Genomic DNA, 72,089 nt, shown 5'->3' on the forward strand with positions numbered 1-72,089 from the left:
ATTATTCTATGTATTTGTAATATCTCAGTGCTTTTTTTTCTTTTAAAAACAAGAAAAAGAGGGGCCATGATACTTATTGGTATTTTCAATTAATTAAAAATTAAGAGGCCTGAATTTTTAAATTATCCATCTATGTTATGATTGTCCTCTAACTAAATTAAGAATTTAAAGGAAGTTACTAATTCAGCAAGTTGAGAGTTAAGTAAAAGCTAAGAAGTATGTGGGATTTTGCTAATTCTTTTCTTTTTTAACTTTCCACTAATCTGATGTATCTCAAAAGAGTCTACCCAAATTTTTCAAAGTAAAATTATCTCTGGGCTTTGACCATGCATTTTTCAAGCATGGATAATTTAAATCTAAAGGAGATTATTTTAGAAGGCTTTGAACAACAGAAAGGAATGGCTTATAATGAAAATTACTCTCTCCTTCTAACACAGCATCATATTGTAATATGGAATTCTCATGTACTCAAATGTAGCTATTTCCTCCTACACTCCTATGTGAAATAGAATCTAAATAGAAGCCATTATAGTTCCAGGGACTGGGCACTGGAAAAGCATAGAATTAGACTAAATAGGGTATCCTTTATTACAGTGAAGTGATATTTGCCTTTTATCTGAAATTTTATGGAAGCCCATTTAGAGATGGGAGTAATACTCTACATATATACATACACATGTATATGTATATACAGTGTGTAGAGTAGCTAAGGTTTGTAATTAACTCTGTTCCTTTTTACAACATGGGCATGGTGGGAGAAACCTGATTAGAGAACCCCACAAAAATGACTCTTTATCTATTAAACAGGGATTATTATACTAAATTATTTCTAAGGTCAATTTCTGCACACAAAAAAATGTAATTCTTAGTCCAAATAGACAAAGTCCATCATTGCTGCCCCTACAAGTGATACATGGAGTAGAAATTGGAGCTTGGACCCACCAAGTTTTAGAGCAGAGATTTTCTAGTACCAGATAAAATGGCAAGCAACATGGTTGGTTGTTCTCTCCCATAAACTTAAACCTTGAGAGATACCAACATAAATATGAAGGAAGCATTAGTAATGATGAAGCAGAGTAGTTGTAGGTGGGCAGAAGTACTCATTTAGTTCAGGAGGAACATAGGATACAGAATCTTAAACAGAATCTTAAAAGTGAATAAGGAAAATAAATTTAGATATGAGCCCTAATAGGTTAGGAGGACTCTCTCCAAATATAAAAATAGAAGCATAACTTTACAGTCAAGAAAATACAATAGATAAAGGACAGGAAAGGAAGCAAAAAGAAGCAAACATAGAAAATATAAAGTAACAGGAAATAGATAATATAACATGACACTATGTACATTTTAGCAGTAACTACAATAAATGTAAATTTTTAAAATCACAGAACAAAGGAAAGACTTTTAGATGGGACTAAAAAGGGTAAGATCCAGCAATACATCCAACAAAGGAAGCACCCTAAAAGTGGGAACATATAAAAAAGCTGAAAATAATAAAAATGGGGATACATAAACATGTAAGATGTATGCTGAACTTTATTTCAGCTCCAGTACATAAAGTCCTGTCCTCACAAAAACAAAAAGCTGAAAAAACAGAACATCAATGACTTTTCTTGAGCAAATCAGAGAACTGAGTTTGCAGGGCCAACTTCCACCTCAAAATCTAGAAAAGTGAATCCAGAGAGTCAGCCAAGATCAGCTCACCTGGAACAGAAGCCATGAAAGCCACAAACTTGTAGGAACACTTTAAGAGGTAACTTTTATTAATTTCTGGAGGTTGAGTGTGTACTAGTTTAAGAATGAAAAAAGTCCTAGGGCCACACAGTCTTTATCTCCAAGAACCCCACTAGGTTCTCAAAGTAAAGATCCAAAAAATATCCCTTGGTGGCCCTAGGGGGAGTGGAAGGGTAATCCTTGGTAAATACACCCAGAGACTTCTGTTGAAATAAAGGCCTACTTTTCAGGAAGAAATACTTTATAAGAACCTCTGCAATAGTTGTAGGAGGAAGGATGTTGCTCTCACTCCAGTCCCCACTAGTCTTCCTATATTGCCTAAGGCTATACGAGAAGAAATGCTTGCGAACATTATGAATCAAAGACACTGGCACACTAAAAGACTGAGACTTACTTGGAGTATTAAAGAACATTCTCCCACTCCTGTACCTTAAAACTATACCAATAGGATTCTAGTATCATAACAGTAAATTACAGCTGAAAGAAACAGAATTTTTCTGAGCAGGAAAACTCGGGGAAACCAAAAGTCAAAAAAAGAAACAAAAACCAAGATACAGGGGGGTTTGACGCCTCTGGCACTTAAGAATTACAGAAAACATTAAATAAAGCCCTACTCCTAGCCAGATAAATATATATTCTGAAACTTAAGGCCATTCTACCTCAGTTTCTATAACTGATTACATGTCCAGTTTTCATCAGAAAAAATACAAGACATTCCAAAAAGCAAGAAAAAGTACAATCCAAAGAGACACGCAACATTAAAACAAGACTGAGCTATGACACAGATTTTTGGAATTATCTGAAAAGTCCTGTCCTCATGAAAACAATAAACTGAAAAAGCATAAAATCAATGACTATTCTGAAATCAATGATTAATCTGTGATTAATATGTGATGAGTTCTCATGGAAAAATAGACAACATACAAGAACATTTGGGTAATACAGCAGAGAAATGAACACTTTTGGGGAAAAAAATCAAAGTAAATGGTGGATATCAAAAACACTATAACAGAATTGAAAAATGTCATCTACTCATCAGCAGACTGGACCCAGCCAAGAGAAGAATCAGTGAGCTTGAATATATGCCAATAAAAACTTCACAAAATGAAATGAAAGAGGTAAAAATATTAAAAAAAATACAAGAACTTTGGAAACATTTTTAAAGGAATTGAATTACCAGAAAAGAACAAAGAGAAAAAAGTAAAACAAATATTTGATGCTTTGTTGTACACCTGAAACTAATACAACATTGTAAGTCAACTATACATCAATATGATTTTTAAAAAGAAATATTTAAAGTAATAATAATTGAGAATGTCTCAAAATTAATGACAGACACCAAAGCACAGTCTATGATGTTCAGAGAATGCAAAGTAGAATAAATACCAAAACAAACTTTAAAAAAGACCTATAAAGATCATATTAAACTACAGAAAAAATAAAAACAAAAAAGTATTGAAAGAAACCAGGTTAAAAAAAATATGTTATCTGTGGAGCAATAATAGTAAGAACTACAGCAGACTTCTTATTAGAAACTATGTAAGCAAGAAGATTTTGGAAAAGAATATCTAAAGTGTTGAGGAAAAAAAGTCCATCAACCTAAGATAGTATATTCATCAAAATTGTCCTTCAAAGTGAAAGAGAAATAAAAACCTTCTCAAACAAAGATTGAGGAAATTCATTGCTAGCAGAACCATAAGAAATGTTAAAAGATTTTCTTCAATCAGAAGGAAACCTGGATTTATATACTTAAAGCTCATCAGGATGTGCCATGTGGGAGAAAAAAAATGAATAAAAAGGACAAGTAATAGCCTTGGAGAAAAAAATATAAGGCTCATCAGGGAAGAAATAAAGATAAAGTAAGATATTTTTATTTTTATTAATTGATCTGAAAATAACTATTAAAGTAATAATAGTAACAATGTGTTGGGTGATTACCATGTATATATAAATGAAATGAATAATCACAATGTACAGAAAGACATTGGGGAAGAATGGAAATACCCTGTTATAAGATACCTGAGTAACAGTTACAAGCATAGTTTATATTAACCCAAGTACATCAGTAAAATATGGATGGTCTAAGTACACTAAGTACACTAATTGACTGACAAGAAACCATCAGAATAAATGTAAAAAAAAAAAGGTAAAAACATGCTGTTTACAAGAAACACAATTTAAATATAAAGATAAAATTAAGTTATAAGCAGATATAGAAAAAACTGATTAATAGAAATCTGGAGGACCTATATTAATTTCAGACAAAGTAGATTTCAAAACAAGGAAATTTATCAAAGATAAAGAGCAGAATTACATAATAAAAAAACATTAGTACTCCAAAATACATAACACTTATAAATAGACATGAACCTAAACACAAAATGTCAAATTATGTGAGATTAAAAACTGACAGAACTGAAAAAAGGAGTAGATAATATACAATTATATTTGGAAAGCTCAATACCTCATTCTCAATATTTGATAGGTCAAGTAGGCATAAAATCACTAAAGATATAGTTGACTTGAACAGTGCCATCAATCATCTTGATCTAACTGACATTTATAGATCACTCTGCCCCACATCATCAGTTAACACATTCCACTCAAGCTCACATGTAACACTCGCTATGATATACCACATTCAGGCAATAAAATACACCTCAGTAAATTTAAAAGAATAGAAATTGTATAAAGTATGTTCTCAAACCACAATGAAATTAAACTAAAAGTCAATCAAGGAAAGATACCTGGAATATCTCCCAAAATATGGAAATTAAACAACATACTATAAAATAGAACATGTTAAAAAAATCAGTGAATTTTAAATGTTTCGAACTAAATGAAAATGAAAATATAAATTTTATAAAAATTTATGGAATGCAGTAAAAGCACTGCTTAGAGAGAAATCTACGCCATTAAAGTCATATGTTTTTATACACGAAGAAAAATTTTAAATCAATAGACTAAGCTTCCACTATATAAAAATTGAGAAAAAACCTTTGAGTGTAAAGCAGAAGAAAATAAATAAAAGTGAAACAGCATTCTATGAAATTAAAAACAATAAAACAGTGGAGAAAATCAATGAAACTGAAAAACTGGTTCTTCAAAAAGATAAATGAAATTAACAAACCTCAAGTAAAGCTAACAAAGAAAAAAGTAGAAGACACAAGTTACCAATATCAAAAATGAAAGCAGGATCATCATTACTGACGCATAGCTGTAGAAATGATGATAAAGAAATATGAATAACTCTATACATACAAAATTGGTGATTTAGGTGAAATGTATCATTTCCTGCAAGGATAGAAAATGACCGAAGCCTACACAAAGAGATACCCTGAATAATCTTATATATTAAATATATCTAATATTTAATAACTTCCCCCCAAAGAAACTACCTGGTCCAGGTGGTTTCACTGGTGAATTTTATCAAACATCTAAGAAAGAAATGATATGAATTCTCCACAATTCCTTCCAGAGTATAGAGGCAGAGGAAATACTCCTAACTGATTTTTTAAAATCAGCATCACCCTACTGCTAAAATCAGACACAGATGTCAAAAAAGGAAAACCAAAGACCAATATCTTTCAAAAACATGGACAAAACACTCTTAAAAATATTACCAAATCAATCCAATAATATATACAAAAAACTACATACCACAACCAAATGGTATTTATTCCTGGCATAAAAGGCTTGTTCCACATTTTTAAATAAATCAATATAATCTACTACATCAACAAAAAAGAAAATCATGATCATATCAGTTGATATAGAAAAATCATTTGATAAAATCGAACACCTATACACGGTAAAAACTTGCAGCAAAATTATAATGAAGGAAATTTCCTCAATTTTATTTGAAATATAAAAACTCTACAACTAACATCACCCTTCATGTGGAAAATCAGATGCTTCCTCCTGATATAAGAAACAAAGCAAGGATATCTCTTTCCCACTCCTATTCAGCATTGTGCTGGCACTCCTGGCTAGAGCAATAAAACAAGATAAAAATAAAAGTTATATTGGTTGAAAACGAAAAAATAAAGCTGCCTCTGTTCAAATATGACATGGCTGTCTATATACAAAATCCCAAAAATCAAAAAGAAAAATCTCCTAGAACTAATAAGAAAGTATGGCAAAGTTGCAGGATATGTGTTAAAACAAAATAGTTAATACAAAAGCCAAGTGCTTTCCTAAATACTAGCAATAAACAACAGGAATTTGAGGGTTTTTTTTTTTAATTACTATAGCATCTAGAAAACTGAAATACTAAGGTATAAATATGGAGTTCCCATCATGGCTCAGTGGTTAGAGAATCTAGCATCCATGAGGATTTGGGTTCAATATCTGGCCTCGTTCAGTGGGTTAATAATATGGCATTGCCATGAACTGTGGTGTAGGCTGCAGATTTGGCTTGGATCTCGAGTGGCTGTGGTATAGGCCAGTGGCTACAGCTCCCATTGGACCCCTAGCACGTGCAGCCCAAAAAAGACAAAAAAAAAACAAAAAACAAAACAAAAAAAAAACACACACACCGAAAACTAAGGTATAAATCTAACAAAATATGTTTAAAATATAGATGTTTTATTCTTGGGATTTCTGTCCTGTTCCATTTATCCTTATGTCTGTTTTTGTGCCAGCACCATACAGTTTGATTACTGCAGCTTTGCTGTATAGTCTGGACCCTGATTCCTCCAGCTGTTTTCTTTTTTTTTTTTTTTTTTTTTTTTTTTTTTTTTTTTTTTTTTTTTTTTTTGTATTTTCAACCTTAGTGCTGATTTTATTTTTTTTTTTTTTTTTTTTTTTTTTTTTTATAATGTTTTTAAGGCTTTATTTTTTTTTTTTTTTTTTTTTTTTTTTTTAATTTTATTTTCCCACTGTACAGCAAGGGGGTCAGGTTATCCTTACATGTATACATTACAATTACAGTTTTTCCCCCACCATTTCTTCTGTTGCAACATGAGTATCTAGACATAGTTCTCAATGCTATTCAGCGGGATCTCCTTGTAAATCTATTCTAAGTTGTGTCTGATAAGCCCAAGCTCCCGATCCCTCCCACTCCCTCCCCCTCCCATCAGGCAACCATAAGTCTCTTCTCCAAGTCCATGATTGATTTTCTTTTCTGAGGAGATGTTCATTTGTGCTGGATATTAGATTCCAGTTATAAGTGATGTCATATGGTATTTGTCTTTGTCTTTCTGGCTCATTTCACTCAGTATGAGATTCTCTAGTTCCATCCATGTTGCTGCAAATGGCATGATGTCATCCTTTTTTATGGCTGAGTAGTATTCCATCGTGTATATATACCACATCTTCCGAATCCAATCCTCTGTCGATGGACATTTGGATTGTTTCCATGTCCTGGCTATTGTGAATAGTGCTGCAATGAACATGCGGGTGCATGTGTCTCTTTTAAGTAGAGCTTTGTCCGGATAGATGCCCAAGAGTGGGATTGCAGGGTCATATGGAAGTTCTATGTATAGATTTCTAAGGTATCTCCAAACTGTTCTCCATAGTGGCTGTACCAGTTTACATTCCCACCAGCAGTGCAGGAGGGTTCCCTTTTCTCCACAGCCCCTCCAGCACTTGTTATTTGTGGATTTATTAATGATGGCCATTCTGACTGGTGTGAGGTGGTATCTCATGGTAGTTTTGATTTGCATTTCTCTTATAATCAGCGATGTTGAGCATTTTTTCATGTGTTTGTTGGCCATCTGTATATCTTCCTTGGAGAAATGTCTATTCAGGTCTTTTGCCCATTTTTCCATTGATTGATTGGTTTTTTTGCTGTTGAGTTGTATAAGTTGCTTGTATATTCTAGAGATTAAGCCCTTGTCAGTTGCATCATTTGAAACTATTTTCTCCCATTCTGTAAGTTGTCTTTTTGTTTTCTTTTGGGTTTCCTTTGCTGTGCAAAAGCTTTTCAGTTTGATGAGGTCCCATGGGTTTATTTTTGCTCTAATTTCTATTGCTTTGGGAGACTGACCTGAGAAAATATTCATGATGTTGATGTCAGAGAGTGTTTTGCCTATGTTTTCTTCTAGGAGTTTGATGGTGTCCTGTCGTATATTTAAGTCTTTCAGCCATTTGGAGTTTATTTTTGTGCATGGTGTGAGGGTGTGTTCTAGTTTCATTGCTTTGCATACAGCTGTCCAGGTTTCCCAGCAATACTTGCTGAATAGACTTTCCTTTTCCCATTTGATGTTCTTGCCTCCCTTGTCAAAGATTAATTGACCATAGGTGTCAGGGTTAATTTCCAGATTCTCTATTCTGTTCCATTGGTCTGTCTGTCTGTTTTGATACCAGTACCACACTGTTTTGATGACTGTGGCTTTGTAGTATTTCTTGAAGTCTGGGAGAGTGATGCCTCCTGCTTGGTTTTTGTTTCTCAGGATTGCTTTGGCGATTCTCGGTCTTTTGTGGTTCCATATAAATGTTTGGATTGTTTGTTCTAGTTCTGTGAAAAATGTCATGGGTAATTTGATAGGGATTGCATTGAATCTGTAGATTGCTTTGGGTAGGATGGCCATTTTCACAATATTGATTTTTCCAATCCAGGAACATGGAATATCTTTCCATTTTTTTACATCTTCTTTGATTTCTTTGATTAAGGTTTTATAGTTCTCGGCATATAGGTCCTTTACCTCTTTGGTTAGGTGTATTCCGAGGTATTTGATTTTGTGAGGTACAATTTTAAAAGGTATCGTATTTTTGTATTCCTTTTCTAATGCTTCATTGCTGGTATACAGAAATGCAACTGACTTCTGAATGTTAATCTTATATCCTGCCACTTTGCTGAATTTATTAATCAGTTCAAGGAGTTTTGGGGTTGAGTCCTTAGGGTTTTCTAGGTATAGAATCATGTCATCTGCATACAGTGACAGTTTGATCTCTTCTCTTCCTATATGGATGCCTTTGATTTCTTTTGTTTGTCTAATTGCTGTGGCTAAGACTTCCAAAACGATGTTGAAGAGCAGTGGTGAGAGTGGGCATCCCTGTCTTGTTCCAGATTTGAGTGAGAAGGCTTTCAGTTTTTCCCCATTGAGGATTATATTTGCTGTGGGTTTATCATAAATGGCTTTGATTATATTCAGGAATGTTCCCTCTATACCCACTTTGGCGAGGGTCTTGATCATGAATGGATGTTGAACTTTGTCAAATGCTTTTTCTGCATCTATTGAGATGATCATATGATTTTTGACCTTTTTTTTGTTAATGTGGTGTATGATGTTGATTGATTTGCGTATGTTGAACCATCCTTGTGAACCTGGGATGAACCCAACCTGGTCATGGTGTATAATTTTTTTGATATGTTGTTGGATTCGGTTGGCTAAGATTTTGTTGAGAATTTTTGCATCTATATTCATCAATGATATTGGGCGATAGTTTTCTTTTTTGGTGGTATCTCTGCCTGGTTTTGGAATGAGGGTGATGGTGGCCTCATAGAATGTCTTTGGGAGTATTCCTTCTTCTTCAACCTTTTGAAAGAGTTTAAGGAGGATGGGCACCAATTCCTCTTTATATGTTTGATAGAATTCACCTGTGAAGCCATCTGGTCCTGGGCTTTTATTTGTAGGGAGTGATTTTATGACCTCTTCAATTTCATTTCTGGTGATTGGTCTGTTCAGTTGGTCTGTTTCTGCTTGATTCAGTTTTGGCAGGCTGTAAGATTCTAGAAAATTGTCCATTTCTTCCAGATTGTCAAACTTATTGCCATATAGTTGTTCATAGTATTCTCTTATGGTTTTTTGTATTTCTGCTGTATCCGTTGTGATTTCTCCTTTTTCATTTATAATTTTGGTGATTTGGGTTCTTTCTCTCCTCTTTTTAGTGAGTCTGGCCAGGGGTTTATCAATTTTGTTCACCTTTTCAAAGAACCAGCTCTTGGTTTTATTAATTTTCTCTATTGTTTTTTGAGTCTCTATTTTATTGATTTCTTCTTTGATCTTTACAATTTCCTTCCTTCTGCTGACTTTAGGACTTCTTTGTTCTTCTTTTTCTAATTCATTTAGGTGGAGGGTTAAGTTGTCAATTTGGGATCTTTCTTCTTTTTTGAGAAAGGCCTGTATTGCTATAAATTTCCCTCTGAGCACTGCTTTCGCAGCATCCCATAGATTTTGAGAGGTTGTGTCTTCATTATCATTTGTTTCAAGATAGTTTTTAATTTCCTTCTTGATTTCCTCATTGACCCATTGGTTTTTTAGTAGCATGTTGTTTAGTCTCCATGGAGTAGGTTTTTTCTCTTTCCTTTTCCCATGGTTGATTTCTAATTTCATGGCATTGTGGTCAGAGAAGATACTTGAGATAATTTCTATGCTCCTAAATTTATTGAGATTCGCTTTATGTCCCAATATGTGGTCGATTCTTGAGAATGTTCCATGAGCATTTGAGAAGAATGTGTATTCTGATTTTTTTGGATGTAGTGTCCTGAAGATATCAATTAAGTCTAACTTTTCTATTGTTTCCTTTAAGATCTCTGTTGCTTTATTGGTTTTCTGTCTAGAGGATCTGTCCATTGATGTGAGGGGGGTATTTAGGTCTCCTACTATGATTGTATTCTCATCAATATCTCCCTTTATGTCTGTTAATATTTGTTGTATGTATCTGGGTGCTCCTATGTTTGGGGCATATATGTTGATGATAGTAACATCCTCTCCTTGGATGGATCCCTTAATCATTAAATAGTGTCCTTCTTTGTCTTTCTTTATGTCTTTTGTTTTAAAGTCTATTTTGTCTGATATGAGCGTTGCAACTCCTGCTTTTCTGTCATGTCTATTGGCATGAAATACTTTTCCCCAGCCTTTCACTTTCAATCTATATGTATCTTTTGTCCTAAGGTGAGTTTCTTGTAGGCAGCATATTGAAGGTTTTTGCCGTTTTATCCACTCAGCCATTCTGTGTCTTTTGATTGGGGCATTCAGTCCATTGACATTTAAGGTGATAATTGATAGATGATTATTTATTGCCATTTGATCCTCGTGTTCCAGTTGATTCTATGGTTCTCCATTCTTCCTTTCTTTTTTTTTTTTTTTTTTTTTTTTTTTTTTTTTTTTTGTTGGATGGTCTCCTGTTATTATCTGCTTGAGTGTATTTTTTTTTCATTTTTTGCAAATGCAATATTTGGTTTTGGCTTGTGGTTGCCCTGTTTTTTAAGTATGCTAACCCCTTCCCATAATTGTGTGTTTTAGCCTGATGGTCCTGTAAGTTCAAACACTTCATTATTATATTAAAATTAAGAAGAGAGACATACATACAAACAAAAAGGATTATTTACCTCCTAACATCCCTTGCCCACATTTTATGGTTTTGATGACTCTTTTATTTTTTTCTTTTTAATTTTATTTTGTTTGAAGCATGTTCATGATTAAATCTGTATGCTGGCTTATTTGAATGACTGCTCTCTGATTGTATCTTCCTCTGTCCTAGTTCTTCCTCTTCTTCTTCTTCTTTTTTTTTTTTCTTTTCTTTTTTCTTCCCTTTCCTTCCTTTCTTTTGGTTTAGAGAAGCCCTTTCAATATTTCCTTTAACCTGGGTTTTGTGTTGCTGTATTCTTTAAGTTTTTGTTTGTTGGGAAAAATTTTTATTTCCCCTTCTATTTTAAATGATATTCTTGCTGGATAAAGTATTCTAGGTTGCATATTTTTTCCTTTGAGCACTTTAAATATCTCTTGCCATTCCCTCCTGGCCTGTAGTGTTTCTGTAGAGAAATCAGCTGATATTCTTATGGGGGTTCCCTTGTAGGTAACATTCTGTTTTTCTCTTGCTGCCTTTAGGATCCTCTCTTTATCACTAACTTTTGCCATTTTTATTATGATGTGTCTTGGTGTGGGTCTGTTTGGGTTCAGTTTGTTTGGGGCCCTCTGTGCTTCTTGTATCTTGAATCCAGTATCCTTTAGATTTGGGAAGTTTCCAGCGATAATTTCTTCAAATATATTTTCCATTCCCTTATCTTTTTCTACTCCTTCTGGAATTCCTATTATGCGTAGATTGGCTCGTTTTATATTATCCCATAGGTCTCTTATATTGCTTTCCAGTTTTTTGATTCGGTTTTCTGTCTGTTGACCAGATTGAGTGATTTCCATTATTCTATCTTCCATATCACTGATTCGTTCTTCTGCATTATTCATTCTGGTTTTTACTGCCCCTAGTTCAGTTTGCATCTCTGCAAATGAATGTTCTAGTTTTTCTTGGCTCCTCCTTATATTTTCTAGCTCCTTTCTGAGGGTATCTGCATTGCTGTTCATATCTTCTCTTAATTCCTTCAGTATTTTCACTATTTCTCTTTTGAACTCCAGGTCTGTCAGACTGCAGAGATCAGTTTCATTGTTGACTGTTTTAGGTGAGTTCTCCTGTTGGTTTGACTGGGGGTGGTTTCTCAGCTTCTTCATCTTGCTTGTTGTCTTCTTTCTCCTGAGGGAGTTGTACTCTCCGTTATCGGGTAGTGTTTGCCTTGTCACTGCCGTGGAATATTTCCTGAGGGCTGTCGTTGTTGGTCAATCTTTTTTTGAGGCAGTGTGGCTTTTCTGGAGTGTTGATGGGACTAACAGTGTTTCTTTGAAGCAAAGGAGGACTTCCTGAGGGCAGACAGGACTGGGAGGTCCACCCCACGATGGTAGCAGATTTCACTTGGTTCTCAGCACCCCCTGGGGTCTTGGGCGGGTAGCAGGGCCCTTGGAGACTCAAGAGGTTCCTCCCCAGGGCAGCCCGATTCAGAAAGACCGTCTGAGATCTTTTCCCGATTCCGCCAGGCTTATTGCAGCTTTTCTGGGCTGCAGGGGGTCCTGCCTGGAGCTGGCAGTCCTATGCAGCTGGTCCACTAGGTCTCAGCACCCCTTGGGGTCTTGGGCGAGTAGCAGGGCCTTTGGAGACTCAAGAGGCTCCTCCCCAGAACAGCCCGACTCAGAAAGACCGTCTGAGATCTTTTCCCAATTCGGCCAGGCTTGTTGCAGCTTTTCTGGGCTGCAGGGGGTCCTGCCTGGAGCTGGCAGTCCTATGCAGCTGGTCCACTAGGTCTCAGCACCCCTTGGGGTCTTGGGCGGGTAGCAGGGCCCTTGGAGACTCAAGAGGCTCCTCCCCAGGGCAGCCCGATTCAGAAAGACCGTTTGAGATCTTTTCCCGATTCGGCCAGGCTTGTTGCAGCTTTTCTGGGCTGCAGGGGGTCCTGCCTGGAGCTGGCAGTCCTATGCAGCTGGTCCACTAGGTCTCAGCACCCCCTGGGGTCTTGGGCGGGTAGCAGGGCCCTTGGAGGCTCAAGAGGCTCCTCCCCAGGACAGCCCGACTCAGAAAGACCGTCTGAGATCTTTTCCCGATTCCGCCAGGCTTGTTGCAGCTTTTCTGGGCTGCAGGGGGTCCTGCCTGGAGCTGGCAGTCCTATGCAGCTGGTCCACTAGGTCTCAGCACCCCTTGGGGTCTTGGGTGGGTAGCAGGGCCCTTGGAGACTCAAGAGGCTCCTCCCCAGGGCAGCCCGATTCAGAAAGACCGTTTGAGATCTTTTCCCGATTCGGCCAGGCTTGTTGCAGCTTTTCTGGGCTGCAGGGGGTCCTGCCTGGAGCTGGCAGTCCTATGCAGCTGGTCCACTAGGTCTCAGCACCCCCTGGGGTCTTGGGCGGGTAGCAGGGCCCTTGGAGGCTCAAGAGGCTCCTCCCCAGGACAGCCCGACTCAGAAAGACCGTCTGAGATCTTTTCCCGATTCCGCCAGGCTTGTTGCAGCTTTTCTGGGCTGCAGGGGGTCCTGCCTGGAGCTGGCAGTCCTATGCAGCTGGTCCACTAGGTCTCAGCACCCCTTGGGGTCTTGGGCGGGTAGCAGGGCCCTTGGAGACTCAAGAGGCTCCTCCCCAGGACAGCCCGACTCAGAAAGACCGTCTGAGATCTTTTCCCAATTCGGCCAGGCTTGTTGCAGCTTTTCTGGGCTGCAGGGGGTCCTGCCTGGAGCTGGCAGTCCTATGCAGCTGGTCCCCTAGGTCTTAGCACCCCCTGGGGTCTTGGGCGTGTAGCAAGGCCCTTGGAGACTCAAGAGGCTCCTCCCCGGGGGAGCCCGTCTCAGAAAAACCGTCGGAGAATTAGGTCGATCTATTCATGGCCTGGCTAGGCTTGTTCTAGCTTTTCTGGGCTGCAGGCCTTTTCTAGGGGGCTGGTGGTGTTTGGTGCTGCTCTGTGGAAGTGTAGCCCCTCCAAAGGGCAAGCAGGCCCGTGCAGGGAGAGCCCCTGCGGTGGTAGGCTTCAGGCAATTGTTGAGGCCAGCCCTCCTGGATGGCAGGCAGCCCCAGGTTCGGCGAGAGCGTAGGGGGTGGCGGGGGTGGGGGGAGGGAATGCACTGGGAAGCACAGCTTTCTGCTAGCTAGCGGGCCTGTAAGCTTGCTGTGGCGTGGGGGGTATTCTATGGGGACCCACCCCTTCTTCTCTCCCCTCCCCAGCACGGGCGCAGACCAGGCTCTTCTCCCAGGTTCCCTCTGAGGCGGCTTTCCACTTCCCCGCCCCTAGAGTATTGCTCCCTTCCTCTGCGACAGCTTTGTTTTCTAGTCTCCCAGGCAGTCTCTGCCCCGTCAAATGGTTTAGAGACCTCCCAAGCAGTTTCCGCTCTTCCCCGCCCCCCTAGCCCGGGGACTAATCTCTGGAGCCGAGGTCTCGGTGCCCAGCCCCCACCCAGGCGGCGCCCCCCGGCCCTTTCTTGGGGACTAACCTTCGGAGGCGAGGTCTCGTTGCCCAGCCCCAACCCAGGCGTCCCCCGGCCCCCTCTCGGGGACCAACCTTCAGAGCTGAGGTCTCGGTGCCCAGCCCCCACCCAGGCGTCCCCCGGCCCTTTCCCGGGGACTAACCTCTGGAGCCGAGGATTCGGTGCCCAGCCCCCACCCAGGCGTCTCAATTTTTGGTGACTGTGCCCGTAGTTCAGATGGTCCGTTGGGTTCTTGATCGTTTTTCCGTACTCCGACTTACTGCTACACTCTTCTCTGCATCTGGAGATTCCTCCGGTTCGTTTGATCTTTCCCCCGGTAGGAGACTTTCCAGGGTGCGGGATCCCTTTCTCCTCCGCAGTTCCCTTTCGGGAGCGCCCGTCCCGCTCGGATTCACCTTCTCTCACTCTCCTCTTTTCTCCCGTTCTGCCCAATAATGTCACGAACTTCTTGCCGTTATTGGAGTTTAGGTTCCTCTGCCAGCGATTGGTTGTTGTTCTGTGCGAGTCATTTCTTCTGTAGATGTGCTTTTTTTGTTGTGTTTGTGGGAGAGGGCGAGCGTGTCCCCCTACTCCTCCGCCATCTTGTCCTCAGTCCTCCAGCTGTTTTCTTTTAAAGATTGTTTTGGCCATTAGGGGTCTTTTGGTATCCATACAAATTTTTAAAATTTCGTTCTATTTCTGTTAAAAAAAAAAATACCATTGGTAATTTGATAGTAATTGCATTGAATCTATAAATTGCCTTGGGCAGTATAGGCATTTTGACAATAATGATTCTTCCAATCCAAGAATATGTCATATCTTTCCATCTGTTTGTGTTGTCTCCAGTCTCTTTCATCAGCATCTTAAAATTTTTGGAATACAGTTCTTTTGCCTCCCTAGGTAGGTTTATTTCTAGATATTTTATTATTTTTGATGTTATGAGAAATGGAATTGTTTCCTCGATTTCCCTCTGTGATCTTTCATTGTTAGTGTATAGAAATGCAACAGATTTCTCTGTATTAATTTTGTATCCTACAATATTACCAAATTCATTTATGAGCTCTAGTAGTTTTCTAGTAACGTCTTTAGGATTTTCTAAGTATGGTATCATGTTATCTACAAAACAGTGATAGTTTTACTTCCTTTCCAATTTGAATTCCTCTTTTTTCATTTCTTTTTTTTTCTCTAATTGTTGTGCCTAAGACTTCCAAAACCATATTGAATAAAAGTGGAGAGGGTGGACATCCTTGCCTTCTTCCTGATCTTCAAGGAAATGCTTTCAGCTTTTCAAAGTTGAGGATGAAGTTGGAAGTAGGTTTGTTATATATTACCTTTATTATGTTGAAGTAATATGGCTGAGCAATATTCCATTGTGTATATATGCCACATATTCTTAAACCAATCACCTATTGATGGGCACTTGAGTTGCTTCCATGTTTTGGCTATTATAAATAGTGCCTCTATGAACATTGGGTCACAGGTAGCTTTTCAAACTAGTTTCGTCATTTATGGGTATATGCCCAGGAGTGAGATTGCTAGATCACACAGTAGCTCTCTTTTTAGTTTTTTATAGAAATTCCATACTATTTTCCATAGTGACTGCACCAGTTTACATTCCCACCAACAGTGTATGAGAGTTCCCTTTCCTCCACACCCTCTCCAGCATTATTATTTGTAGACTTTTTGATGATGACCATTCTGATTGGTACAAAGTGATACCTCATTGTGATTTTGATTCACATTTCTCTAACAACTGGTGATGTTGAGCATCTTTTCATATGACTGTTGATGAATTTGTATGTCCTCTTTGGAGGAATGTCTATTTAGATCTTCTGCCCATTTTTTGATTAGCTTGTTTCTTTTGACATTCAGTTTTGTATAAGTGGTTTATGTATTTTGAATATTAATCCCTTTTCAGTCACATAAATGGTAGTAATTTTATGTTGTATGTACTTTACCAAAATAAGTGTTTTAATTAAAAAATAAATAGGCGCTAATAAAAACACCAAAACTAATGAATAATTCAGCACAATTACAAGGTAAAGATCAACTTATAAAAGTGAAAAAGATTCTTCTATGCCTCAAAATAGAAATAGAAAATAAGAAAACATTTGCAATAGCAACAAAGACTATAATGCATTTAGGAATTATCCTTATAAAAGATAAAAAAGACATTTACAGAGAAAGTTTAAATAATTTTAAGGATTAAAAAATGAGAACTCACAAATATAAAATGCAATGTAACATTATAAAGATATCAAATCTGCAAGGAATTTTTTCTGAATTCAATGCAATGCTAATAAAGATGTCAATAGGAATTTTTTGTAAATTTGACACTTTTTCTAATATTACATGGAAGAATGAAGCTTCATAAATAGTTGTAAATTGTGCTTTGTATTTATTTCTTTTGCATATTTATAAATTTCTTCTAATAATTAACATATATTATTTTTTCTGATTGTGTAAATAAAACGTACTTACTATAAAAAACCCAGAACAATATACAAAAACATAAAGTCATTTGGAATTTCACTACCCTATGATAATCACTTTTAACACTCTGTAATCATTCATTGTGACATGTGTATATGTGTGCGGATATAATTTTATTCAAGTGACATCATATCATGGATATCTTTTCTCTACAGTCATCCTCAATTCTACGTAGCCCTGCTGACATTCTATTTTTTGTCTGTAATAATAATGCACCCTACCCATACGTACATATACATTCTCATGATTAGAATATTACACAGAATTTGAATTATAATCCCATTATATTCATCCCATTAGTCATATTCTTTATTTTCAGTTTTTGGTAAGTATAAAGAATGCTTCAATAAACATCCTTATAAGTTGTATGTTCATAAAAATTTGTACTTTTACTTTTATGGGCAAGATTTATATTTTTATTTCTATAATAGAGATTCTGGGAATAGAAGCACTGAGTAGAAAAGAATACATATTTTTCCAGCTTTACTGAGAAATACTTGACATACATCACTATATAAAGTGTGCAACATGATGGTTGCATTGACATATAATATAAAATGATTACCTCAATAGGTTTAGTTAACATCCATCACCTCACAGAGATACAATAAAAAGAAAAAAGTTTTCTCCTTGTAATAAGAACTCTTAGGAGCTACTCCCTTACAGCTTTCCTAGGCATCAGACAGCAGCGTTAGCTATAGTCATCATGTATGTTATATCTCTAGTACTTATTTATCTTAAACTGGAAATCGATACATTTTGACCACCTTTCCTTAATTCCCTTTTCCCTCACCTTTTGCCTCTTATAACCGCAAATCTGATTTCCTTTTTTATAAGTCTGGTATTCTTGAGTTTGTTTGTTTTTTAGATTCCGCATATAAGTGAGATCTTACAGTATTTCTTTCTCCATTTGACTTATTTAGTATAATGTCTTCAAGGTCCATCTATGTTGTTACAAATAATAGGATTGTTTTTTCATTTTTAATGGCTGAATAATATCCCATTTTATGTATGTATGTGTGCACGCCTGTATTCCTGTGGGGAGGGTATATATATTTATATACCACAACTTCTTTATTCATCCATCAATAGGCAGTTAGGTGGTTGCCTGTCTTGACTTCTGTAAATAATGCTTCTATGAACACAGGGGTATAGCTATTTTTCTGAATTGGTGTTTTCATTTTTTAAATATATTTCCAGAAGTGAAATTGCTGGATCATATGGTACTATTTTTTTTAAGGAATTTCTATGCCGTTTTCCAAAGTGGCTGTGCCAACTTATAGTCCCAATAGCAGTGCACAAAGTTCCCATTTCTCCAGATCCACCCAATATTTGCTATCTCTTGTCTTTTTTATAAATCACCATTTTAAAATTTATGAAGTAATATCTCATTGTGATTTTATTTATTTATTTTTGTGTTTTTACCCTTTCTAAGGCCGCTCCTGTGGCTTATGGAGGTTCACAGGCTAGGGGTCTAGTCGGGGCAGTAGCTGCCAGTCTACGCCAGAGCCACAGCAATGCAGGATCCAAGCCACATCTGTGATTTATACCACAGCTCACGGCAACGCCAGATCCTTAACCCACCAAGCAAGGCCAGGGATTGAACCTGCAACCTCATGGTTCCTAGTTGGATTCATTAACCACTGAGCCACAATGGGAACTCCTCATTGTGGTTTTAATTTGCTTTTCCCTGATGACTAGTGATAGTGAACATCTTTTCAAGTACATATTGCCATTTATATATCTTCTTTGGAAAAGTGTCCGTTCAGAGCTTTTACCTATCTTTTAATTGGATTACTTGAGTTTTTCTTGGCTTTTTTCTCTAATAAGTTGTATGAGTTCTTTATATATTTTGGATATTAACCCTTTTTCAGATATATGGGTTACTTTTTCTCATCGAGTAGTTTGTATTTTACTTTTTTGATTTTTTTCGGCTGTGCAAAAGCGACTTCATTTGATGTAGTCGTCGCTATTTACTTTTGATTTTGTTGCTTGTGCTTTAGATGTGTTTTCTAAAAATTCAGTACCAAGAATATGTCAAGTAGATTTTTTCCTATTTTTTTTCCCTAAGAGTGTCATAGTTTGAGATGTTACATTTGAGTCTTTTTTTTAAAAAAATCTTTTTGCCTTTTTAGGGCCACATCCATGGCATATGGAGGTTCCCAGGCTAGGGGTCTAATTGGAGCTGCAGCTGCCGGCCTACACCACAGCCACAGCAACACCAGATCTGAGCCACGTCTGCAACCTACACCACAGCTCATGGCAATGCTGATCCTTAAACCACTGAGCAGGGCTAGGGATCGAACCCATGTCCTCATGGTTCCTAGTTGGATTCATTTCTGCTGCGCCATGATGGGAACTCCACATCTGAGTCTTTAATCAAGTCTGAGTTCATTTCTGCGACTGGTGTTAAGAGAGGGATTACATTTTATTCTTTTACATGTGAATTTTCCCAGCACCATTGATTGAAGAGATTGTCTTGTCTCCATTGAATATTATTTTTTTTCTTTTTCTTTTTTTTTTTTTTTTTGTCTTTTTGCCTTTTCTAGGGCCACTCCTGTGGCATATGGAGGTTCCCAGGCTAGCGGTCTAATCGGAGCTGTAGCCACCGGCCTATGCCAGAGCCACAGCAATGAGGGATCCAAGCCAAGTCTGCAACCTACACCACAGTTCACGGCAATGCTGGGTCCTTAACCCACTGAGCAAGGCCAGGGATCAAACCCTCAACCTCATGGTTCCTAGTTGGATTTGTTAACCTCTGAGCCACAATGGGAACTCCCTTGTCTCCATTGAATATTCTTTTTTTTTTTTTTCTCTTTTGTCTTTTTAGGGCCACACTTGCAGCATATGGAGGTTCCAAAGCTAGGGGCTGAATCGGAGTTGTAGCCACTGGCCTACACCACAGCCACAGCAACAGCAATGTGGGATCTGAGCTGCATCTGTGACTTACACCACAGTTTACAGCAACACTTAACCCACTGAGCAAGACCAGGGATGGAACCCACAACTTCGTGGTTACTAGTTGTGTTTGTTAACCACTGAACCACGATGGGAACTCCTCCATTGAATATCCTTGACTCCTTTGTCAAATATTAGTTGACCAAGAGAAAATGTAATTTTACTTTCCATAGATAGTGCCATATTTCTTTTCCCAAATACTGTGCTTATTAAGATTCTCACTACCAATACATACCAATCTACTCTTTATATCTTTGTCCGAGGAGTGTGAAGTATATTTCATTGTTTTCTTTAATGTACATTTCTCTGTCTTCTTTTGAATATGACCATTTACTCACATTTGTTGGCTATTTAAATTGTCATTTTCTGGGAGTTCCCGTTGTGGCTCAGTGGTTAATGAATCCGACTAGGAACCATGAGGTTGTGGGTTCGATCCCTGGTCTTGCTCAGTGGGTTAAGGATCCAGTGTTTCCGTGAGCTGTGGTGAAGGTTGCAGACGCGGCTCAGATCCTGGGTTGCTGTGGCTGTGGCATAGGCCCACGGCTACAGCTCTGATTCGACCCCTAGCCTGGGAATCTGAATCCCGTATGACCTGGGAGCAGCCCTAGAAAAGTCAAAAAGACAAAAATAAAAAAATAAATAGTCATTTTCTGGATTATCTATTCATATTTTATATTCATTTTAAATTATATGTTTATCTTTGAATAATATAGAAATTAATACTTTTTATCAGAGTTAAAATTTTTTTGTTCTTGTTCTATCATTACCTATTGATATTGGGGAATGTTTTGCCATACATAACTTTTAAATTTTTATATAGCCAATTATTTCTACCTCCTATTTTATAGCCTCTGAATTTCCAGTTTTGCTAGGAAAATCTCAGTAATCCATCTGTTCTGCATTTATTCTCATAGATTTCCAGCCAAGTTTTTTACAATTATTATTTCTAAGCTGTTATTTGTCTGGAGTTCATTTTTTATAATAGGGCATATTTTTCTTTTTTTCCATGAATGTAGCCATTAGGTCCATTTCGGAAAAAAGGAAAACAAAGAGCAGGGACTTAACCTCTCAGATATTAAGGCATGCCACAAGATGCAATAATTTGAAGTGCAGTATAGGTACAAAAACAAACAGACTGATCAATGGAACAAAGCAGAGGGCTTGAAATAAGCCAATGTTTACATGTGATTTGCTGTGCTCAATGCTGACATCAAAAATATGTGAGAACAAATGAAAGATGGCTTATTTAGTTGATGGTCTTGAAAAAAATAGTTTATGGAGAGAAAAAAAACAAAGATTTATTTCAATTGGACTAAAGACTTGAATATGAAGTTTAAAAAGATAAAGCAAATAGAAGGTATAGGTGTATATCTTGGTGATTGGGGCAAAAAATACATATGTATAAACATTATATAAACATATGTTGGTATTTCTATATAGCTATATATTTAGAAAGTTGGATAATACCAAGTTTTGAAAGGAATATAGAACAAATAGCTTTTATGCCAAACTGATCAGAGTGATAAGTAAAAGTCATTTCTGGAAAGCAGTTTTATTTACTTAACGAAATTTCATCTCTCAATCTCACTACAATAGGAATATCCCAAAGGAACTCTTTTAAATCCTACAAAATATATGTACATACAAGCAATTTGCTAGTGTTCGTAGGATTTGGCACTGCTTGGTATATTTATCACTAGAAGAATAGATAAATACATTAACAGTAGGTGCATATAATGAAATGCTACAAAGCAGTTAGAAAGAATATATTAGATATACATGGGACAGGAGCTCCCATTGTGTCTCAGTGGGTTAAGGATTGCTGTAAGCTCTGGCATGGGCTACAGACATGGCTTAGATCTGGTGTTGCTGTGGCTGTGGTGGCATGTGGCTGCAGCTCTGATTTGACCCCTAGTCTGGGAACTTCCATCTACCACAGGTGCAGCTGTTAAAAAAATAAAGGTATACAAGGGCCAATAAGGGATAGCCCTTAAAAACATGATATTGCATGAAAACAATTACAAAAACAGAATTAGATAAGTAGCTAGTTACTAATACTAGTACAAATAGTAAAATCTAGTTACAAACAGTCCAAATGTATTCCAAAGCACCAGGAAAAAAATGTCTGTTTATTGAATGTTCAAAGTTTATTGCAATTAACATGTTAACTTTTTAAACAGGCTAACAGAAAGCAACACAGTCTAATTTAACCAACAAAATATTTGTTGGGGGGAAAGCCAGGCAGCCCACACAATCTAAGAAAGAGCTAAAGCCGTAGACTTTGAGAAATGCAGGAACAACTGCTTCTGCCTTTTGAAGAGTAGGGATTCTTTCTTCTTTGGTTGGGGCCATCACCTAAGTCGGTCTCTGTGTTCTACTCAAAATTCAATTCCCTGTGAGAGGGTATAACTGAATTAGTTTGGATCAGGTCCCCATCTTGGTGGTGGTGGTTTGAAGGGGTTCTGGGGCCTTGGCAGACCCGTCAAAAACATGGATCTTTCCACAGAGGAAAGAAGGTTGGTGGACAAAACCCAAGGCCTTTACTACTTCGAAATTATACTTTATACTAAGTTCCTTTCTTCAAATAGTTAGTAGGTAACTTTTAGAGTGTATTGGACTCCTGACAACTTTTATGCTATGGTTGTATACATTTTGCTTAGAGCTTTTGTAAGGGAATATAATGGGGTGAAGTGGTCTGAATATCTGGGTTTGCCTTGGTAGGACCGCTAATTAACTATAGGACCTGGGCAGGGGTTTTAATCACTCAGAGTCTCAGTTTCCAGAGTTGAAAAATAAGTGGATTTTTATAGATCTGTCATTTTTTCCCACCTACGGTGGGTGAGGTGGGTGATCTGCATGACCCATGTTTCTTAAAATAGAGTTCCATGAAATATGATTTTAAAAAAAAAAAAAAGCTTTTTTATCTTGTGACAAACAGAGAAACTCAAGTCCCTCCCACTGATCAGTCATTCCAAAAGAGACATTTCGGTGTCTTAATGCTTGGAGCCTCTTTCAACATGCCAGACATTAAGGAGACCTGGAATCACTTGAATATAAACCTCTCTGACATCCTCTCTTTGCTCTCTCCCTTCATTACCATCCCCACCCCACCTCCCTCCTCACTGGAAGGAAAATATAAATCACAATAGACAGCCTGGTGGAGGTATGTAGACAGGACGTGCAGTATTTATTGGATGACTGTATATTTCCTTGGGAAATTTTTTAAACGCAATCTCTTTTTTCCACTATTGAATCACTGCCCAGGTGGAGACTATAGAATTAATAACGAAGTGAATAAACACATTAAGTAAAATACTGCGATAGCTACATAAGACATAAATCATAACAGCTCACATGCAGAGGCTGCCTGTGTTCCTCGGAGCTCAAAATACTTCACATGTGATCTCAGTTCATAACATCCCTATGAGATAGGTAGGTCACCTGTGGTATGCAATAGCTTTTCCCTGGATGTCTAGAACATTCTGTGCACACTTTCTCCTTCCTCCTCCTTAAATTTTTATGAGGCAAGGAAGGCAAGGACTCCTTGCTCTCCATGCTCTCCAACAATGAAAATGAATGCTCAAGAGGGACAGCTGTCAAACTGCAATTTGGCCACAAAGGTAGATATACTGGGACCCAAATCAGTCCCTTCAATGTGGAATGATTGGCCAATGGGGACCTGCTGTTTTGCACAGAGAACTCTACCCAATATTCTCTGATAATGTATGTGGGAAAAGAATCTGAAGGAGAATGAATATGTGCATATGCATGAGTGAATCACTGTTGGACAGCAGAAATTATCATGACCTTGTAAATCAAGTATATTTCAATAAAACTTAAAAAAAAAAAAACCACAAATAAATGAAACAATGCTTAGATGAAAAGGAAGGAAGAGTGAGAGAGAAGAGGGGGAAAAGGATGGTCAAAGCAGCCTGGTTTCCTACCCACTGTGGTTTCAAAGGACAGAGCAGCCACTGTCGCTTCTAATATCATTTCACTGCACTCTGAAAGCATGATGTTGATAAACACAGTGGTCCAGAGGCTGGGGGAGGGGTAGTGGGGTCTAAGTTCATTTCCGTTACTTCGCATATTTTTCAGTAGTTTCATCATTTCTGGATCTTATTTTCCAGTGTGTGGATGATGTATGTTTCACATGTAAAGTCTTCCTCTGCAAGTTGTCCTTTCTGATTGGAATTAGGAAAGAAAAGGACAGAATTGGTGGAGATAAACAAAGCCAAGTTCCTTCCAGCTTGTGGCCCATCCTTCTGGGTTAAGGTGATTTGACATGGATGGAAGAGAGAAATCAAAATATGTTTTCTTTCATCTAAGCTGATAACTAGTTTGAAGTTAAGTGACTTGTCCTGGTGTAGATGAACCACTCATTGCAAATATGTGAAAGCTTTTTCTCTTCGCTTCCTCTGCTTCTTTGCAATGATCTACATTCTTCTCTATACCTACATTTTTGGCATTAAGAAGGGTATGCGTTTGTGTTTTTGTTTTTCTTAGAGTATGGTTGGTTTACAGTGTCCTGTCACTTTCTGCTATACAGTATAGTGGCCCAGTCATACATAAAACATTTGAGGGTGAGGAAAAATAGTAAACAAAGGAGAACAAAACCTGTTGCTTCAAGTAAGTGCTTAATCTACCTGCATAAAACAAAGTGGAAAAGGTAGTTCCCCTCGTGGCTCAGTGGTTAATGAACCTGACTAGGATCCATGAGGATGCGGGTTCAATCCCTGGCCTCACTCAGTGGGTTAAGGATCCAATGTTGCCGTGAGCCATGGTGTGGCCCATAGACGTGGCTCAGATCTTTTGTTGCTGTGACTGTGGTGTAGGCCGGTAGCTGTAGCTCCAATTCAACCCCTAGCCTGGGAACTTCCATATGCTGTGGGTGCAGCCCTAAAAACAAAACAAAACAATACAAAACAAAACCTGGAAAAGTTCTCTTGAAAGCTAAGACAAGTTCTCTTCTCAAGAGACAAAATGAATCCATCTTACTGCCTTCTCTTCCCTTCTTCTCACACTGGATTAGTATGGGAAGGGGTGAGAGTGGGGGAAGGAAAGAATGCCAGACTGATTGTACAATTGTCCTAAAGGTAATTCAGACTTGATTTTAGATTTGTTTTGTGTAGTAAAAAGCAGGTGAAGATGACCAGACATTTCTGTGATGGAAACGACTGCATGTCTTCAATATGGATTGCCTCTTGTTTGTGGTTTGTCAATGCAATAGTGACATAGTTTAATCCACAGCAAACAGAGCTACAGTCATGATATCTTCTTCATCAAAATTTAATTTTTTTCAGAGGACCATGGAGCTCAGAATATCACTCTTCACAAAAGCAAAGCTAGCATATTTTTTCAACTACTTTTCTTAATCTTCCCAGCAGTTGTCCAACCCACGAAGGAACTTTTCTACCAACTAACTTCTCATATTCTTAATAAACTAATGCCTTGGAGATTTCTGTGAAGTGCTTTTGAGCTAAAACTTCACTATATTGCTTCTTTATCTTTTTTGTCCTTTTTTTTTTTTTTTAAGGGCCATGCCCATGGCATATGGAAGTTCCCAGGGGTCCAATCAGAGCTACAGCTGCAGGTCTACACCACAGCCATGGCAATCCCAGATCCTTAACCCACTGAGGGAGGCCAGGGATCTAACCCGCATCCTCATGGATACTAGTCAGGTTATTTACCACTGAGCCACCACAGGAACTCCCAGGCTTCTTTACCCCCACAGCAACAAATATCTTAGCAAAACAAAGTAAGAAAAGTGGGTGCCCATAGCAAAAGCAAAACAAACTTTGTGTGGACCTGGAAAAACTCTGTCGAATGAGAAAAATGGTCACTTGCCAAATGTCATATGGACGTTATCTTGGTGAATCACGTACCTATTTCTATTACAGAAGCATGTCACGTGGAATAGTTTGTGGTAGGACATGAGAAACACCCCTCTAAATAAAAATGGAGCAATAAAGAACATTTCCTTCTAGCCAGCTAGTGTGTCTCTAAATGCATTTCTACCTGGTTTTGTCTATAAAGAAAGGAGGACATTTTTAACTCAGCAACCAAGCAACAAATGTACTATAAGTAGTTACATAAAACCTTGTCGGTGTGGACTTTTGAATCAGGAACAAAACTGAAATGAGAAAACTGTGGAACTTGTAATATGTGCAAGCAAATTCCATTTTGCCTATTTTTCACTCCACAGGGATTACTTTAGGTCCTTCAACCATTTCTATCTCTCCACCCTCACCCCCTACACCTGCCCCTTTTGCTGCCAATGGCCAGTGCCCCACACTCTCCTCAAAGACCTGTCCCCAGGCTACTATGGGAAGCACTGCTTTGCCTAAATAAAGTCAAAGTTCTGTGGCTGTATTCCACTTGCCTTCCTGCCTTCCCCCACCTTCACCGTGGCCCTTAGCAAATGTGTACCTGATACCAAACTAGACGGTCCAAATTTTTGCCAAGGGTAAGGTGTATCTAATACTCAAGAGCTTCCCTTTACGCTCAAGCTGAAGCCAAGATGAACATCGCTTGAAACCCCAACTTTGCTTGGCTTGCCCCCTTCTCTAGATGGCTTCCAACTCCTTTGCCACCTTCTCTGAAGTATTTATTTGCTTCCATAATAAATGACTTGGCCACAAATCCTCTTCCCTGAGCCTGTTTCTGGAGCAGCTAATCTAAGACAGTAGCTCAAACTGCAAATAAAACAATATCACTTACATTCCCAACTAATCTATAATTGGTCGTGTACGTGTATACATAATGATCAAAAACAGAGTTTGCTCTGAATTAGTTAACCAACTAAAATTTCAGTCTATTGACTACCTTAATAAACCCCTCCTTCAAAGTGAATATAAAACTAAATAAAATCCTATTGAATACGAATATTAAATGGAAAATGAGAGGAGTACAAATTAATGGAGGTTTAAAAATCATATTTAGGGAGTTCCCATCACGGCTCAGCAGAAACGAATCTGACTAATAACCATGAGGAAACAGGTCTGGCTCCTGGCCTCACTCAGTGGGTCGGGAATCTGGCATTGCTATGAGTTGGTGGTGTAGGTCACATTTGCAGCTTGGATCCTGAGTTGCTATGGCTGTGGTGCAGGCCAGCAGCTGTATGTCTGATTCGACCCCTAGTCTCAGAACTTCCATATGCCACAGGTGTGACCCTAAAAAGCAAAAAAAAAAAAAAAAAAAAAAAAAAAAAAAAAAATCATATTTAGGCTTTCAGCAGTTTTGAAGATTTTTTTTACTGAAAACACTTTAAGTTCAATTGCTTTCAAGTGATAAATTTTTAAAAATAATCTATAAATTACTTCTTTAGTTCCCTTGAAAGACATTTGGCTACTTTCAAATTAATGTAGCAGTTGATTAGCTAATAGGATTTAATTTTGATAGAGGAGAAACTATGAAAATGTTAGTGAGAAAGTCACGATAAATCAGGAGTATTTTTGAAAATGAGTAGTAATTTTTTTTTTTTTTTTTTTTTTTTTTTTTTTTTTGTCTCTTTGCTATTTCTTGGGCCGCTCCCATGGCATATGGAGGTTCCCAGGCTAGGAGTCTAATCAGAACTGTAGCCATCGACCTACGCCAGAGCCACAGCAAAGCAGGATCCGAGCCGCGTCTGCAACCTACACCACAGCTCACAGCAACGCCAGATCCTTAACCCACTGAGCAAGGGCAGGGACTGAACCCGCAACCTCATGGTTCCTAGTCGGATTCGTTAACCACTGCGCCACGACGGGAACTCCGTAAATGTTTTTTGACCCACTTCCAATTCATTAAAATCTTTCTGAATCCAACTTAAATCCTTGCCTCAGAATCTTAATAGCCTTTAGTTGGAAAATTGAATTAACTTTTGAATTTAACTTATAAAGGTCAAAAGGAACACACTTCTAATGACATAGGAAATTAAATACGTGCTATTTCATCTACCATTGTTTAATGCATAATATACCATTTATTTGAAAACCAGGGCAAAAATCTTTTTCATCCAAAAGCATGCTCATTTTTGAACTACAAAATTATGGTTGTATTTCTTTTAGATGAATTATGTCTCCTTTCTTTGAAAACCAGAGATATTCATATCTGATATGGGTTACATTTTGAAAAAAATAGGTAGTCTTATATACAAGCAAAAGTAAATTGGAGAACAGAAATAGTATGTGTCCTAAGGTAAATCCACAATGTACATCCATTCATTCATTCCACAAATGTGTACAGAGCACCTGATATGTTTCAAACACACACATGATCCCTGAATTCATGGAATTTGGTCTAGAAGTGTTTTTGCTCAGTTTTTTTTTATTTTTTTGTCTTTTTAGAGCCGCACCCAAGGCATATGAATGTTCCCAGGCTAGAGTTCTAATTGGAGCTTTAGCTGCTGGCCTACACCACAGCCACAGCAACATGGGATCCAAGCCGAGTCTGTGACTTACACCACAGCTCATGGCAACACTGGATCCCTAACCCACTGAGCAAGGCCAGGGATCGAACCCGCCACCTCATGGTTATTAGTCAGATTCGTTTCTGCTGTGCCACAACAGGAACTCCCCCAGTTTTTTTTAATCTTCCTTGACTTCTTTTCAGTATCTGACACTGTTGCCAAATTCATTCTTCTTGAAACGATCTCACTAATGTCGAGAATGAATCTAGACCTCTGAAATAGTCATGCCTCCTGATTTCTTCCTCTTTTTCCCGGTCTCCTTCTGCTCCTTTCTTGTGTTCGTCTCCAAATGTTGATTTCCCCCAAGAATGTGTTCGTTTCTGGCCATTTACTTGGCTTCATCTCTCCCATCGAGCTACCAATGCCATGTATAGCTGTTTCCAATCTAGATTAATCCATGCTTTATTATTTTCAGCTGTTCACTGCTTGCTCTACCCAGATAACCCAAATAACTCAAGCTCAAGGTGTCTTCTTTCCTCTCACCAAAAAGTACTCAACGGAAAAAATTTTCCTTCCCTGCCTTCCCAAGCCCCATAAAATACGATACCTGGTAATGACAAAAACCTAACTGCCTTAGATAAGAAAACCTCTTCCTTGGACTGCTTTAATCATCTTTACCTGGTTTTTAATTCTCTGTTCTCTCCTTCCCACCATTCTGTCAAGTCAAAATTCATATAGTATCCCCCAAATCATCATTTATAAATCAGATATGAGCCATGCTAACCTTCACTTTAGAATCCTCACAGGCTTCTATTAATTATAGCATAAAATCCAAACATCTAAAGACGGTACACAAAGCACTTCTAAGTTCATTTCAATCTGGCTTTTAAGATTTATCTCCATCCAGCCCTATCACAAACTCAGCAGTCCTAGTCTATCATTGTTCCTTGAAATAACAGGCATCTTGAAGCCTCTGTGTTTTTGTCCACATGGTTCCCTCTGCCGGCACTGCTTCCCTACACCACTTCATATCTGACTCATCCATCTAACTGAGAGCATCTTAAAAATAGGTATTAGCTTTTGTTCATTTTTGTACCTTCAGAACCTTGCCGAGTATTTGAATACTCATGGATGTTCAATTAATGTTGAATTCAATACCCTTTACCATGCGATTCTTACTTTCCTTTTCTGTCTCATCTCTAGCTTTTCACTCAGTTCAACCAATTTCCTAGTTGTATAAACTATTCATGATGACTGAACATATCATGCTCTTTCCTGCTTCAGGCTTCAAAGAATCAACTCCAAGGATCAACTCAATATACACTAATCTTCTACACTTTAGATGCATATTTTCATTTGTTCTGTGAAAGTTGCCCCATCTTTTCTCCTAGGCATACCCAGGTAGAATTGATTACCATCCTTCTCAAAAGCTAATTATCGATATCATAACATTTAACGGATTAAGTTATGTTTGCCTTGGTCTATCTGTCTGTCTGTCTCTCTCTGCATATATATATACCCAGTACTAAGCATATTGCCAAACACACAGTATATATCTAAAATTTTGAACTGATTAAATTGAATTGAAAAATAGACTCAGTTGTGGCAATGGATTCTCATAACACATGGTTCTCAACTTTGGCTGACGTTAGAATATCATGGGGAGATTTTAAAAAATACCAAAGCCGGAGTTCCCGTCATGGCGCAGTGGTTAAACGAATCCCACTAGGAACCATGAGGTTACGGGTTTGATCCCTGCCCTTGCTCAGTGGATTAAGGATCTGGCGTTGCCGTGAGCTGTGGTGTAGGTTGCAGACACGGATTGGATCCCTTGTTGCTGTGGCTCCGGTGTAGGCTGGCAGCTGCAGCTCCGACTGGACCCCTAGCCTGGGAACTGCCATATGCCGCGAGAGCGGCCCAAGAAATGGCAAAAAAGACAAAATAAATAAATAAATAAATAAATAAATAGAAATAATAAAATAAAATACCAAAGCCCTTGCCCCATCCCCAAATAATCTCACTTAATTGTTCAATAGGTATCTAATAGCACAGCATTATTTTGCAATGTTGGCAGGGAATAGGGGTGGGCAGCACTAGAGAAGTGAGTAAGGCTTAGATTGTAGAGTTCCATGAATGCCATCTCAAGGCAATTAAGGACTAAGTTGATCTAGGGGCTCCCTCACTATAGGCTCTCTGATTGACTGAGGGTATCAGGAGATCTGAGCGAGTGGGAGTTTTCCCTCATGAAATTCTGCATTGCCATGAAGACTTCTTACTGTCTCTTAGTCAAGCTATGCAGTCCTAGGAGTTCTCCTGTGGCACAGTGGGTTAACAATCTGACATTGTCACTGCTGTGGCTTGGGTTGATGCTGTGGTGTGGATTCGATCCCTGGCCCAGGAACATCCACAGCCATGAGTGCAGCCAAAAAAATAAATAAATAAATAAATAAATATATATATATGTGCATATATATAGAGAGAGTTACGCAGTACTAAAAACCCCCTCTTCTCTCTCTTACACACAAACACACACACACACACAAACAATTCAGTTACTGCAAATTAAAACAAGGAATCCCTGTCTGCCTCTGGGATTACTGGCTTCTATTTTATGGAATATTATAAGCACTGACATGGATCCTCAGCCCCTTTTCCCCACCTTGGCCTTTCCCCATCATAGCAGTCACTGATGACCCTCACTTATAGCCTCAGGCCCTCTACAGCTTCTGAGTCACTTTGACAAGGACAACAATAATTGCAAGAGCTTCAACCCAACACTTAGCAGGCTTTGGCATTCTTGCCATAAATTCGCAACCAAAACATTAATTTCCAGGGAATGCCCTAACACTCCCTCTGAATCCCAGTACCACTTATGGCTCATGCTTTCCCCCCAAGGTGGTCTCCCTGGCTAGCCTATCTGCTGGGACCTCAGTTGCCCCGGGAAGGACAGACAGATCTCGTGGGAACACAGATTCTGCCTTATTCCTCCAGCTCCAACCACTACCATACAAACTCATTTGTGTTCCATATTATGATATGGTCTCTCAGCTTCAAACCTGTCCTAGTCTCCACTTTACAATGCTGAGACTAGGATTCTACGGGCTGCATTTGTGTTTTGCTGGCTGGCTCTGTTAGACTCTTCCACTAGGGCTGCTAGAGGGAGGCTATAGAGCTGGAAGAGGGGAAAGGGGCTGCTTCCTATCCACTCTCTGTGGGCTTTCTGTTCCTGGCAGCACCCATCACAGTGCCTCTTCTTCACCCTGGCCCTTAATCCCAGGAATTGCTGTCAAATCCAGTTTGCTGCTTTTTCCAACTTCCCCGTGCCCTCCCAGAGACACCAGCAGCAGCCAGTGTGGCCTCTCTCTAGAAATCCAGGTCGCAGGTCCATGGGGCCCTTCCTCTGACCATCCAAACATCAGCCTCCTCCTCCAAGCTTTTAAGTTTTAATAACTCCACCCCCTCCCATGTTGTTCTCAGTCCCACAGTGGATAGCAGCTCCCTGCAGTTGTTACCTTGGTGATAGCTTCAGGTTGCCTTGTCAATTCTTCAATCACAAATGAACAGTTCTTTATGTTAAATTCTCACTATTAATATAACCAGGGTGATTCCTTCTTTGAGTTGTACCTTGTTATTACAGGTCTGGCTCAAACAGCAATGTTGGCCTGAATTACGTCTCAACTAGTTCTGTGCCTTCAAACTCATGGCTGTTCTCATTGGAATATGACTCTAACCACAAACAAAAATGTTTTGAATTGTAATATTTGATCCACCACTGATGCAGTATAGCCATGCATTATGGACTAGTAAATTTGACATTTATTTATTTATTTATTTATTTATTTATTTATTTATTTATTTTCTAGGGCAGCACCCATGGCATGTGGAGGTTCCAGGCTAGGGGTTTAATCAGAGCTGTAGCCACCAGCCTATGCCACAGCCACAGCCACAGCAACACCAGATCCGAGCCACATCTGCAACCTACACCACAGCTCATGACAACACTGGATCCTTATCCCACTGAGCAAGGCCAGGGATCAAACCTGCAACCTCATGGTTCCTAGTCAGATTTGTTAACCACTGAGCCACAATGGGAACTCCTGACTTTTATTTATTTACAATATAAGAATGATATTAACAACCTACATTTTTAAGGAGTAAAAAATATAAGTAGACTCTTAGTGCTTAGAAGGCTTGTGTCCATGCATCTTCATATTGGCCAAGACTATCACCTACAGAAGCACCTGGCTTCCTTTCCAAGGCCATCAGTTAGCATCAAATAGAAATGGTCAAATTGCTTGAGCAATGGATGCTAGGGTGAACTAAGCTCCCTCTCTAGCTAATCAACTCATTCTCATTACATGTTTTCACAGGGCACGTGCTATAAAACTCTCAGCGTGTCTTAACATGCTGTTGATTTTCAGATTTGAGAGCAGTAGAATTTCGAACAGATAAACATAAAGTACTGATATGCATAAGATGATTAGAACTGCTATCTATTTAGCACACAATGCATGACAATCACTGTACTTATGTTCTGCATCAGTATTGTATTGAATCCTTAAAATAATTCTATAAATAAGTAATATTATTGTGTTTCGTATTACAGATGAGAATAGTGGGACAGCAATGGGGAAAGTAAGCTGCTCATCTCAAAGATCTGGTAAGTAGCAGAACTGAGATTCTGACTAAGGCGCCCTCACCTGTTGGCCACCCTATTATGCTGGTTCCACATATGCACTTTGCTTGTGAATGCATCTCTTATGATAAAGGCCACAAATTGCTTTACTATCAGTTGGATGGATAATTGGTTGCTTTTACAATGGCTTAAGGAATAATCATTTTTTGTTCTAATTCTTTCAAAAACTTGTATGATTTTAGATTATAAGCATACTTTATATTATAGTTCCCAATTTGTGAAGGTTCATTAGCAAATCATGGTTTTTTAATAGTTTTTATTTTTTCCATTATAGCTGATTTACAGTGTTCTGTCAATTTCTTCTATACAACAAAGTGACCCAGTCATACATATATTTTTTTCACATTATCCTCCATAATGTTCCATCACAAGTGCCTGGATCTGGTTTCCTGTGCTATAGAGCAGGATCTCATTTCTTATCCACTCCAAATGCAATAGTTTGAATCTATTAACCTCAGACTTCCAGTCCATCCCACTCCCTCCCCTTCCCCCTTGGCAACAACAAGTCTGTTGTCCAAGTCCAAAAATCATGTGTTTTTTTTTTTTTTTAATACAGTGTATTTCCCAGTAGGAATTAAGTTGCATAGGCCAGTCCACAAAACACGTAGAATTGCCCATCACATTTTTAGCAGTAAAATTAAGTAGAGCAACAGCGTTTCCTTTTCCTTTTAAAATTATAAAATAAAATTTTAAAATCATGAGCCTTTTTGAAAAGCTATAGAACTCAGCAGGAGTGTGGGAAGTCCAGCTTTCTTTGGGGCCTTTTTATAAGACATAGAGGTGAAATGGAAGAGAATAAAAGTTACCTTGACCACAAAGCTTCCCCCAAAAGGAAAATATCATTCCACCATTCCCTTTCTTCCTGTCTACTCCCACCCCATGACCATCCACAGAGAGCATGTTCTTCTATAATGAAAACAGATAAATTAGGCATCATGAACATATCAGATAAATTTAGCTGAGAGCCATGCCACCAGCCAACCAAGTAGAGAGAAGGGCATCAAAGTCAAGATTAAAAGGAAAAATTGGCTCTGTCGCAGGGCCAGGAAGATGATAGATGGGAAGTGGAAAGGAAATCCCTCTGTAGAGTTTTATTACTGGAAGTCAAATGATGGGGTCAGATCAAGGGATGGGAAGAGGAGGGACTTGAAGAGAAAAGCGCTTCAGCTGTGATACCATCATAGATAAAAGCCACAAAATAGATGTGCTGTAGGTAAACTGGGTGTATTGTTGGGACCATTCCTACATAGTTGTTTCAAGAATCACAATTATCTTTGGCTCCCACTATTTAGTTGTTAGATAAGATCCTGTTTCTAGGGAAAATCGTATTACTCAAAGATACTTTAAGGAAAATACTACCAAGAAGAAATGAATCTAAAGTGTTTAATTCTGAAGAGACTTCACATTTTTCATCTTTTTAATCTCTTTACTCATTTATTCATTCTGTCAGCAAGTATTTATCATATGCCATGGGTGGGGTACTCTCCTAGATGCTAGAGGATACAACAGTGAAAAAAACAGACAAAAATCCTGCCTTCAGAGAGCTTATATTCTAGTCTTACAACAATTTGAGATTCCTCTGCAGATAAATGTCTAAAAATGCTTTTTTTTAATAAAAGGCCAATCCTAAACTTTTTTAAAAAAACCTCAGAGTATTTATAAATAAATGGGATAAAGGATGCCATCCAGATAGCTATACTGTATTATTGAGCTTCAGGGAGAAAATATGGATTCTCAGGTTAATCAATATGTTTACCTTTTAAAGTGATATCAGCCAAACATGACTTGTACTATTTTTATTTTGCCTTATAGTTTTTGGCTTACACATGTTTGGACCACTTAAATCTGTTATTTGAGGCCCAAACAAAAGTAGGTATAAGAAATGCAAATTGTATACCCATGATAAGTAGAATTCTTCCCTGATACTCTGCAAATTCACTCCTCTTTGAAGCAAAAGCTGAAATTTGTCTTTGAATGTTTTATAACATTTAAGAAATTTCCACCTCATCAAATACATTTGAAATATCATCAGCTGAACGTATATCAGAAGACTTCTCTAAATTTGTTGGGAGTTTCTAATTCAGGGAATAAAACATGATCCATTGGTTTCTACCGAGAGCTGGAGGAAATTGTCCAACACACAATTAGAGAAAAGAACGCAATACTCCAGAGAAAAGGAAACGCCAAGATGTTAAAACCTCCCTCAAATAGAATCCTATAGTCAAAGCCCATCTATGCTGAATAGACTGATAGAGGATTGAGGTATTATTCCAGATTTTAATAGATGTTTTTCTCTAAAGTAGATAACCCAAGTCAATGAAATAAGCTATTAGATGATAACATTTTAAGGAAAATCAAAACAGTGAAATTTAATCTATAAATAGAAGTGAAATTTAATAAAAGTTGATTAATTTTGACTCCACTCACTCAATCTCTGGGCTGAGGCCCTGAGATTCTGCCCTTCTGCTAATTCCCTATTAATAATTGGGCTATAGCACACAAAGATACTTTGAGTAGCAAGGATTCTAGTAAATCAGCATAAGCCAGGTTGCAGAGGAAATGATAAACTAATCAAAAATCATACTTTCACAATATCACGGGAAGAAAAAGGACTGCTTACAAATGAGTCTCTGTTCTTCATTAAAACAGTTTTGTAACATGTTGTAAACAGCTAACTGGAATTAATACACATTGTTTAAAAAAATGAAAACACAGGTTTTTTTAAAAAAATATCCTAACTTACCCCTTTTTCATTCTAGTTTCATTCATTTATAGCACCTTCATTTCAATTGATGAACATGTGGGATTCATACCACTAAAAGGAAAAGAGGATGATATCACTACCCATCTTTAATTCTTCTTGAGTTCATTTTCCCATCAAGTTTGAGATCTCCCCCCACTTACTTACTTACTCATTTACTCAAGGGAAAAAATAAAACAGAAAAATGCTGCTGTGAGGAAATTCTAAAGGGACTAATTAAGAACAGATACTAAGATGTACCTCCCCCACTCCACTCCCAACTTTGGTAAGACAAATAAACAATAAGATTTTTTAAGGTAAATATTATTATATAACACTCACTATAAGTAATAAAGTATTAAAAGCTCCATAGTTGTATTTTTAAGGGTCACTGACATGGCTGACAATTAGCTGAGGTTGTCCAAAATTCTTTGATGAACCTTGGCTCCTGCCACATTGCTGAACTAGAGAAATGAAGAATGAATGGTGATGGCACTTTCCTATTTCCGGAAAAAGTAAAGAGACATAGTTTCTTTCTTTTGTTCTTTCTCTCTCTCTCTCTCTTTCTTCCTTCCTTCCTTCCTTTCCTTCCTTCCTTTCCTTTCCTTCCTTCCTTCCTTCTTTCATTCTTTCTTTCTTTCATTCTTTCTTTCTTTCTTAGGGCCACACCTGTGGCATATGGAAGTTCCCAGGCTAGGGGTCTAATTGGAGCTATAGCCACCAGCCTAGGCCACAGCCACAGCAATGCCAGAGCCAAGCCACATCTGCGACCTACACCACAGCTCATGGCAACATTGGATTCTTAACCCACTGAGCAAGGCCAGGGATCAAACTTGTGTCCTCATGGGTGCTAATCTGATTCATTTCCGTTGAGCCACAAGAGAACACCAGAGACATAGTTTCTGTAGATATTGTCTTTAGTCACCAATGATGCCCTGATTTTCTGTGGCAAATGAGCAGTCCCTCTACCATAGGAAAACAGAGTAGAGGCCAGGAAGACAGAGACAGAGGTGCCATGCCAGGAGTGTACACTAAGGCATAGGATGCATAGCTTAAGAGGGGTCTTTTCAAGGAAAGAAACAAAAGATAAGAGGGTGATGTAAAAAGAAGTGCAGAAACCCATCATTAAAGCAGCAGGAAAAGAAAGCGGAGACCTGAGACTTCGAGAAGGTGGATGCACTTTCAAAGCCAATATTTTAGCCACGTAAACTACCTGCATTGGTGCCTGGAAAAGGAAGTTCTTCCAGTTCCACCACCCAAACCACCAACATGGTACTGGATGGCGGGGGGCATTCCCAAGCACAAGCCTATATCCCAGGTGGAAAGTACTCTCCTGTTCCAGAGCTGCATAACTTAATCAAATAATCATTGACTACCCTATTTCTGATTCCATGTTTGCTAAGCAAGTTTTCCTTCTTCTACCGGGAAAATATTAAGCAAATCTAACAAAACAAGCACTTCAACAAACTAGACATTTATATTTTTCTTTATAAATGAATAAATTGGCACAGATGGAAAAATAAAGAGGTGAGGAAGAGTGGAGAATGCAGAAAGGGAGAGCCTTGCACTAAACCACAGATTGAGCCGACCTTCTTTGGAATAACTGGGACCTAGTTTCATCCGAGTTTTGCCTTGGTAGACCCAGCTTCACAAAGTGGAAGCTAAATTGAATACCAGATGAACAGAATCAGATCAGAAGTCAAAAGACACCTACTGAGCACCAGAAAGGAATTTGAGTAGCGACACAAATGGGGGGAAAAATGACACAGAGATCAAAACTGAGAAAGCAAAGAGAACTGAAGAACTGAGACTTGATAAGAAAGCATGACAGAAAGCAAGCCGTAAATAGGGATGGACTTCAGAACATTCTTTCATGTGGGTCTCAGTGAGATTCCCAGGGCTCAGAATGAACCTGAAGGGAGAGTCCCAGACCTAACACTTTAGGGGTCTTTTATCCCCAGCCTACGGACTACCAAGGCTTCACAGGACATACAAACCCCCTTCCAGCGGGCAGGCATGGCTCTTTCCTTGCATGTGTGGAGGGATGGAGTAGTGAGTCTCCAGCCTAGCCAGCCTCTCCATCTCTCCTGACTGCGCTCCAAGCCTGAGCTCTACCGGGAAGAATGCAAGGGACTGTATAAAAGTAGATCAGACAGAAGAGAGAATAACTCTCTTAAGTTTCCTTAATAAGTCATGTGTTCTAACAGCTGAAACCACTGTTACATTTGGAAGGGTGGGGTTTGTTTCAGATAATAGAGAGAGGAAGTAGCTCAGGCTATTAAGGTGTTTCCTTGAGCCATGCATGCTCTTCTACAAAGTGGACCTTCCAAAAATTATGCTGGGGAAAAGAAAAGGTACTGCTCTCAGCCTATGCTGAGGTTAGATAAGTCACATTGCTAATTCATACTCTCATCTTTTAGTAAGGGGCCCTCAAGACTGAGGTTTGAGAGGGAAGAAGAAAGGGAGGAAGAAAGAAGGAAGGAAGGGGAGGGAAGGGAAAAGAAAAGAAAAGGAAAAGAAAGAAACGAATTATCTCAGCCTTTAGCAAGTGAGAAGTGATGGGTGTGACCAGGAGTTCTTACTGGTCAATAGGAATCCACACCTGAAGCCATAACTTTCTTCTCACTCTCCACTTTTCACTAATGATGCAATCCTATGCTTTGACTGATCTTTCTACCTCTTGTGAGTAGCTAATGATCTGTTGGTGAATTGAAAATGTGGGTCCTATTCAGCCCTGAAAAAAACATTCCTGGAAATGCACTAAAGTAAACTACTCGTGTAAGTACAATGTTCTTATAAATCTCAGTATTTATGTCTTTAATGCTCAGCAAGTTATTTTGTACTGAAAGCAATACTTGATCTATCTCTATAAGTGCAAATGGCAAGTCAACAAAGATAACCATACAGAGGTTTCAAGAGAAAAGTTGCAAAAAGAAATGAGAATTCTGTTCCCTCCTGCTTTTCCTAAGCAGAGGTGTGAAGACAGGGAACTTTTCCTTTGACCTCTGTCAATCTCATTTTTCCAGGTCCTTCCTCCCATGCTGCACCCTTCTGCTTTTATCATGCCTAGAGCACATTCCACTTTTGGAACATTTCAGTCTGGGTAGACCTTCAGGCAGTGCCCTACCTATATGCAAGGTTGAATTCAGCACAACCACCTGGAAACAAAATTCAAGTGACGTTCATTGCAGCATCATTTATAAGAGCCAAGATATGGAGGCAACCAAAGTACTAAGTGCCCAAGACAGAGGGATGATAGAGATATTGTGACAGACGAATGAATAGATAGACGATAGATAGATGGACAGATAGGTAATGTAGAATGGAATCATATTAAGCCATAAAAATAATGAAATCTCACAATCTGTGACAACATGGATGGACTTCTTTGGTCTTATAAGTGAAATAAGTCAGAAAGACACATACCATATGATCTCACTTATATGCAGAATCAAGAATAAAGAAAGGAAAGGAAAGAAAACAAACTCATCTATACAGAGAACAGATCAGTGGTTGCCAGAGGCAGAGAGTTGAAGGGTGTGCAAAATAAGTGAAGGGGGTCAAACGTACAGAATGATCTAATCGTGCATTCTCAGAGAAGTCTTCAAAGAGATTTGCTATAAACTTTAACTTTCTTGAACACTCACTACTCTGGCAGTACTTTAGGCACACACGTTTGAGCAGGTGTTTTATATTAGTCTTCTATCCATGGCACTGAACATACTTCATAATACCTGTTGATTTAATGGGATTTGATGATTCCAAGAAAGAATCATACTAATGGAGAGAAGTGCCTGCCAGCAACTAAAGGGGCACATTGAAAAGCAGTTTTATATATTTGTAACTAACCAAAGGTTTCACAATTCACCACACATCTGTTGATGTGTTTTCTAAAAGTACCACCTATTTTTTCTCCACCAAATAAAAATTCTTTGTTGTCCTGTTACTTTATTCATTTTCCTTTTTCTTCAATCTTTCTCTTATTCCAAAATGGAAATATTGTAGCTTGTATATTTCACACAGACATTTCAAATACAAATTTTATACTCGGAGGAAATCTTGTCCCTTCCCTTTGGGGAGAATATGTCAGCATCTAGTTCATGATCTTATTTGAAACATACATAAAATATTCTATGATCTTAATCATTAGTTCCTCGGCAATCATGGGGGGGGGGGAAGAAAACCTCACATGGAAACTTTATGCTCAGCATTTAGTTGTAACTAAGTTTCTATTTTCTCATATTTCATTCTTCTATACTGACCAAGGGGAGAATATCAGCTACTTTCTTAGAGAAACCTTGGAGAAATATATGAGAAAACAACATCAGTTCTAGATCAATTGATGCCTAGACATAAGTTGAAGTCATCCAGATGCGAAGATGAGGAAAAAGCAAGAAATAGAAATGTCTTATTTCAATTTCTTTTTTCTTCTTGCTTCAGTTATAATTAACAAATCTATAGAGTTAGAAATCACCTCCAACCAATAACTTCACCCAGAATCCAACTCCCCTGGGTGACATGATACACAACAGCCAGATGGGAGAAGCAAAGGAACAGATGAAATCTACAATCTTGAGTCCTTAACAAAAAGAGAGAAGAGAAGAAAAAAAGCACCCTAGCAAATTTATAGAACACTTGGGAAAAAAAGAAAACTTAGCATTCTATTCACATGTAAAGTTATTTAACACCTAGTAATCAGCACCCTTAAGTATAGAAGTCTTTTTTCCCTTATTACTTCAGCAATCATTCTTTTGGCACAATCCTTATGAATGAATGCTTCTTCATATGATCAAAAGATGTTTTTTTCTTTTTTTCTGCTTAAGTTTATCCACTAATTTTAATTATGAAGTCAAAATTATAGCTTTTCTTTTTGTCCATGTATTACAGTGGTTCTCAACCAGTAGAAACTATGAGCCCCCACAAGGCAATGTCTGGAGACATTTTTGGTTGTCACAATCCTTGAGGAAGGTGGGAATTGCTACTGATGTCTAGTGGATAAAGGCCAAAGATGCTGCTACAATGCACAGGACAGCCTCCTCCTGCCCCCACCCCTCCTCCAGAAAAGAATCATAGGGCCCATTCTTTCTGTTCATATAGCTACCTAGAGAAAGTGTGGGATACTTGTGGCATGTCCTGAGATCCAGACTAGCATAAAGACTTGCAGTGGACATGGAGATGTGATGCCCAAATTCTCTTCAAAGAAGAAACTGTTGTCCTGGCTGTTGGGAATGCTGTCAGCAAAGAACCCCTAGTTGCCGGCAGCACAGAACCTCCTCCATCCAAGCCATGCCCTTCCTGGGTGGACCACATAGAAAGACTGACTGTAGTGAAGAAGTAAAGACCCGGCCACTTCAGCAGCTCGAGGGAAAAAATTGATGGACTATATAAACACCCATGGGATGTCTGGCCAGAATTTCAACTCAACTTCTCCCTCTGCCCAAGCCAACATCCTTCCCCAAGTGCTGACTCATCATTTATGTCCTTCATTCCAATCCCTGATTCACCATCTGCTTTCAGAGAACCCAACCTAGGATATGGCTCCTTTGAATGGGAAGCCTGTGAGAGAAAGAATTTGGTGGGACCAAATAGGTTGGCCTAACACTTCACATAGGAAATAAGCAGAAGGGGTTTGCAGAGCCCACAAAACCCCTTGGGAAGAGTGCCAAGAGCAGCACTGGGGACATCGGTACCCTCTTAAAGCACAAAGACCTGTGCTATGGTAGCAAGTTAGAAATGCTCCTGAGACATTGAAACCGGCTTTTTCAGAGTTAAAAAAAAAAATGAAAACAATGTAAATTTCAACCCCCCCCAAAAAAACCCCTCTCTGAACACTGACAAAAGCCTTCTTCTGAAGTCAATTGTGAGATTTAAAAGTAAACCATAATATGCAGTGTTATGTCGGTGGAAAAGAACATGGGAGATGAACCCTGAGGTTCCAGGCAGCTCTTTCTTACCTCTCCCCATCTAGACTGAGTCATGTCTGACCACAGAGTAACATTTTAAGAGGGGAGTACAACCAGGGGTCTTACTTTGATTGGCAGTAGGCTTGGGAACTCTGATGAAGACATGCCTCTCAGTGCTTTACAAGGGAGTGAAAACATGAACCACCAGGCCATGAACCATGACTACTCCGAGCAGTGAATCATCCCAACATGGCTAACCATAAAACCTTGGATTTCACCAGTGATCTTCCTCTATGAGAAATAAAAATCTAAATATGTTTATAGTCAGGAGAGGATGGGCCACAGAAACTATTGAGAAGTTATTTGAAACTGAATAAAGACTTTGCACAAGATGGCATGCAAAGAACTGTGTTTTAGGGATCATTATAATTTGTATTCTCTTGGAAACTCACTTTTCCAACACTTTGTTCTTCTATATCTTTTGGTTGAGAGGATAGGCATTTATTTTTTGACAGATGACTTCAGCTTTTACAATGCAAAATGCTTCTGGAACTTGTATCTTAAAAGAATCTCCATAAAAATAAGCATCAACTTTTGCAATTGTCAGTTAGAAAACAAAGTCAACGAGACATTCAATAAATGAGCAGGTAAAGATGAGAAGAAATACACATGGATGTTTATTAAGCAGTGTTAAACCTGCTTAATAGTAGCAGAGAAAAGTAGAGATCTTCTAGCACGTGCTGTTTCTTATACCCATCTCCAAACAAATCTGGTAAATAAGCATCAACCCAGACTCCAATGTCCAAATGTCCTAAGTAGTTTATAGTCAACACAGCTATAGTCATAACCATAAACTTAGCACAGTGGGGCTCAAGGTCCAATTGGGATTATTTCTCTCTCTCTCTCTTTTTTTTTTTTTTTTTTTTTTGTACCATGCCTGACCTTACAGAGTCACAGGTCACAACAGACTCACAAAGGCAGCCCTGTAGAGACCTGCACTTCCCCAGCCCAGAGTGACAACTGAGGGGTCCATTTTAAAGAAGAGATATCTAAAGAAAGTGGGCTGCCATCATAGGACCTAGATCCCCCTAGAACAGGAACAAGCAGAGGAACAAAGAAGGAAAGAAACACTTTGCTGGGGACAAAAGGCAACCAGGCAGCCATCCTAGAAATTCTCTGCGTAGATAATAAAAGGAAGGTCTCACTGAAGGAATGGGGCCACTAAATAGGACAGCCTCTGAAAAGAGGAAGCCAGTCAGAAGTTTCCTATCAGTGAGTCTGAAATGCCTGGACTGGACACGTCGTAGGAAATAAGGTTTCACTATGTAGATCTAGATATCAATGATACAGATGTAGATGGTGTAGATACAATCTCTATAGATGATTGGTACCTGAACTCTTGCTAAACTTTCTACAGTTTCTGAGCATGCTTGGTATTCCTTGGGTAAATGACAAAACAAGCGGAGACTGGCCTCTCATAATGTATTTTACATTTTTACATTTTCTATATTCTGTTCATGATGGTAAAAGTAGAAAAGGATTTAGGAGATGCCATGTTAACATTTGCATTAATTCACACTTTCTCTGGAAGTTTAATCCTATCAGTCAGGAAATGCAAAATTTAAGGTTTTTCCATTTATGTAAATTTACATGCCTTTAATTGGCTGCATTTTTTATTACCAAGGAGCAATTATTATTTTATTGTCCCGTTTTTACAAAATGGCTAGTTCAGTTTCCTTCGTAGCACCTAACTGTCATGTAGTTCATGGGTTTTGAGTTCAGACTGGATACATTACCCTTGTTCAATGCAGAATATTGTTCAGGAGTGAACATTTTGCACATCCAAAACGACATGCATGCACAATGATTTCACGACTTACGATGCTAAATGAAGTTATAGAGCAATCGGAGAAAGCAGATTGGTAAGCCAGAAACCTAAAGCTTTTACAAATGCATGAATGTAGCCTCCAATTTAACCACAACCCTGACTCCTATCTCCCACAGCCCTTCTCTCCTCTGGGGATCTCAGTGATCATCATCATCTCCATCAGAGAACAAGCAAGTGAAAAAGAAAAGGAATGAAATTCAAATCAGCATGTTGTTTTTTCCTTGTAGACCCTTTGAAAGATTTATTGGAGAAAGAGTCAAAACTAATAGCCAAGGTGGGATTTGGAGACTATGTTAGATTTCGCTTATTCATGTTCTTCCTCCTTTGCCCACCACCCCCCATTAGCACAGATAATGGAAGGTTTGCTTCATTTATCATAGCAAACGAAGCAATGGTGTCATTTTAAGTCAAGACCACAAAAAGAAAATAGGATTTTAAATTGCTATAGGAAAGACCATTACAGAAGTGAACTAAATTACTTCAAAGAAAGCAAAAGAACAAATTACCAAAAGAAGTTATGGCATCTTCCCCTTTGAAGATTTTTAAGAATCAAGTAAACAGTTCCTTCAGTGAGGACCTGATTGGAAGTGGAGAAGTCGACCTGTGATTTTATAAGGCCTTATGCTCCATAGGTTTATATTACCTCACTTTTTAAATGTGAAAACTATGGATTACTTGAAAAAGAAGGGGGCAGGGAATGGTATGACTTAATGTATATTGAAGAGTCCCCAGTCTTCTCCAAACTGTGATTACAAAATTTGGTGGCATTACCTTTAAAATCCAATGAACCAAATCCAGTATGATCCTAATCACCACAGCGTGAGAGTGGTAATAGCCCCCACCCTACACATACACAGATTAAGAAGAATCCCCAGGGTGTTTATTCTGGTTTGTGAATCTGACATATTCTGCACAGATCCTCATAGTGGATGATTTCCAAAGAGTCTGGCCCACTGATCTTGACTCCCTTAACTATTTGCACCAGAATACACTGCAGAAATGGTCCTGTCCCCAGGCCATTCTCACTGTTGGCACAGCTACCAAGGAAGAATTCTGTTGATTAGCCAAGAATTTAGTGGTTTCTTGAGATAGAAAGGACACCCCCTCCCCAAAGATAAATGAAATCAAAAAAGAATGGCTTGTACCCCAAATGTTAATTGGTTTTTTAGCTCTTGGTGATTTGGCTCTTTGAATCCTTACTCTACATTTTAGACAGAATTTTTATTCTTCCTCCCATGAAGGCTATGCTTCAAACCAAATTGTATAAGGAAACTTAGCATATGCATATTGTGGTAGAAATATTTAGCTTCAGTGCTCATGTGCTTGCCTCTAGTTCCTGCATGCTCTTTGGCCATGTGGTAGAACATTACTGTCAATTCCCAGCTTGTACATTTCCTAAGGGAAATTGTGGAGGTTCAACACAATATTTTCAACTAAACAAACATTCATTGAATACCTCTTGCTGGTACCTATTGCGTGTGAACATGAAAATTATCTATTGGACTTTGCTGGGGAAAATACAATGACACTATGGGAACATACAGGAGAGACCTGACACAATCTTCAGGGGTCAAGAAGATTTTCTGAAGGAAGTGACCTCAAAATTTGAACCTGAAAGAATATCAGGAGGTTATCAGGTAGAAAAGGGAAATGAGTGCATTTCAGGAAAGGAAAATAGTTTTTGCAGAATATTGTACACGCAAGAGAACATGCTGTGCTCGAGGAGCTTTACCTGATTCTGTATGGCTAAGGCAGAAGTCAGGTCATAAAGAATCTTGGATTCTAGGCTAAAGACCTTGAACTTTATCTTACAGGGGCTACAGAAAATCATTAACTGGCTTTAAACGGAGTGACAATATCAAGGTTGTGCCTTCAAAAAACATTCTGTAAATTGGTTATAGAAGAGTGAGAATGGAGGCCCTCAGCAGAGGTACAATATAAGGTTGAACTGTAAAAAAATAGAATAATTTCCTGAAGGGGGAAGAATATGAGCTGCGCCCTGGAACTGGGAAAAGCCTGTTCATGACTAATGGAACAACATGAATGAGGTTAAGGAGACAGGAAAATACAAGGACCAAATGTATAAGGAGAAGAAAGTATGTGCCTGTGGAATTCCTGCTGTGGGTTAAAGATCTGGAATTGCTACAACTCTGTCATAGGTCATGGCTAAGTCTCAGATTGGATCCCTGGCCTGGGAAGCTATATGTGCTGCAGGTGCAGCCATAAAAAATAAGGGTAGGTTCCTCAGTGGAAGTGTGGGCCTTGAGAAGTAATGTGATAAACAGTGAGGCTACAAGAGTAACTAAGGATGAGTTCAGAGAAGACTCAAATTATACACTGACCAGTTTTTTTTCTGATAGCAATCTAAACCCCTGAGGAATCTTGACACCATCCAGTTTTAGAAAAATAATGCAAGAAATGAAGCAAATGTTATTTTGCATGGCTATAGTGCCCTGTCAGTTTTTGGAAAGCAGAGATCATCGATTCATTCATATTTCAGTTTTCAGGAGTTATGTTGTATATACTTGGCAGGTGCTCAATACATACATATATATGTATTGGTTGGAAGATGGTTGGATGGAAGGATGAATGGATAGATGGATGAATAAATGAATCATTGCACCATAAGTTTAAATGAGCTTTGGGTGAAATAATTTATCAGAACAAGTAAAAAACCTAGGAAACTTAGGAAATAGGCAATGGGATTCTTGCCATGCTTGGTAGGAGTTAACAGAGAAAATAAATCTTCATCCTCTTTAATGAGCCCTCCATCTTGATCCTCATCAACTCTTGTGTGTATCCCAAAAATCTGCCCATTAACTACTTACTGAGACATTGTTTCATTCAAAAACTATCCACAAACCTAGAGGTTCCCACTTGCTCTGAGCAATAGGACAAGGGTAATACCCTCTTTGGGATCGTATACAAAACCCTGAAGATGGAAGTGAAAGCACAGTTTATGTTATAGGGCAACCATGTATTTTTCCCCAGCAATCAAGACCCCCCCTCACATCTAAAATAAAACTCTTAAAACCAGTTCCTTAATGAGAAAGAATAAGTTGTTTCCTTGATTAATTGCACATTCCAAGGGAAAAGACTATGTAGGAGGTAATAATTTATGGTAGCAATTTGAGGTGATTTTATCATAAACTTTCCATGGTTTCATATTGTAGATTTTAGAAAACATAGTACTTTGTCAAGAAGGGAGGGGGTTGGAGGAAGTTAAATAAATATTTAAGCCCAGAGAGATCATTCCAACAAATGTTCATTCTTAGATCATCTGTTCTTCATTTCATGATATACGTTATAAACAACAGCCTCACTCCAACTCTCACATTGCTGCATACTTTAAAATTCAGCAAATATGTTAGCGCACATATATAATGCATTGTTGTCATTTGCATTCAGGGATGACACTACTAATGGCGTTGTTTGCCATATATATGGATAAGGTTAAAAAACTCAGAGGAAGACTCACAGTCTTGCCACATGGGTGGATGCATGGGAGCACTGTCCTATTTTTGTAGCTCTAGAGACCATTTTAGAACAAATCATTTCTCATGACTCTCTTTGCTCAATGGGTTACTGATGTCTTTGCTCTAAAAGAGCTCCATGGATTCACTCACTGCCAAGTGGGTCTTTTGGCTGCTGCTCTACCCAGCATATCTTAACTATACAGCAAGGCTTTAAATTGTATTTTAGGATGTTAAGCTAACATTTCTTCTTCTGGAACCTGTAGTCATCTCTTGCTTCAGTTTTCCAAAGGGCTGCTAAAGTTTTTTCTATCTTTTGGTAAGGAAACAATATAGCATCAGGCAGGGCTAGCAAATATTGGCCCGTGATTAAGGGTTTCAGGTTTTGTTTTGTATTTTAAGACTTTAGACAGTTTTTAGAGCAGCTTTAGGTTCACAGCAAAATTGGGTGGCAAGTACAGCTATTTCTCATATACTCCCTGCCCGCCCCCATGCATCACCTCTCCTTTATCACGATATTATAGGGCAACAGTGTATTTTTCCCCATAAATCAAGACCCCCGCCGCACCCACCTAAAGTAAAACTCTTAGAACAAGATCCTTAATTGGAATAAGTTGCTTCTGAATGTAAAGAGTGGTACATTGGTGACAATTAATGAAGATACATTGACTCATCACACTGACTCAGGGTCCATAGGTTACTTTAGGGTTTGCTCTTGGTCTTGTATGGATTCGTTCACATGTGTAATGAAATATATCTACCATTTTATCACTATACTATGGACTTGTTCTACAGTTTACCACAAATCAAACAGGCAAGCCAAAAACATACACACACACCCAATATTCATTTTCAAAAAGATAAATTTTATTCAGTTTAAAAGACTAGAATCATGTCCTTTCTACTTATTTTTTGCATAGAATAAACTTTCTCCTATGAAGTGATAAAGGCAAAATGAAAATAATTGTACTTACTTTGTGGGATTATATGAAGATTAAACAGGATAATCCATGGTAGAGCTGGCACAGGGTCTGGCTAATAGCAAATGATTAATAAATATTAAGTACTATCATTATTATTATTATTCATTACTTTTTATTGGGTTTGCTTCTTTTTTTTTTTTTTTGGCTGTTGCTATTTTCTAAGATAATACTTTTTAATCACCTTACTTGGAATGAGAAAAAGTTTGCAACATTATGTCAACTCTTCCTTTTTTTGTTTAAAATTTAAAATAGGGAGTTCCTTTGTGGTACAGTGGATTAAGGATCTGGTGTTGTCACTGCAGCAGGTTGGATTGCTGCTGTGGCGCAGGTCTGATCTCTAGCCCAGGAACTTCCACATGCCTTTGGCATAGCCAAAAAAAAAAAAAAAATTAAATTAAATTAAATTAAACCAAACTTTTGGAAATGACTGATGGAAGGAAAGTAGACTTTAAGCATAGTACTCAAGAAGCCTGTGACCAACCGTTGGCCCTCCTGGGGCACTGACCATGTGACTGTAATTATTTAAGCTCCACATGGCTAAGTATTCTTGCTGAACTAAGTTCACACCAGAGTATCTTGGAGTATCAACATATAATTATAATACCTCATGGGGTTTTTATAAAAATTAAATGCATTTAAAAGTAAAGCATGTTGGTATTCCCATCGTGGCACAGCAGAAACGAATCCTACTAGGAACCATGAGGTTGCGAGTTTGATCCCTGGCCTCTCTCAATGGGTTAAGGATCCAGTGTTGCCATGAGCTGTGGTGTAGGTCACAGACATAGCTTGGATCCTGCGTTGCTATGGCTATGGTGTAGGCCAGCAGCTGTAGCTCTGATTCATCCCCTAGCCTGGGAACCTCCACATGCCACATGTGTGGCCCTAAAAAGCAAAAAATAAAAAATAAAAATAAAATAATAAAACATGTAGAACAATAATGTATGTATACACGGTATAAATATTAGCTCTGACTATTGTTTTGTAACAGGTCCTGCATGTAAGTAGTCAGTATCCCATCTGTGATGAGAGAATCAATGTGTTTAAGTGTTATCTCTTAGTGATAACATTCTATTTGAAATTTTTCGGTTACGGCCCAGGATATCAGATATATAGCCATGGTAGATACAAGGATAAAAACCATTAAAATAGGAAAAATAAACACTTTAAAGGCGGAGATCACTTTGTGAAATGATAAACTGCTTACTTTATACAATTTCCCCATAGGCTCACATGGTCAATTGTAATAGACCTTTTTAGAAATCACTCATGTGTTTTTGCTGGTTACACATTGGAATGGACTATTATAGCAAGTTGTAAAAACCCCTTCATTGAAGAAATGTACATATATGTAAATATTGTAAAATTATATACATGCATGATTCAGTTGAGATTCCTCCCAAATTTATAATTTTCTTAGGTAATAAAGAAAAAACCATGTTCATTCCTGCTAACAGGAATGAGCTTAATTATCTACAATACTAAATAAGACAATTGCTTCCTGCTTGAGATAAATTGCTTCATTCATTATTTTTTGACTGCCTGCTACATGCTAGCTCCCCTATTAGGTGGCAGTTTCCATCTTCACAGCTCTCAAGTTCAAAAAGGAGACAAACAAGTAAACCAAATTTTATAAAACAGGATGTTTAATGAAGGTGACAGGGACATTGCTGGGTGCTATGTAAGCATGGAAGCTAAAGCGTGGAAGCATCTAGGCAGCCTCCTTGGAGGAGCAGCATTTAAACTGAGTAGCACAGGATTGTTGAACATTAGACAGGCAAAGCTCAAATGCATTGCAAAGCAATTGTCTTCAAATACTGCTACTCAACTATCACATACTCTGCTTCCCTAGCAGATTTCCCTTCTCCCCTTAACTGTTCAGTGTCCTCATTGTGTCCCTAACACCGAGTGTACAGGCAGGACTCCATCTGCACAAATCCAGTCCCTTTATTCCTCACAAAATTCCCATACCCCCTAACATAGCAAATATCTAAAATACGTTTTAAACATCACTTTATAAAGAGCAATGTCAAAGCCCATGGGAAAATGGAGTTCAAAAGCATCAACACAAATGGAATGACAAGATTATTTCTTTATTGAATGAAAAGTAATCTTTATCTGTAGAGCAATGAACTATGCTTTTCACATCTATTGAATTAAAAAAATGTAAGAATCAAAATTTGAAAAATCAGGGACACAAATTTCTGGTATTAGTATCCATTGTTTCCTTTTTGGGGATAAAATTTTGTAGTATGTTCCAAGAATCATAAAAATGTTCACAACCTTTAACCCAATAACCACATTCCCAGAAATTTAAACTAATGAAATGATTTTTTGTTTTTTTTAAAAAAGGAAAAATGTTATATGGACAGAAATGGTTATGGCAAGAATGTTAATATAATCCTGATTTTTAAAATATAAATGACTCAGCATCCAGAAAATGAGTAAATTATGATATATTATCTACAAGAAAATATGAAGCAATTTAATGAATGTGAGAACATAAAGACTATGGAGATACAAAAAAATGTATTTACAAATAAAAGAAAAATTCACAATTATATAACCTAACAAGGACAACAATAGGTTTATTAAACAAGTAAATTTATCAGGTGAAATAATTATGGTTTTAATTTATGGTAATTTTTATAAATAAATGCCAGTTTTAAATATGTTTTACATATACATACGTATACATAATTTGACATAAGTGCACAAGTATTGTCTGTCCACATACAATGGGAATTTTTTGCAGACTCTTACATTTTTGTTTTACTTCCCTTCCTAGTCAACATCTCCAAATCCCCATCACCCATCTCACCATCTTATCTACTTTTTTTTTTATTTATTTAAGTATAGGTGATTTACAATGTTGTGTTAATTTCTGCTGTGCAGCAAAGTCATTCAGCCATAGGTGCACAAATGTCCATTCCCATATAGGTTATCACAGATTTCTCTGTGCTATATAGCAGGTCATTCTACCATGTTTAAAAATCTAGTATACTGTTCCTTTTTTCCGTATTCTTGTAAGATATGGACAAATGCAATTACACATAGATACACAACTTCATACAAATACATATGTATATGAATTTTTCTTGTTTTCTACAATCTGTAATAAAAATATATCCATGTCTCTGTATCTTCCATTTCACTTATATCCCTCGGAGTCAACTTTTATAGCTCTAATTAACCCCATTTAAACATTATTTACTATGGTATCAAAAATTTTGAAATAGAAGACTGCATTTTTAAAACCCTCTACAGTGTTGTAACATCTACAAATATCAATTAAGTACCAGAGTTTTTACTCCCGTGAAAGAGATTCTCAGATGTGAAATCTTTGGTCAAAAGGCTATGTGTTTTTAGTTTTAATAGGCCTTGCCAGATTGCATTCCAAGCTACTGTAATAATTCACATTTCTACTAGCAATGTGCTACCTGCTTTTTAATTTTTTTTGGCAGTCTTGTTATGTCCGAAGTGATGTTTCATTGTTACTTTAGCATGCATTTCCTTGTTTGCAAATGTAAGCATGTTTTCCTTTGTTGGCATTTGGATTAGTTTTTTCTGAGAATTTCCTGTTTATAAGTTTTTAAAGTTTAGATTGAGATATAAGATACATATAATAAAGTACACAGATCTTGTGTATACAGCTGGATAAATTTTGCATAAAGCATATACCTCCCAGATTAAGATGCAAAATATTAACAACATCCCAGGATTCCTTGTGCCCCTTCTCAAACAAGCACACTGCTACCTCATTCCATCCCCTAACTCATTGCTCTCACTTCTATCACCTCAGATAAATTGTGATTGTTCTTGAATTCCATGTAAATAGTGTATATACAGCAAGCTCATTATTTTCTACTTTTTTTTTTCATCAGTGTTAGGTGTATGAGATGCAGTTATATAGTAGGGGGTATAAGTAGTTTCATCTTTACGTTGCTTTTTATATACAAATGTCCTATAATTTATTTAAAAATGTAGGTCTTTTCACTTTGAGGCTATTATTCATAAAGGTATTAAAAGAAACATTATGTATCTTTTGGTAGAAATACATAATCATTTCTCCTAGTTATAGACTATGATGAGAACTGCTGGGCCACGGGGCATAAGGTTTATACGACAAAAATGTTCTTCAAAGAGGTTGTCCTAAGTTGCATTCTCACAAAGAAAACACGTGAGTTCCTTTAGTCCCACGTTCAAGTCCAAATGTAGTACTGATTGGCAGTCTTTTTAATTTGACCATTCTGGTGTGTGTGTGAAATGGGACCTCATTTAGTTTTTTTAGTTTGCATTTCCTTGATGAATAATGATGTTGAGTCTTATTTCATACCCTTATTGGTTTTTATGAAGCCAATTTTATGAAATGCCTATTCAAATCTCTTGTCCATTTTGTAAAGAGATTATTTGTCTTTTAATTAAAGATTTGCAAGGTTGTTTGTATATTCTGGATTCAAGCCTTTGTTGGATGTATGTATTATAAATATCTTCTTCCAGAGAGTGGCTTCCTTTTTCATTCCTTCAGTTGTACATTTTGTAAAATAGAAGTTCTTCATTTTAATTAAGTTCAATTTATCAATCTTTTATTTTATACTGAGTGCTTTTTTATATCTTATTCAACGCAACTACATGCCCCACAATAATGAAAATATTCTCCTACTTTGCTCTAGAAGGTTTGTTATCTTACCTTTTATATTTAGATCTTTCATCAACCTTGAATAGAATTTTTTGCTGGGAGTCAAATCCATATAGATATACAGTTAATTGACCATCATTTATTAAAAAGTTGCCCTGAAGTGTAGTGGCACCCTCAGAGGAAATCAGAAGATCATTTAGAGTAGAATTTTTTTTTGCATTCTCTATTTTTTTTTCAGTTGGACAAATTTCTATCCTAGATGAAATACTGCAGTCTTAATTACTGCAGCTTTTTAGTAAGTTTTGCTATCTAGTAGTACGTAAGTTCTTAAACTTTGTTTTATTTCTTAAAAATTGCCATGGTTGGTCGGGGACAAATTACTTCGTAAAAATTGAATTAACTATTAAATTGAGTAGTTGAGTTTCAATACTATATTCGTTTCACATGTATAACAAAGTGATTCAAAATATTAAAGATTATACTCCATATGACATTATAATAAAGCAATGGCTATATGCCCTGTGTCGTATAATATATACTTATACCTTATTAAATTTATTGATAGCAGTTTGTATCCCAGAATCACATACCCCTATCTTGCCCCTCCCAACTTCCTTCTCCCAATTGGTAACCACTACTGTGTTCACTACATCAATGAGTCTGTTTCATTCTATTCATTTGTTTCTTTTACTTTTTTAGATTCCTCATACCAATGATAACATAATTATTTTCTTTCTCTTCTAACATTGTATATATTCTATAGTATATATTACTCTAATATATTTATATTTATTTTTAATTTAACTATTTAAATGGAATAAATAAGTATAATACTCTCTAGGTCCCTCCACATTGTTGCAAATGGCAAATTTCATTTAAGTTTTATAGCTGAGTAATATTCCATGATATAGGTAGATAGATAGAGACATAGACATATTTTGCATACTCTTTATCCATTCATCATTTGAGGAACACTTATGTTTCTTCCATATCTTGGCTATTGTAAATACTCTCGCTATAAGGATTGGGATGCATGCATCTTTCTGAATTAGTGTTTTCATTTTTGTCAATGTATACCCAAGAGTGAAATTACTGAATCATATAGTAGTTCTATTTTTAGTTTTTTTGAGGCATTTCCATTCTGTTTTCCACAGTGGGTGTACTATTTTCCCTTGACACCAGCAGTGTATGAGGTTTCCCTTTTTTCCACACACTGGACAACATTTGTTATTTGTAGATGTTTATTTATTTATTTGGGCCACAGTTGCAGCAAACGGAAGTTCCAGTCTTGGGGTCAAATCAAGCTACAGCTGCTGGCCTACACCACAGCCACAGCAACAATGCCAGATCCTTAACCCACTGAGCAGGACCAAGGATTGAACCCACATCCTCATATTACTAGTTGGGGTCAGTTCCACTGAGCCACAGTGGGAACTCCCTGTTTGTAGACTTTTGTGATTGCTATTCTGACAGATGTGAGGTGATATTTCATTGTGGCTTGATTTGCATTTCTCTAATGATTAGCGATGTTGAACAACTTTTCATTTGCCTATAAAATGTCTGTATGCCTTCTTCGGAAAAATATCCATTCAAGTCTTCTGCCCATCTTTCAATCAGGTTTTTTTATTTATATTGAGTTATATGAGCTATTTTTATATTTTATATTTTGGATATTAACCCTTTCTCATTCATATCATTTGCAAATATTACCTCCTGTTCAATAGGTTGGTTTTTTTTGTTGTTGTTTGTTTTGTTTTGTTGATGTTTCCTTTGCTGTGCAAAACCTTTAAGTTTAATTAGGTCCTATTTATTTTTAAAATTTCTTTGGTCTCACAAGACAAAGTTATGATTTATAACAAAGAATGTTCTGCCTATGTTCTCCAATCAGAATTTTATGATTTTAAATTCTTCCATTTAGGTGTTTATTTTAAATTTTACTTTTTAGATGGTGTGAGTAAGCTTTCTAATCTCAGTGTTTTACATGTAGTTGTAATGTTTTCCCAGCACAACTATTGAACCAACTTTTTCTCCATTGTGTATTCTTGCCTTGATTGTCATAGATTTGTTAGCCATAGCTATGTGGTTTTTTTCCTGGGCTTTGTATTTTTTTCCATTGACCTATGTATCTGGGTTTTTTGCCAGTACCATACTGTTTTGATGACTATAACTTTGTATTATAATCTGAAGTCAGGGAACATGGTATATTCATCTTCATTCTTTTTTCTCAAGATTCCTTTGGCACATTGTGGTAGGTTGTAGTTCCATACAAATTTTAGGATTATTTATTCAAGTTCTGTAAAAAACATCATGGGTATTTGTATTGGGAAGCTATTTAAAATGGGATTGCTTTCTTGCTTTTTCTTTCTTGTAGTTTGTTATTAGTGTATAGAAAAACAAGTTTATGTGTGTTATTCTTGTATCCTGAAACATGCTAAATTCATTTATTCTAATAGTGTTTTTGTGGGGACTTTAGGGTGTTCTATTTATAGTGCCATCTGATCTGAAAGTAGTGATAATTTAACTTCTTCCTTTCCAATCTGGATCCATTTTATTGTTTTTTTGGTCTGATTGCTGTGGTTAGTGCTTCTTTTTTTCACATAGGGACTTCTAACATTGTATGTATTCTGTAGTATATATTATTCTAATATAGTTATTTTTATTTATTTTTAATTTAACTATTTAAATGGAAGTGGCAAGAGTGGGCATCCTTGTCTTATTTCTGATTTTAGAGGAATGGCTTTCAGTTTTTCACCATTGAATATGATGTTAGCTGTGTCTTTGTCATAAATGGCCTCTATTACTTTGAGATATGTTCCCTTTATATCCACTTTGATGAGAGAGTTTATCATGAATGGGTGTTGAATTTTGTCAGTTGCTTTTCTGTATCTATTGAGGTGGGCATGTAATTTTTTGTACTTTCTTTTGTTACTGTGGTATATCACATTTGTTGATTTGTAATTTTGAACCATCATCCATGTATCCATGGGACTGATCCCACTCGATCATGGTGTATTATCCTTTTTATATATTGTTGAATTTGTTTTAATATTTTTTGAGGACTTTTGCATCTATATTCATCAGAGATTTTGGCCTGCAATATTTATTTATTTATTTATTTATTTATTTATTTAGTAGAGTCTTTGTTTGGTTTTAGTATCAGGGTAATGGTGGCCCTATAGAATAAATTTGGGAATCTTCCATCCTCTTCAATTTTTTGAAATAGTTTGAGGATAGATTTCTTTTTCTTTATGTGTTTGGTAGAATTCCACTGTGAAGCTGTCTGGTCTTGGACTATTGTTCACTGGGAGTTTTTTCTACAAATTCAGTTTTACCAGTAGTGATTTGTCTGTACAGACTTTCTATTTCTTCCTGATTCAATCTTGGAAGGGTGTATGTTTCTAGAAATGTGTCCATTTATTCTAGGTTGCCTAATTTGTTGGCATATAATACTTTATAGTGTTCTTTTATGACGTTTTTATATTTCTTTGATACTGGTTTTTATCTCTCCTGTTTCATTTCTTATTTATTTCAGTCATCTCCAGTTCTTCCTGATGAGCCTAGCTAAAGGTTTATCAATTTTATTTACCTTTTTTTTAAAAAAAAACCTCTTGATTTTGTTGATCTTTTCTATTATTTTTATCTCTTTTGTTTATTTCCTCTATTTATTATTTTTTCCTTCTCCTGATTTTGGGCTTTGCTCTCTCTTTTTCTAATACTTTAGATTGTATGTTAGGTTGTTTATTTGAGACTTTTCTTGTTACTTTATGTCAACCTGTATTGCTATAAACTTCCTTCTTAGAACTACTTTTGTTGCATCCCATAGATTTAGTATGGTTGTTTCCATTTTCATTTGTGTTGAGGTATTTCATGATTTTCTTTTTGATTTCATTGTTGACTCATTGGGGTATTTTAGTAGCATGTTATTTAGTTTTCCATGTGTTTGTACTTTTCCCACTTTAATTGATTTCTAGTTCATATTGTTGTGGTTGGAAAAAATTCTTGATATCATTCCTGCCCTCTTAAATTTGTCAAGAAATGTTTTGTGACTTGGCATGTGATCTATCCTGAAGAATATTCCATGTGCACTTGAAAAGAATCTGCTGTTTTGGATGGAATGTCCTGGCGATATCTATTAATTTCAGGTAGTCTATTCTATCATTTAAGACCACTGTTTTCTTACTGATTTTCTGTCCAGATGACCATCCATTGATGAAAGTGAAGTGTTAAATTTTCTTACAATTATTTTATTATTGTCAATTTCTCCCTTTATGTCTGTAAATATTTGATTTATGTATTTGCGTGTTCCTGTATTGGCTGCATATATGTTAAAAATTGTAGTATCCTATTCTGGTATTAATCCCTTTGTCATTATATAACACACTCCTTTGTTTTTTGTTATAGATTTATTTTAAAGTCTACTTTGTCTGATAGGAGTATTGTTACACTTGCTTTCCTTTTGTTTCTGTTTGGATGAAATAACTTTTTACATCTCCTCTCTTTCAGTTTGTCTTTTGTCTTTTTTTTTTTCTGTTGTTGTTGTTGTTGTTGTTGCTATTTCTTGGGCCGCTCCCGCGGCATATGGAGGTTCCCAGGCTAGGGGTTGAATTGGAGCTGTAGCCACCGGCCTACGCCAGAGCCACAGCAACGCGGTATCCGAGCCGCGTCTGCAACCTACACCACAGCTCACGGCAACGCCGGATCGTTAACCCACTGAGCAAGGGCAGGGACTGAACCCGCAACCTCATGGTTCCTAGTCGGATTCATTAACCACTGCGCCACGATGGGAACTCCCTCACTTTCAGTTTGTTTGTGTCTTTCACTCTGAAGTGAATTTCATGTAAGCAGCATACAGATAGATCTTATTTTTAGTTCAATTAGCCACATATGTCTTTTGACTAGGGTATTCAGCCCATTGACATTAAGAGTAATTATTCATCAGTATGTACTTAATGTGATTTTATTACTTATTTTCCAGTTGTTTTTGTAGTTCTTCTCTGTTCATTTCTTCTTTAAGGCTTGATAATTTTCTTTAGTTATGTGATTTTGTTCCTTTATTTCTAATTTTTGTGTATCTATTGTAGGTTTTAAATTTGTTATTATCATGAAATTCATATATGTTGACTTATAACTATATCTACTTGTTTTAAACTGTAGTCATTTAAGTTCACCCACATCTGAAAATATCTATTTTTTTTATTCCCCACTGCCACATCTTGTGTTTTTGATGTCATAATTTATATCTTCATGTTTATCTTATTACTATTTATTGTAGTTATATTTACTTTTACAATTTTTTGTCTTTTAATTTTTTTCTTTTTCTTTCTTTTCCACTCCTGCAGCACATGGAAATTCCCAGCTGGGGTAAAACGAGAGCTACAGCTGCAGGCCTATGCCATAGCCACAGCAATACCAACTTCAAGCCACAGCTGAAATACTGAATACTTAACCCACTGAGTGGGGCCAGGAATTGAACCCATATCCTCACAGAGACAATGCCAGCTACTTAATCCAATGAACCACAGTGGGAACTCCTCTATTAATTTTTACATTTAGGTAGTTTATTCTCAACCTTACTCCATATTTGTCTTTACATATAGGGTTCTTCCTTTCCTGTATGCTTGCTTCTTAGTATAATCTTTTTTCTTCCACTCAGAAAATACTCCTTAACATTTCTTTTATGGTAAGTTTACTATTGATTAACTTTTTTAGTTCTTGCTTATTTGAGAAGTTCTTTATCTCTCCTTCAATTCTAAATGATAATCTTGCTGGGCAGAGTATCCTAGTTTGTAGGTTTTTCCTTTTCTTTTTTTCTTTTTTTTTATATGTTAATTTTTATTGAGAAAGGATATCGACATGATCTTGTGAAGTTTTTTTTTGTTGTTTGTTTGTTTTTTGTCTTTTTGCTATTTCTTTGGGCCGCTTCCACGGCATATGGAGGTTCCCAGGCTAGGGGTCTAATCGGAGCTGTTGACACTGGCCTACGCCAGAGCCACAGCAACGCGGGATCCGAGCCGCATCTGCAACCTACACCACAGCTCACAGCAACGCCGGATCGTTAACCCACTGAGCAAGGGCAGGGACTGAACCCGCAACCTCATGGTTCCTAGTCGGATTCGTTAACCACTGCGCCACAACGGGAACTCCGGTTTTTCCTTTTCAACTCTTTAAATATATCATGATACTCCTTTCTGGCTTGAAAATTTTCAGCAGAAAAAAAATCAGCTGATAACCTTATTGGGGTTACCTTATAAATGACTCTTTGTTTTCCTCCTCCATCTTTATAATCCCCTTCTATATGTATTGAGGTGTCATGTTTTTTTTTCTTCTTCTGTAAATATGATTAATTAAATTGACTTTTTTATTCATTAATTTTTTAGTGGTCAACTGGCATTGCATTCTTTGGATAAAATTTAGTCATGATTTATTATTCTTTTCACCTGTGCTAGATTCAATTTGCTAATCTTATGTTTAAGAACTTACATTTATTTTCAGAAGAGATATAAGCCTCCAATTTTACCTTCTTTTTATGTTGTTCTCATAGAACAAAAGTGTTCTCTCTTTCTAGAATCTCTGAAAACATTTATGTTAGATTGATATGTTTTTTTCTTCAAATGTTTGGGAGAATTAAGCAGTGAGGCCATCTCTTCCTAGAGTTTTATCTGTGGGGAGGATCCAATTTTCTTTTAGCAAATAAAATCTATTGATGTGGTTCAATTACTTCTTATGTAAGTTCTGATAGGTTATGTTTTTCAAGATATTTTACATTTCATTTTGCTTTAAATTTATTACTAGCATTGTACAAAATGTGCATTATTATATTTTTTATTTATATATTTATTTCATATGTTATAAATGCATTATGATAAAACCTTTTTATTTGTAGTGATAATTGTTGTTTTCTTTCTCTTTCATTTTTTTGATCAATCTTGCTAGGTGTTAATAAAATTTAATTGAAATACTCAAAGATCCAATTTGCTTTCACCAGGATTCTCCAGAAGTGTAGAACCAATAAGGGATATATATTTAAAGAGATTTATTATAAGAAATGGGTTTATATGATTATAGGGCTGAGACATCTCAAGAAGAAACACTCCTAGTATCAAAATTTATTCCAGAAAAACAGAACCAATAGGAACTGGCTCACATGCATAGGGAGGTGGAGCAGTCCTAAGACTGAGAAGCAGGAGAACTGATGATTTAAGTTCCAGTCTGAGTCCAAGTGTGAAGACAGGATGTCCCAGTTTGAAGAATGTCATACAGAGAGAAAGAGAATACTCTGCTACTCAGCCTTTTTGTTCTGTTAGGTCTTTACAAAAAATAAAGGCCCACACACTTTGGAAAAGCAGCATCCTAGGAGGGGTGGTGAAAGATTTCATTGTACTTGTCAGAATAGCATGCAGTTTAATATTTACGAATTGCTTATTTATGTAAATTTCCATTTAATATTGTTAGGCCATGGTTGACTGCAGGTAACTGAGACATCAGAAAGCAAAATTGAAAATAAATGGCAACTATGGTATATTCTTGGCTCCTTTGTTATAATTAATTGAGCTCTCTATTCTATTTCATTGATCTATGTCCATTTTTATGCCAGTATCATACTGTTTTGATAACTATAGATTTGTAGTATAGTTTGAAATATAGCTGGGCTCCAGCTTTCATTTTTCTCAAGATTGTTTGGGCAATTACTGGTCTTTGTGGTTCCATATGAATTTTAGGATTGTTTGTTTAGATGTCATTGAAATTTTGATAGGGATTGCATTGAATCTGTAGATTGCTTTGGGTAGATCATTTAATTCTTTTTATAATCTCTAATTCTCTTAAAATGTCCACCTCCTTATCTTTTCTCTATATTTTTTAACATACTCAAAATATCTCCTAACGTCAGCATCTAAGCATCTGTAGATTGGCCTCAATTTACTATTTCCTCTTATCTGTAAGTATTTTCCCTACTCCTTTGCATGTCTACATTATTTAGGGCTATTACTACTTTACTGGTTACTTTTTAACCTTTATTTGAGGTTTAGTTATATATAAGTTTAAGAAAAAGATTCATTCACATTTTCCCCAGATTATAGCCATTGTCCCTCATTAAATAATCCATTTATTTCTCACCGATGTAAGCTATTACTTTTGTTACATAGTAAATCTTCATATATAACATAACATCTGGATTCTGTCTTCTATTCTCTGAGTTGTATATCTATTCATATACCAACACAGTGTTGCTTTGATTAAAGTGCCTTTATAGCATGTTCTTTTGTCTAATAAACAAATCCGCTATCACTACTTATTGTATTTTTTTTTTTTGTCTTCTTGTCTTTTTAGGGTCACACCCACAGCATATGGAGGCTCCAGGGCTAGGGGTCGAATCAGAGCTACAGCTACCAGCCTATGTCAGAGCCACAGCAATGCCAGATCCAAGCCTTGTCTGAGACCTACACCACAGCTCACGGCAACGCAGGATCCTTAACCCACTGAGCAAGGCCAGGGATTGAACCCACAACCTCATGGTTCCTAGGTGGATTCGTTTCCACTGCACCACAACGGGAACTCCTACTTATATCGTATTTTTGTTGACAATTCCTAGATATTTATTTTTCTACAAACATTTTAAGGTCTTCTTATCTAATGGCTAATATTTCTTAGTCACTTGTTTTATAGTATATTTCTTTAAAAAATAATAAATAAATTCAGTTTTATCATACCTAGTGTAATATTATTACACTTATCATTCATTTTAATATTTATTTTACATTTTTATTTTTTGTTTATCTACTACTCGTTATTTACATTTTAACTTTAACTTCAAAATTCTGCCAGATCATTCTATTTTATTAATGATGAACTTTCCTTTCCTTGTGTTCATTATCACATCTATATTTCTCTAATACTATCTGAAAATAAGATAACCACAATTTCTTATCAATTTTAATTTTCCCCGTACTTCTCCCACTGTTAAGCTAGGACTCCTTTCTCAATTTTTAGTTTTGCTGAGATAATTGAGTATTTTCAGTTATAAATTATTATTTAGATTTACTTTATAGAATTCCAGTTAGTGAATCCACTTAGATATCCATAATGTATATAGTAAGGTTTTATGCTCACCACTATTTAATTTCCTCATCATCTTCTCCCCATTTCAATGTCGCTCTTCAATTTTTTTGCTTTTTTTCAGAATCCTTAGACTAGATTAGATATGTAGATAGAGAGATAGATAGATAATGTAAAGTTTTAGGATTTATTGGATATCTTCAAATATTTTTCTTGCTCTCTATCAGTGAATGATATTTAAGTTGGACAGAGGACTCTAGAGTAACAAATCTTTCCGTTCTGCAGTCTAGATTTTATTATACCATCTTCTGCCTTCTAGTGTTTCAGATAGATGACTGATGATATTCTGATTCATTTTCTTTTCTTTTTTTTTTTTTTTTTTTGGTCCGCACCCAGATCATACAGTAATTCCCAGGCCAGGGCTTGAACCTGAGTAACAACAGTGACAATGCTGAATCCTTAACCACCAGGCCACCAGAGAACTCCTGATTCATTTTCTCTTGTAGAAAATGTATTATTTTGTCTGAAAATTTGTAACATATTATCTTTATGCTTAGATTTCAATAATTTTATAAGGAAATGCCTGTATGTGTGTCTCTTCTCCTCAATATGGTGTTCAAAGCTTCACATTTGTGGAAAATTCTTGTATTATTTTTTCAATTATTACTTCCAGCTTTTGCATATCCTTCTAAATGCCTATTTTTTATGGTGGTGTTCTGAATCCATTATACAAGACTTCTAACCTTTACCTTTGACTTCCATCTCTTCATATTTTACTGTATGTTTCGAAATATATCTTCCAACTGGTCTTCAAGGCCACTAATTTGCATCTAAACCGTGACCATCCTCTCTTTCATGTTATCTACTCATTTATAGATGTCCTTTATCTCGCTGAGGTAATTATATACTGTTTTGTTGAAAGTGTTTTCATGAATGAGAATCAAACTTAGGCAACTTTTTTCCTCTATTAATATGATCATATGGCTTATTGTTTTAAACCTATTAATATTGGAAAATGCATTAGTTGATTTTTAAATGTTAAAGCAACTTTGCATTCCTGGAAATAAATGCATTTGATAATGATATGCTATCCTTTTTCTATATTTATAGATCTATTTCCTAACATATTTTTAAGGATTTTTACACCTATGTTCATGAGGAATCTTGGTCTGTAGTTTTTTCCCCCTGTAAAGTCTGATCAACTTTTAGTATCAGGATAATGCTGAGCTCATAAAATAAGTTGGGAAGTGTTCTGTCTCTGTTTTCCAAAAGACGGTATAGCATTTGTATTACTTCTTCCTTAAGGAATTGATCAAATTAAGCAGTGTAACCACTTATATTTTAATTTGGATGAATGCAGGGGGTGGGCAGAATTCAGTTATAGAGAGAATCAGTTTCCTTACAAAGCATAGGGAATTCAGGTTATCTATTTTGCTTAGACTAAAGTTCACAACCATAATCTCTTTTTTATTATAGTTGGTTTACAATGTTTCCTTAATTTCTGCTGTACAGCAAAGAGATCCAGTCATACACAGTTCCCTGTGCTCTACTGTAGGAGCCCATTGCCCATCCATTCCAAATGTAACAGTTTGCATCCACCAACCTCAAACTCCCCGTCCATACCACCCTCTCCTCCCTCCCCCCTGGCAACCACAAATATGCTCTTCATGGCCATAATCTGTCTCTGTTTTATAGATAAGATCATTTGCTGTATTTTAGATTCCACATATAAGTGATATCATATGGTATTTGTCTTTCTCTTTCCGACTTACTTCACTTAATGTGATAATCTCTAGCTGAATCCATGTTGCTGCAGATAGCATTATTTTGTCTTTTTATGGCTTAGTAGTATCCCATTTTATATATGTACCACATCTTCTGAATCCATTCATCTGTAGATGAACATTTAGGTTGTTTCCATGTCTTGGGTATTGTGAATAGTGCTACAATGAACATAGAGGTGAATGTATCTTTTCAAATTACAGTTTTGTCCAGATATATGCCCAGGAGTGGGATTGTTGGATCTATATTTAGTTTTCTAAGGTACCTCCATACTGTCTTCCACAGTGGTTGTACCAATTTACATTCCCACGAAGAGTGCAGGAGGCTTGCCTTTTCTCCATACCCTCTCCAGCATTTGTTATTTGTTGACTTGTTAATGACGGCCATTCTGAGCACTATGAGGTGGTACCTCATTGTAGTTTTGATTTGCACTTCTCTAATAATTAGTGATATTGAGCATTATTTCTTGGGCCTGTTGGCAATACATATGTCTGCTTTGGAGAAATGTATATTTATTACCCTTGTTAATATCTTTTTAGTATCTGTAGAATCTGCAGTAGTTTCCTCTCTTTCATTCCAGATGTTGGTAATTTGTGTCTTCTCTCTTTTTGACTTGGTTTGTCTGTTTAGAACTTATCAATTTGCTTTCCAAAGACCTAGCTGTTGGTTTCACTTGTTTAATTTGTTCATTTTATATTTAACTAATTTCTGTTTTGTTCATTTTTAAATCTATTTTTTCTTTCTCCTCTGGTTTGAATTGTTTGTATTGCATATCTTTTCTTCTACAGAATTTTCACTGCTTTTAATCCCATGCAGTGAATTTTTCCATTTCAGATATTGTATTTTTCACTTTTAGAACCACCATTTGTCATTTTTGTATCTTCTATTTATCTCTACATTATATTCATATTTTCCTTTCAATTTTAAAGCTGTTTTAAAGTCTGTGACTGATATTTCCATCATCACTGTCATTTTCAAAGCCATTTCTATTGATTGACTTTTGTCCTTATTTTTGCCTCATCACATCTGGTAATTTTGTTGGATAATGAATATTGTGAAATTGATACTATTAAACACTAGATTGTGTTTTTCTTCCTTTAAAGAGTGCAGGATTTTGTTATGGATTTGAAGTTATATTACTAATTTATTGGCATCCTTGGTCTTCCAAAGGATTATTTTTAAACATTCTTAGGATAGAAGTAGAGTAGTCCTTATCCTGGAGATACTCTTGTTCTAATACTAAGCCATGACTCTTCTGTGATTTCACTGAATGCTCTGAGAACTCAACAAGGACGCGCTGGTCTGGCTAGTCAGAACTCAAATGTCTTCTGAATCCATTTGAATTCTCAGGGTTTTTCATGGAGTTTCACCCTACTGATGTAACAGAGACAAGGGGACTCTTATGCAAATTTCTGGAGCTCCTCTCTGCACAGTGCTCTCTTCTTTGGTACTCAGCCCCAGATTTTTAGCTGCCTTGACCGCCCTAAGTTCTGATCTCTGTCTCCTCAACTCAATGAAATTACTGTGTTCTCTTTGGAAGGTCCTGAATACACTGTGGCCTGAAAAAATGCCTGCAGGCAGCAAATCAATGTGATCATAGAACTCACTAATTTTGTTTGCTTTCTGCCTGGGATTGCTACTTGCCACAGCCTGTTGCCTACAGTCAGAAAACTATTGTTCATCTATTTTATTCCATTTTCTGGTTGTTTACTGTGGGAGAGTATGTTAGTCCTAGTTACTACATTGTCATTATAAGACATCCTATCCTCTGATTTATCTAATTTGAAATTCATATTTTTGGCTTAGATACTGCATTTAGATCTTTTTTTGCGTATGCCCCCAATTTTAATTCCTTCAAGCATGATTTTTTTTCATGTTGTAGTCTGCCTATTCCATTCATCCTACCTGGTTATGAGGAGATCTTTTCTGAAATTATGGCTGGCTGAGATCTTCTGCCAGTGTTGAAAATCATGCTTGAAGAAATTAAAATTGAGGACATACACAAAAAGAGATCTAAATGCAGTACATAAGCCAAAAACATGAATTTCAAATTAGATAAATCAGCGGATAGGACGTCTGTTATAATGACAATGTAGTAATTGGGACTAACAATTATGTGAGAACTGTTCCACATGTAGATGTATTTTGATGTATTTGTGGGAGGAGGTGAGCTCCTGGCCCTTCTATTCCACCATCTTGATTAGGGCACCCATCTGCCTAGTTCAGTAGTGCTAATTCACTAGGCACATGATCTATTTTTCACATTATCTTTTCTCAGGCTTTTGGACCCACTAAGATATTGTTACGATTATTGTTATTATTATTATTATTATATATGTTTGGGTTCCTGTTTGAGACTGCTTACTGGGGTTCATGGCTGTTGGATTACTTGAAGAGGCAGTATTCCCCCAAATAATTGAGACCAAAAATGTCCCTTTTCATTGCCTCTTGACTTCTGCTAAGAAGCCAGTGGGGGCCTCCCTTTTCCTCGCTTCCCCAAGTTCAGGGCTGGAGACTCAGCCACTCCTCCATTGGGGGCAGGGCAAATGGTCACATCCATGAAAATATCTAAGATTACCCTCCTCCTAAACTCTGATCCATAGTGCTTACAAATCAAGCAGTATGCCAGGGTCTCTCACTTTGCAATTCATATTGCAATGCTTCCCTGTAGATCTCCAAGGGCTCACTGAGCTCACTGGGAAAAAAGCCCTCACTCATAAGCTCTGCTAATGTTCCCACAAACCCAAAGTCTTCACTGAACTCAGTAGAGGTTGAACTGAAAAGATGTAGCTAAGTCCAACCTAGGCAAGGCAGAAAAGGTGACAATGTGCTTATTGCCCTTTCCTCAAATCCCCTCTCAATAGTAATTTTCACTTTTACCACATTTATTTTTATCCTTCTCACATGTTCTCTCTTTACACTCTTGCCTAGAAAAATTAAGCTGGGAGTTCCCATTGTGGCTCAGCTGGCTAAGAACCCAGCTAGTATGCATGAGGATACAGGTTCGATCCCTGACCTTGTTGCAGCATAGGTTGCAGATGTGACTTGGATCTGGCGTTGCTGAGGCTACAGCTCTGATTTGACCCCCTAGCCTGGGAACTTCCATATGTGGGTGTGGCCCTAAAAAAGGCAAAAGAAAAAAAAAAAGAAAAGTTAAGCTGTTAAAATAATCCATCCTTGTCGCTGGTTAGTTTATTCCTTCATTGAAAGATAGTTGCATTTCAACCATGACCTTTCATAAACAGCAACTTAATCACCCATCTGTTTGCAGGACTTTTGAATATTATTACAAGCTAAGGAAGAAGACGTTTTCTGTGTGGTTCCAAATGCAGTTATCCTGGAAATGAAACAGCTGCATCTTAGGATAGGAACACCTTCAGCTTCATTACTTTACCCCTAACTGTGCCTAACTGTTGAGTTATTTAGAGTTGTGGGAGTCTGACAGTGCAAAATAATAATTTATTGTGGCTTTAACTTTCATTAAATCATTTGCCATTTGGAGAACCTCTTCTGTGAATTGATTATTTATGTTATTTACATCACTAGGTTTTTTTTCCCACCTGTTGGTAGATGGCCTTGGAATATTCTGAATCCCATGCTAAAACATTGCAAATATCATCTCCAAATTTGTGGGTCGTCTTTTGGATTAGAGTTTTTAAATGTTATGTTGTCATGTTTATAAAAATTTCCCTTATAAGTAGTGCCTTTTGCTTTTGATTTTATCGTGTTCTTGTTTTAAGAAGTCTTTTCCTATCCTAAGATCATGAAGTTATTGTTCTGTTTTCCTGGTTTTGGTTTGGCTCTTCATATTTAAGATATCTCCACCTGGAATTATTTGTGTATGGTGTGCAATAGGGATAGTCCAGGCATGTAATTATGTTTTTCATAAGGGAAACTAATGTTTATAAACTAATGTTAATAAATAGCCCCATTTATTAAATCCTTTCCTCACTGATTGCCTACTGATTTATACTAAATTCCTCCAATATGTGTCTATTTCTGTTTTATTCCAAATTCCCCAATGGGTGTCTATTTCTGGGTTCTTGTCTGTTTATCTGTCCTTGAGTTGACCTTGAAGATGAATGTTTTGTTATTAGGGACACTGGAAGTTTTGAGAAGCTTGGTGGTAGCTGTTCTCTGCCACAGAACTGAGCTCTAGAATGAAAAAGGCCTATGGGAAACTCCTAACCATCAGAGACAAAGTGTATCACATCACAACATCAAGACCAGAGGGGTATTTAGTGCCCTGGGCACACAGAGATCTTGATGATGGCAAATAGACCATGATGGCTGCAGAGCTGAGTGATAACAGCCGACTAAGGTGTTGTTGCATTTGTGTATAAAAAGAAATTGAAATCTGGTGAGCAGAGGGCTGATGTCAGTACCATAATGGAAAATCAACACCTTCCACTGAGTTCCTGGTTCTACATCTATAATATTGTTATAATGTATAATATATATAATATCGAAGGGGAGGTTGGATCCCTTGGAAGAATGACCCTCCAATGCCACCCAGGTTTATATAGTAAATATTTCTTCGTTCTTTCTTGAAAGAAACCTGAAGTCATTTCCCAGGGTAAAGGCCCCTGGGAAAGAAGTAGTACCCAGACTTTCCAAGGAGAAGTAGAACACCATCTCAGCCCTCCAGCTTGAATAGGAGCTTATGGAAGCCAGGTTATTAATGCAGCTATAGGGCAGTATCATCTGATAGTGGGTCTGCTAGGTCCTTGAGCCTGACCTTTGGTAATTTCTACAGTGTCTAAATATACAATTGATGCAGATATACTTACACTGGCTGGAGCAGAGATCTGACTGTGGCAGTCTCTGAAATTTGCATCCCCCAGCTACGGTCAGTAATCAGAAATGATCAAAGGAAGTAAATCAGAAGAAATGTTACCTTATCTGAAGAATTACAGAGATATCCATCACCATCAAAGAACTGAAGGATACATCTAGACCCTCACAGATGCCAGATGGGACATGCAAGTGAGAGTGAACCACTGCAGCCTTAACAGGATGGTAGCTTCTTTCCTGAAGCAGAGCATCACAGCTTCTGGAATTTAATGGGGAGTTATTTAACAAAATTTCCCTAGGTATGGAAGATCAGAAGCTGTTTACCTTTCCTTTATAAAGAGAGTAGTTTATCGTCACTGTTCTTTCTTGGAACTAGTTAGCTTTCCTGCTCTCTGTCATATTTTATAATCACCTAATTTGGCATGAGATCATAGAAAAATTTATGTACATGTATATTTCTATGACTATGTCTGTTTTTTTCTTTAAAACTGCTAACCATAGAGTATACTTGGTAAGAATGCTTTCCCCTTTCATTGCCTAAGCTTCCATATCTCTATACATGGATAGTTTAATTGTATCTAGAGCTTTATAATAAATCCGTCAGATCTTCTCTCCCTCCCTCTGCCCATGTTAACCACATGGATTTCAGGTGTAAATTTTCTTTGGCATACAACAATCTTCAGACATTGTGATTGGAATAAAAATGTCTCCATGTTTACATTTCATTAAGTAAGGGTATTCTAAAACTCTCCACGTGAAGTTCTTCTTCACAATGAAATGAGTGAAATGCTATGGGTTTAGAGACGGCTACTTGATTTCAACGTTTGAAAGCTGTCACAACTGCTTTATTCAAACACTTTATTTCTGCTATTACATTTTACATTCTTTACAAATCCCAGTGCAAAAAAATAATGAAAACATTTTAGCTTATCGTTCTTACATTTCTCTGTGCCTAATTGCATAATAAAAATCTGTTTGTATGAACTCAGAACTCAGGCTTCCTTTACATGCCCTGTCCTTTGCATTTCCTGTCCTTATTTTGTTAACTTACCAGGAGTTGTGAAACACATAACATTGAAGAGCTGAGCGTTAATAATCCATTCTCACAGATGTACTTCTCTCTACTAACAGACTTGACCACATATAATTTTCTGTATATTTGCCTGAAAATCTCACCTCTATGAATTAGACACCAGTGTTAATTCTGTCTTAGGAAAAAAAAAAAAAAGTGCCTATGTTCTCTAAAAGGTACTCACCTAATAATTTCCTTTTCTCATTTATAAGTGTTACTTTATCTGACTATGTAGGTGACACCTTTGGATTTTGAGAAAATCAGAGTGGTAGATAAGTGAAGCACATCTCCAAAGATGCTGGACCAAGGCATATGAGCCAGCCTTGTAAAGCAGTTGTTTAAGATACTGACTCAGGGAGTTCCCGCTATGGTGCAGCCAATTAAGGATCCAGCCATTGTCTCTGTGGCAGTATGGGTTTGATCCCCGGCCTGGGAACTTCCATATTGCTGCAGGTACAGCCATTAAAAAGAAAAAAAAAAGCTGATGACTCAGAAGATACCAACAGCATATTTACCTAATTCACAATTTTTTCTTAAACTAACAGCAGTATTAGTATAGCAATGAGTCCCTCAGAGAAGATGAAAATATCATACCCAGGAGGTCAGTGATGGGAGGAAATGAGCACAAACTTTTTGGTTAGCCCTGACTTCAGATTTCAGTCGATCACTTCATAGCTGTGTGACCTATGACTCATTACGGAGCTTCAGTTTCACCATCTGTAAGCAATGAATGGTAATACCCACCTCAGAGAATTGTGAAACTTGACTAGTGAAACACATCTAGCATAGTATCGAGCTCATCTCAAGGGCTCACTGAATGTTAGCTTTTTAAGAAATCTATTTTAGGAGTTCCTGTTGTGGCTCAGTGGAAATGAATGTGACTAGCATCCTTGAGGATGCAGGTTTGATCCCTCACCTTGCTAATCAGGTTAAGGATCCAGGGTTGCCAAGAGCTGTGGTGTAGATCACAGTCGAGGTTCAGATCCCATGTTGCTGTGCCTGTGGTGTAGGACAGCAGCTACATCTCTGATTTGACCCCTGGCCTGGGAACCTCCATATGCCTAGGGTGCAGCCCTAAAAAGACAAAAAAATAAAAAGATAAGTAAAAATAATCTAGGAGTTCCCTTCATGGCTCAGTGGTTAATGTACCCAACTAGGATCCATGAGGATGCGGATTCAATCCCTGGCCTCCCTCAGTGGGTTAAGGATCCAGTGTTGCTGTGATCTGTGGTGTAATTTGTAGATATGGCTCAGATCTGGCTGTGGCCGGCAGCTGTAGCTCAGATTTGGCCCCTAGCCAAGCCTCCATATTCCGAGGGTGCAGCCCTAAAAAGCAAAAATAAATAAATTCAGAAATAAACTATTTTAAACAGAGGGCAGTATGGAGGTTCCTTAAATAAATAAATAGAACAACTACATGATCCAGCAATCCCACCCCTGGGCATCTATGCAAAGAAAGCCATAATTTGAAGAGATACATGCACCCCAATGTTCATTGCAGCACTATTTACTAGCCAAGACATGGTAGCAACCTAAATATCCATCAACATAAGAATGGATAAAAATGTGGTACATATATGCAATGGAATATTATTCAGCCATTAAAAAGCATGAAATAATGCCATTTGCGGCAACATGGATGGACCTAGAGATTATCATACTGAGTGAAGTAAGTCAGACAGAGAAAGACAAATATCATGTGATATCACGTATATGTGAAATATAATTTTAAAATGATAGAAAAAAACTTATTCGTAAAACAGAAACAAACTCACAGATTTCAAAGCCAATTTTTTGGTTACCGTAGGTGAAACTGTTGTGGTGAGAAAGAAATTAAGAAGATGGGAATAACATAAACACACTACTGTATAACATAGATAATTAACAAGAACCTACTGTATAGCACAGGAAAATCTACTCAATAGTTTGTAATAACCTATATGGACAAAAGAATGGATATATTTATATTCATGACTGAATCACTTTTCTGTACACCTAAAACTAATACAACATTGTAAGTCAACTATACTCCAATGAAATTAAATTTTTAATAACTATATTTTAAGAGGAAAATAGCTCCCAAATTAGAGGGAAGACGACTTCTTATATTCTCTCCAGTTCTGTGTTTTTGATTCTATGATTCCAAGCAAAGGCAAGAGAATCAGCAAATGATTCACTCCTGGCTCTTATGTAAATGTTCAAATGCCACCAAACATTTCATATACAGCCTGGTGCTCTTACATACTGTTGGTTTCAGCTTTTACAAAGCAATTTGACCATGCAGTGTATTCACTAGACCACTGGGACAAGAACAAATATTCTAGTTAAGCAGACAGACTTTTCCTGGATTGGAATTACTGTCCCTAAATTCAAACTTAACTCCCAGGATATATCCCTTTTCAATGTGCCTGAGAACACAGACTAATCAAATCTATATATCTCCTACCATGAGGGAGATTCTGCTCAGAAAAAAAAAATCGTAAACACTGCTTTTTACAAATCTTAAGTTTAACAATAAAATGAAATGTATACTCATGGAAGATTCTGGTGGGAAAAATGATAATGAGATTGCCTCTGGGCCATCTCCTGATGAAAAGTTTTTAATGGTTCTGTTTGGATTTTCAGTTGTTTTGTTAACGCCCATTCCATTTTTTTGGTTTGTTTTTTTTTTGTTTTTTCTTTTTTGAAGATAAGGCATAAGGAAAAATAAGGGCAATTTAGCAATTACGTAGTACTTGAGATTATTTGATGTTTCATTGGATGCCATTTTAGTAATCCTAGGATGTGTGTTTAAAAGAGCATTGCTTTTTAGTGCCGTATGAAACTGGTTTGAGTTCTA

The sequence above is a fragment of the Sus scrofa genome, chromosome 8, assembly GCF_054392235.1.
Source record: "Sus scrofa isolate SSC_HxYL_T2T_F1_AM1 chromosome 8, Sscrofa_HxYL_maternal_Yorkshire_Landrace_v2.0, whole genome shotgun sequence".
Classification (NCBI taxonomy): Eukaryota; Metazoa; Chordata; class Mammalia; order Artiodactyla; family Suidae; genus Sus; species Sus scrofa.